General features: G+C 49.6%; 2 protein-coding genes and 1 pseudogene across 2 annotated transcripts; 1 reads left to right on the top strand and 2 right to left on the bottom strand.

The window, feature by feature from the left end:
* Positions 1-1176: 1176 nt before the first annotated feature.
* On the bottom strand, positions 1177-2791 carry LOC123441261. Its single transcript, XM_045117747.1, has 2 exons — positions 2011-2791; positions 1177-1832 (listed from the first exon to the last, which is right to left on the bottom strand). The coding sequence occupies exons 1-2, from the start codon at positions 2360-2362 to the stop codon at positions 1642-1644; spliced, it is 543 nt and encodes a 180-aa protein (XP_044973682.1). The 5' UTR covers positions 2363-2791; the 3' UTR covers positions 1177-1641.
* A 1657-nt stretch (positions 2792-4448) lies between these two features.
* LOC123442324 lies at positions 4449-12158 on the bottom strand (annotated as a pseudogene).
* Positions 12159-12413: 255 nt separating this feature from the next.
* On the top strand, positions 12414-13627 carry LOC123442323 (protein TIC110, chloroplastic-like). Its single transcript, XM_045118332.1, has 3 exons — positions 12414-12419; positions 12830-13043; positions 13549-13627. The coding sequence occupies exons 1-3, from the start codon at positions 12414-12416 to the stop codon at positions 13611-13613; spliced, it is 285 nt and encodes a 94-aa protein (XP_044974267.1). The 3' UTR covers positions 13614-13627.
* Positions 13628-61875: the final 48248 nt, after the last annotated feature.

Genomic DNA, 61875 nt, shown 5'->3' with positions numbered 1-61875 from the left:
CCCTAAAAACCCTAAACCCTAAACCCCTAAACCACTCTCTTGTTTTGAAATTTTATACTCTCTTGATTTTAGAGTACCGGCATATACTTTAACTAAAACACTCAAATTCTAAATTGTACTATAGGCAGCAATCAAATATGTTAAAGCCAACTTGCTATAATAAATCTATGCATAAGTCAAATGGGAGCTCTCGCTTATCCTATGCACACAACAAATGCACGTGGATTTGTAAAACTGCAGGTGTGTTTGTGTAAAACTACAAATGCACACTAGCAATTACAGAATAAGCAGGCCACTACCATATTCATCCAAAGTTCTGTAAAAAATCTTAGGAGAGGGAGATAGAGAGAGTGCAGCCAAAAGTGTATAAAATACACATGCACCCCTAGTTCTGCAAAATCAAGAACTTCGTGATATTTCAATTTGCTATCGTAACTATTACTCCCTCCGGTCCTTTTTACTCCGCATATTAGATTTCGGTCAAGTCAAACTTCATAAAGTTTGACCAAATTTATATTAAAAAATATCAATATCTACAATACCAAATATATACATTATGAAACTACATTTCGTAAAGAATCTAACAATATTGATTTGGCATGGTGAATGTTCATAATTTTTTCTATAAGTTTGGTCAAAGTAGAGTTACTTTGACTTCGGACAAAACTTATATGCAGACTAAAAAGGACCGAAGGGAGTACATATTAAACCTATTACAGCAATGACGAACACTTTGAAGCTATTAGATGCGGAAAAGAGAGAATCATGGATTGCATTTTTCTTTTATTTCATTCCAGACTATGTAACTGATGTACGGTTCAAACTACGGAGTCGGCAGTCAGGACCTAGTATTTTTTTTATATTGAGTCAGCGCCTAAAATGGAGTTGTGGAGCATGCACGAGATTGTTGGGTGCTGGACTAAGTATATCATGGGCCGTCGCGGATGGGAGAGTGCTAATCTACGAAGCACGGATACGGCGATACGGATACGGGGATACGGGATACGGTAATTTTCAAAAACAACAATACGGCGATTCGGCAAGTATAGATAAATAATTAAAAAATGACATATTATGAAGACAAAGAATAGTTAAATGCATGAGATGAGATCAAAATAATGCCTCATAAGTTGCATCCATGCATCTTTTCATCAAGCCCTCGTCTAGATGACTGAATGATCAACAATTTGGTGAATCTTCATGTTACTTGCAAAATACATCATATGCTAGTATTTAAATTTGAAAGATACATAACACTTCAGCATGAAAAGCTAAAAAACAGTAAAGATGTTGTCATGTAGCTTGCTTACCCAATGATACATGACTGATGCTTCCCATTCTCTCAACTGAAGATTGGCCTGCACGTGTCAATGTCAGTACTTCACTCCCAAGCACTAGCCGCAACATCAGCAGGTCAGCAACAAATCAGAGTTGATACAACAGAGGCCAGCACCCAGTGCCCAGCAGCAGCTAGCAAATACGCAGTCCAAGCACGAACGCACGCACGCCCACACCAAGCACGAACGCCGCAGCAAGCACGCAAACAGCCATCACGCACGCACATAATCAGCCCGCAGCAAACCAGCGAGCCGGAGGACCAGACACCAGCCGAAAGATAGCAGAGACTGGGAATTGGGACGGTCAACAGGCGGCGGCGGCGGCGGCAGCGGACACTCCAAGCGACAGCGAGGCGAGTTCAGATGTCCGCGACGGAATCCACGCAGCGACGGCGGTGGTAGCAACGCCCCGGAGCACTCGTGCTGTCGTACCTGAATCCTCGATCCAATTTAGACTCGGTGGGGACAGAAAAGAGTGCTGGGGACCGAGGGTTCCTGCGAAGCGGAGGGGAGAAAAGGAAACCGAAAATCAACGGGAGGAAAAACACGGGGTGAAGCGGGATGGAGGTGATCTGGTTGGCCTCAGCGGGGATCCGCCCGCGAGAAGAGAAGGGGATGTTGCTTGCACGGTGAAGGAGCACGGTGTTGAGGACGAGCACTTTGAAGTAGTTACCGGCGAGATGCAGGAGAGGATGGTTAGGTCGCCGACGGACCCTGCTCCCTCCTCTCCTCCACTCGTCCTGGGAGGGCGAGGACGCTCCCTCCTCTCCTCCACTCGTCCTGGGAGGGCGAGGACGCTCCCTCCTCTCCTCCACTCGTCCTGGGAGGGCGAGGACGCTCCCTCCTCTCCTCCTCTCGTCCTGGGAGGGCGAGGACGCTCCCTCCTCTCCTCCTCTCGTCCTGGGAGGGCGAGGACGCTCCCTCCTCTCCTCCTCTCGTCCTGGGAGGGCGAGGACGCTCCCTCCTCTCCTCCTCTCGTCGCCGAGGACGCGTTGGTCCTGGTAGTGGCAGTTCACGGTCTGCATCTGGAAAATGGGGAAGACAGGTGAGGGGAATTGCAGGGGAGGCCGGCGGTCGATGTGTGATGTACGTGCTGTACATCTAGATCGGGAGTGGGAGTGGGAGTGGGGAGGAGAGCGGTTGGTGGGGGTGGGAGCGACGGGAGGGACGGAGCAGTTGGTGGGGGTGGGAGCGACCGGAGGGACGGTGGAAAGAGCTTTGAGCCCCAAAGTGGTGTTTGAGACACGCGGTTTTCCTTTGCTGATTGCTCGCCCGCGGAGACGGAGACCACCGCCAATGGAAGGGAAGTAAGATGCGAGAAAACTCAGGCACGCGTCCCATGCATAAAGAAAAGAAAAGAAGCCACAGACATCGTGTGATCCGCCGGAATCGCGGGAAATTCAAGGCATGATACAGCCGGAGATCTCCGTTCTTGCTACTCTCACGCATCATGTAGACCTGTGGAGCAAGGCAAGCAAAGAAGCACATGTGAGAATGGATTGGAGCATGAACTTGTTCGTTACAAATAAGCAGATGTGAGTGGGACATTTGCCTTGCCATTGTAGCTGAACACGTATGGGTACGAGAGATGCCACTCCTAATCCAGCACCACGCCCAGCTGCCGCCATGTCGCGCCGACGTCCTTGCTCACGGCGGCCGCGATGTCGCCCTGCGACGTGACGGGGTTCTGATGTATAGATGCCATCACCCTGGGATAATTTAACTTCACTTCCATCAGGGCAGGAACAAGAATCGATCATGGCAGTTATCGAAATTCACATGGAAGATACCGGCAGGGTTCGAATCACAATCAATTCACAACTAATGCCGTTGCTGATTTTGCCTGTGGGTCGGTGTCCAAATGTTTGGTTCGAACCCTGAAGGAAGAGGAAGGGGCTGGCGACGAAGCTGCTTGGGTGCCCGGCCTCCGCCACGTTAGGCTTAGGTCACCGCTGGGTTCGCGACCGGCTATGCCGCGCCCGTGCCCACGTCCGCCGAGGCTCCCCACTGCACGCACGCGAGGCACGGAAAGCCAGCCGGATTAATTTAACGCCACGAATGGCGGCGACGCGCCGTCTGTGGAAGGGGTGGAACCGGGGAAGCCGTTGGGTTACGTGTTCGATGGGCTTGAGGGCGAACGGGGAGTCGCCGAGGAAGACGCCGGCGGACCAGGAGCCCTCGGGGTCCGGGCGGCAGCGGCGGGCGGGCTGGGGAAGCGGGGGGCGAGGGCGCGGGAGAAGGCCGCGGCGACGAGCGCCAGGAGGAAGACCTCTCGTCCTGGGAGGCCGAGGACGCTCCATCCATCAGGAGGGAGTCCATGCCCAGGACCGACCCTGACAGAGAAGGGTGGAGGGGAGGGGAGGGGGGATCTGGGGCCATGGCGACGCGGGTGGGAGGAGAGGGAGAGGAGTCGTCGCGTCGCGTCGCGTCTAGAGCGCCGGTTGGGACTTTTTTAAGAGAGAGAGAACACGATGGTTGGGACTTGGAGCGCCAGTTGGAGGAACTAGAGGGCAATTTTTTTCACAATTACAAACATGTACTTACCTACTTTCTAAATTTCTAACAACATCTCCAACACGAGCGACTTTAAGAAAAATCGGCTTTTTTTCCGGATGCGGCCGTTTTCGGGCTTCAGTATCTGTACTATTAAAAGCACGAGAGGACAGATCCAACTTACAATCTAGACCGTTTGATTACACCATCAAGGACCTAAAAACGTCGTTAATGAAATTGATCTTTCGTTAACGAAACCAATTATTCTAATTCAATCCTTGACGAAACCCACCACACGTCCACGTTCTGCAACCGCTCGCAGACTCACCCTGCCCCCGGCCCTTGCTGGCCTTGCGCACCCGCCGCCGCCCGCCTGCTCGACCCCGCCGCCGCCACACTGGGACCTCCCCACCCCCGAGCCCCGCGCCACAGCCACCGTCCTCTCCCAACCCGCCGCCGTGGCCCTCCTCTCCCAACCCGCCGCCGCGGCCCTCCTCTCCCGCCGCCGAGCCCTGCGTCGCGCCACAACCGGCTCTCCTCTCTCGACCCGTCGTCGCGGCCCTCCTCTCCCATCGCCGAGCCCCGCCACCGTTGGCCCCGCGCGCGACAGTAGGGTTCCTAGCCGCCGCCGGCCAAAGCCTCCGCTGCCCTGCCGCCGGCAGAGGACCCGAGAACCGCCTCCATCCCTCTGTCGAGCACCTGCTCCCGCCCAGCAACGCCGCCGCCCTGAACTACGCCGGCGACCAGTCCATAGGCAGGTAGGCACCAACTCCTTCGCCCTTCCTCCCTCTTCTCCCGTCTCCCCTCCCTCCTTCCTCTTGCATCATCCTCTGCCTGCTCAATTTGTTTCCTTAGAGCATCTCCAACAGCCGCGCTATACTAGCGCAGCGCGGCAAAAAAGGCTAATATAGCGCGCGCGCAACGCAGCGGACAGCTCCAGCGGGCGCGCTAAAACCGCGCGCGCGCTAAAACGATTTGGGCGCGCTGGTCCTAGCCCCATCCCGCGCTGCGTATTTCGGGCGCTCACTTCGGCGCGCGGCAGACTCGAGCGCGCGCGCGAACTCTCCCTTCCTTCCTCCTTTCTCCTGCGCGCGCCTGCGCCAGCGCCCCGGCCACCATGGATGCGCACACCGGCGCCCCGCTGACCCCGCTGTACAACCGCGACCCCCCCGCCGCCGCCGCCGCCGAAAACCCTAGCGCGGCCGCCGTTGGCGCTGGCGCTGCCGCCGCCGCCGGAGCTCCGCCGACCGTCGGCCTCGCGCGCAGCCTCTTCTTGCCGCCGCGGACGACCACGCCGGCGGGTGGCGTCGCGCCGGCGCCGTCCCGTGCCGCCGCCGCACCGTTGGAGCGGAAGAAAGGTAAAACATCCGCGAAGAAGAAGACGACGGACGGCTCCGGCAGCTCGAAGCCGAAGAAGAAGGTTGCAGTGCGCCAGCCGGGCGCGGCGTCTACCGAAGCGCCGGCGAGCTCACTCGTTGAGCCGGCGGCGGGCGCGCATCATACTCGAAACCAAAACGACCGGATGGGTGCAAGAAGGACAAAACCGAAAAGAAGAAGAGGAAAGGAGATGATGAGCTCACAAATGCTATGGAAGCTATTGTGAAGGCAAGAAAAGAAGCCAACGAGGTGAGGAAAATGGCAAGGAACCAAGATGTCGCGGCCGAGGAGAGGAGGTTGGCGGCCGAGGAGAGGAGGGTGGCCGCCGAGGAGAGGAAAGTGGCATTGGAGGAGAGGAAGGTGGGCATGGAGGAGCGAGCTAAGTTGTTGAAATGGGAAAAGCACTTGTTCTTCTTGGACACATCTTTGTTCAATGATGCGTAAAAGGAATATGTCAACCTTGCCCATGAAGAAGTGTTGATTCGAGCCATGATCCGCACAATGGGTGGCGGTGGCCTTGGCGGCATGGGTGGCGGTGGCCTTGGCGGCATGGGTGGCGGTGGGCTCGGCGCCATGGGAGGCATGGTCCTCGGCGCCATGGGAGCCATGGGTGGCGGTGTTCTTGGCGGCATGGGTGGCGGTGGCTTCGGCGCCATGGGTGGCTTTGGAGCACCCTCCAACGCTATGGGAGGCATGGGTGGCATGAGTTTTGCTTCTCTCATGGGCGGCATGGGTGCACCTCTGGCCATGGGTGGAATGTCTTTCGATGTGCCTCACACACATACCCATGAAAATGCCGTTGAAGATCTTGCCAAGACCGTCGGAACTACACGTGATGCGGTGCGTGATGAGGTTAGGGAGGAAGATTCATCTTCAAAGGCGGAAGAATCGTCTTCGGAAGAAGAGGAAGACGACAAGGAAGATCATTGATGTGTTATTATATGTCTTCAACTTTGTTGGATGAACTTGTATTTTGAACTTGGTTGGATGAACTTGTGGGGATGACCATCTACTTGTTTGTGTTAAATTTCGCATGTTATTGCATTTTGATGAATGTTTCACATTGCATTTTGGGCGCTGCTGTAGCGGCGCGCGCTGCATTTTATAGCTACTGCTGGAGCCAGCGCTGTGCGACGCGCAAAACCAGTTGACCAGCGCGCGGTAAACTCGTTTTTTAGACGCGGCGCGAAGCGCGCATGTTGGAGATGCTCTTATTGACTCGTCGTCGGCGTCCCTGAACTTGGCGTACATATCGCTGAGGTAGAACTTGCGGGTGCGCCAGACGAGCACGAGCGAGACGAGCGCGCCGGCGACGGTGGCGGCGGTGATGATGAGGAAGGCGAGCTTGAAGCACTGCACGCCGATGCAGGTCTTGTAGTAATTAACCTAGTTGTAGTCTAAACGTACACGTGTGTCCTAATTTGATTAGTATTGCAAACCGAGTAGGATTAGTAGTAGTATTGCAAACCGAGTCGGTTTGCAGTAGGCCTAGCTTAGCAATATATATACGTATACCCATGTATAGTCTTTGTACCAAGAAGATCAGAAAGATCAAAACGCAACAAAGTTTAACAGGCTCGATTCGGCCATCGAAGAGTTCTCCCGTCCGATCGCTAGCTAAGCACGTTACGCTGCTCATATCCATCCAGGTGCTTGCTTGCTAGCTTGTCTAGCTAGCTTGCACCTACGTGGACGGAAGGATTTGATCAGCCATCTAAAGCCAACAATTGGTATCTAGAGCCTCGACGATCTACAATCTACGATGACGAACAGCGACGCTGAGTCGGTCAAGTCCGGCAGCGGCGGTGTCAAGGCGAACAAGAACGGCGACAAGGTGAAGAAGGGCGTCAAGTCAGCAACCAGTGGTGGAGGAACGAGCGGCGCCAACGTCCAGGCGCATCGTAACATCCCCATCCAGTACCCGATGCTCACCGACGCCAACTACGGCGTGTGGGCGGTGAAGATGAAGATTATTCTTCGATCCCTTCGAGTGTGGGAGGCCATCACGGACGACGACGTCGACGAGGAGCGCGACGAAGGTGCCATGGCCGCCATAGCCCAGTCCGTGCCGGATTCCGTGCTAATGACATTGGCGGAGTTCGAGACGGCAAGAGAGGCGTGGAACGCACTCAAGGAGATGAGGATCGGAGAAGATCGCGTCACCAAGGCTCGGGCACAAGTGCTGAAGCGCCAATTTCACAAGTTGCAGATGGAGGAAACTGAATCGGTGAACGACTATGCCATGCGTCTTACTACTTTGGTGGGAGAGATCCGCGCGCTTGGTGCAAAGCTCGAGGAGACCGAGATTGTGGAGAAATTTTTCAGTTCAGTGACTGACAAATTCACGTACATCATCGGCATGCTCGAGCAGCTTTACGACATCGACGACATGACCATAACGGAGGTGATTGGACGCCTGCGGATGTGGGAAGAGAATGCTCGTGGCTGTCGAAAAGGCAACGGAGGAGGTAGTGACCAACTCATGTACTCGCGTACAGATTGGGAGTCCCCAAGTAGCAAAGGAAGGCGTGATGGCAACGAAGGCTCAAGCAACGCAACGCACGGCGGACAAACCGGAGAAGGCAAAGGAAAAGGCCAACCACAAGGTCGTGGTAAGGCAGACCGATCTAAAGGGCGGAAGCAACGGAACTTGGATATGTCCGAGGTCAAGTGCTATAACTGCAACGAGATGGGTCACTTTGCAAAGAATTGTCCGGAGCCTGACAAGCGGGAGATCAAGGCAAATTTGGCAAAGGAGGAAGACGAAGGTCCAGGTCTTCTGATGGTCGAAGTTTGTGATCTCGCTGAAACAGTGGTTGTGAAACCAAGCTGGAAGGTGCTACTTCATGAGAAGAATGTGACACCTAAGTTATCCGGGGATCACAACGTGTCGTGGTATCTCGACACGGGTGCCAGTAACCACATGACGGGATGCAAGGAGAAATTTCTCGAGCTGGAATATGATGTTGAAGGCTCGGTCAAGTTTGGTGATGGTTCAAATGTGGAGATTTGTGGGCAAGGATCTGTCCTCTTCGAGGGTCTCACAGGCGAACATCGCATACTCACCGGAGTGTACTACATCCCACGGCTTCGCAACAACATCATCTCTATCGGGAAACTTGACGAGAATGGATGCAAGGTGGATATCGAGAACGGAGTGATGACTATCTTCGACAACCTCCGGAACATGCTAACTCATGTTAGTCGCACACGGAATAGGCTCTATATCCTCAACCTTGATCAATCTCAACCGGAGTGTTGGCTCGCCAAGAGTGATGATGATTCGTGGTTATGGCATGCTAGATTTGGACATGTTAACTTCTACGCCTTGAAGAAGATGTCAAAGATGGAGATGGTATCAGGGATGCCAGTTATCGACCATGTTGATCGAGTATGTGACGGGTGCTTGGTTGGAAAACAGCACCGCAGGCCGTTCCCTGCTCAGTCTACCTATCGTGCAAGTGATGCACTCGAGCTGCTCCATGGTGATCTATGTGGCCCTATCACCCCGGCAACTCACGGAGGAAAGAAGTACTTCTTCCTTGTGGTAGATGACTACTCGAGATATATGTGGATCGTTCTCCTACGGTCTAAAGATGAGGCGTTTGAAGCATTCAAGAAGCTGAAGGCTGCAACAGAGATGGAACACAAGCTGAAGGTTCGCGCTCTACGGACAGATCGCGGCGGAGAGTTTACGTCGAATGAGTTCAACGACTACTGCGAGAAGATTGGCATAAAGAGGTTCCTCACGGCACCTTACACGCCGCAGCAGAATGGAGTCGTTGAAAGGCGCAATCGAACCGTCGTTGACATGGCAAGGAGTTTACTCAAGAGCAAGAACCCGCCAGGGACTTTTTGGGGAGAAGCTGTCTCGAAGGCGGTCTATCTTCTCAATCGGGCTCCAACGAAGGCGGTGATCGGCAAGACTCCGTATGAAGCAATTTACGGACGTAAGCCGAATGTGTCTCATCTACGGACATTCGGGTGCGTGGCACATGTGAAGACGGCGGAGCCGCACCTCTCAAAGCTTGCCGATCGTAGCACCAAGATGGTGTTCATCGAATACGAGAGCAGTTCTGGCACCAAGGCATACCGTTTCTACGATCCACAAACCAAGCGTCTACGGATTTCACGCGACGTCGTGTTTGAAGAAAACCAAGCGTGGAATTGGAGCGCCGCAGCCGACGATGTTCCAAACAGTAACATATTTGCAGTTGAATTTCCAACTGATGATGATGCAGGGGAGGATGTCCAGGTGATTGGCAAGACGCCCAACCAAGGTGACCACAATGGTAGTGATCATCATGGTGCCGACACCGACGATGACGCGCATAGGTCGCAAGGAGATAGCGACAACGCCGCGCACGACACAGGCGGAGATCTCGACGACAACATCGACAACGAGGCGCATAGTGACGACGACAATCAAGATGATGGTCACGGTCACGACGACTACGCCGACGACACGGATGTCGATGACACACCAAGGTCTCAGCCGTCTTCCTCAAGTGCATCAACACCGACACAATTTGTGTCGCCTCCTTCGCAAGCCACAACGGACTCCTCAGGGCCTCGTCGCTACAAGACCCTCAAGAAAGTCTACAAGTACACAAAGCCAGTTACGCTCGAGTACTCCGGACTATGTTTGTTCGGAGTTGAGGAGCCGGCGAACTTCGTAGAGGCGAGGAAAAGTCCTAGCTGGACGCACGCCATGGATGAGGAGATGAAGGCAATTGAGAGCAATGGCACGTGGACTTTGGTAACCCGACCTCCAAGCCAAAAGACAATAGGTTTGAAGTGGGTTTACAAGTTAAAGAAGGACACGGAGGGTGCCATTGTGAAGTACAAGGCAAGACCCGTTGCAAAGGGATACGTTCAACGTCAAGGAGTTGACTATGATGAGGTGTTTGCACCGGTTGCTCGAATCGAGACGGTGAGAGTGCTCCTAGCTTTAGCAGCACAAGAGGATTGGAAGGTTCATCATATGGATGTTAAATCCGCTTTCCTCAACGGTGATCTCACAGAAGAAGTGTACGTGGAACAACCCCTCGGCTACGAGAAGAAAGGCGAAGAAGGGATGATAGAAGTTCTGCACGTGAATACGAAGGACCAGCTTGCCGATATTTTCACCAAGTCCCTCGGTCGACAGAAGTTCATCGAGATGAGGAAGAAAGTCGGAGTGCAAGCAATGAAGACATATCAACAAGGTTAAGGAGGTGAATGTAGTAATTAACCTAGTTGTAGTCTAAACGTACACGTGTGTCCTAATTTAGTTAGTATTGCAAACCGAGTCGGTTTGCAGTAGGCCTAGCTTAGCAATATATATACGTATACCCCTGTATAGTCTTTGTACCAAAAAGATCAGAAAGATCAAAACGCAACAAAGTTTAACAGGCTCGATTCGGCCATCGAAGAGTTCTCCCGTCCGATCGCTAGCTAAACACGTTACGCTGCTCATATCCATCCAGGTGCTTGCTTGCTAGCTTGTCTAGCTAGCTTGCACGTACGTGGACGAAAGGATTTGATCAGCCATCTAAAGCCAACAGGTCTTGTCGCCGACGCCGTCGAGCGTGCCGCCGTGCTGCCTGGCGGCCTCCACGTCGTAGAGGTACCCCGCGACGCGGACGTTGAGCGCGTATGCGCCGATGGGGCTGGCCACGGATCCGAAGTTGTAGAGCGTGGAGTAGTACTTGAGCCCGAACACCTCGGAGATGATGGCTAAGAGCAGCGGCCACTGCGCCCCGAAGCAGAACCCGATGACCACCGACGCCGCGTAGAGCGACTGCCGCACGCCGAAGGCGATATGCAGGTGGCCGACGCAGGCGAGGAGGAGCACCAGGGTGAGCATGAGCGGGCGCGGGAACTTGTACCGCGCCAGCACCGCCTCCGACACGAACCCGGCCGTCACCCTGCCGGCGTAGTTCCAGATGCTGATGAGGGAGATGAAGGTCGTTATGCTCTTGGCCGGGTACCCCAGGGACTGCCCGATCTGCCCCATGTTGTCGATCGCCGTCAGCGTGCCCCCCCACGCCGCAGATGGTCGCCAGGAACAGCACCAGCATGTCCATGACCACGCTCACAGCGCCTGCAGGATCGTGTAGTCCTCCCCCTGCGCCGGCGGGCTGAACATCTCTTTTAGGCATGACCCGAAGCAGCCGCCGGAAGCCGGCGTCGCCGCGTCCTCTGCTTTTGTGGCGGGCGCCTCCTCTGTTTCTGCTTTGGCGGCCATTTGCAGCGGTGCGGCGGCTGGCGGCTTCTCGACGGCCACCGTCGAGGGCACGAGGAGGGAATCCTCGAGCTCCCGCTTGATCCTGTACTCCTGCTTGACGACGACGGCGAGGGGGAGGAGGAGGATGAGCATGAGCGCGGTGGCCGACACGACGAGCGCCGGGTGCGAGAGCTCCATCTGGTTCTGCACCACGATCATGACGAGTAGGTACGTGGCGAGCGCCATGGAGATGTAGAGGAATCAGTAGAAGGGGTTGCTGGTGGTGGCGGCCGTCTCGTCTTCTCCGCGCCGGACGGGGCGGTGCGGCATGATGCGCACGGTGTGGACGAAGAGGATGGAGACGGCGGCGGGGAGCCATGCGACGAGCAGCACGACCGACTTGGCGTCGTCGCCGTAGATGGCGATGTAGAGCTAGGTGAAGATGGCGCCGGTGAGGCCAACGAAGCCCTTGAGCAGGCCCAGCACGACGCCGCGGCTCTCCAGGAAGTTCTTGACGCAGGTGACGAGCGCGCCGGTGTTGGCGAAGGACTGCGAGTTGGCGCCGACGCAGATGTAGACGCACATGAGCCAGACGGGCGGGCGGGACGTGCGGCCGTCGATGGCGAGGTAGATCATGAGGTAGCCGACGAGGTTCATGGTGGCGCCCATGGCGAGCACGACCCAGGGCGGGGTGACCTCGTTGATGAGCCCGGAGAGGACGCCGGCGTTGGCGCCCAGGTCCTTGAAGAAGACGAAGGTGTTGAGGGTCTGCTGGTCGTAGCGGAGGGCGGACTTGAGCACCTTGGAGTAGAGTCTGATTCAAATAGAGTTTATGTCAATTCATGCCAACAAACTGATGCTTAGCAGAATTCCTGTTTTCCACAATAAGAATAACTTAAAAGAGCTTCTCAAATGATGTTTATGCTGGCCCCTTGGAGACCTGATTTTTTGAAAATTTATCCATCAGCTGCCCTTTAATAAGTGTTTATAAGTTGGATATGATTGTGAGACTTTAAATAGACGAGTCATAGTAGTCCACATTTTATGCATCTCTGTTATTATGGAGCTATTTTTTATCAATTATATAACTGGGAACAGTCATGAAGTTATTTTTCATCAATTATATAACTGGGAACAGTCTTGATAAATAATAACAAGTACTTTGATTTGTTGTCATTGTTATGCAAAGGTTGCTTTAATCAATATAAAATAATTTGAGAAGTACACAACTTAGCAATCGTATCATATCCGGCTAACAATTTTGTTTTTTCAACATGAATCATCTTATATTTTTGCCCATGCTCTCTGACCATTGAGTCTAAAAACATACGGTAGTATCTTAACAAGATAAATCTTGACAACAACAACAACTAAGCTTTAACAAGATAAATCTTTCTGTGATTAAAAATTCCAGCTTACTCCTTTGAACAATCTGAGAAATATATTTGGACTGGGGAAGCGTGAAGCAGAAGCAATCATCTTAGATGTCAAATCTCAAGCATACAGAAAGAGACTTGCAAAATCCTTTAACACTGATTTGGCTGCAGCTCCTAGCAAAGCATCGTTCCTCCAAAATCTGTGTGAAGAGCTACAGTTTGATCCTGAACTTGCTAGCAAGATGCATGAAGGTACCACCTTGTCACTCCTAGCTCTATATTTGCTACAGTTTGTTCCTTCTCGCTAGCAAGATGCGTACCATCCTGGAAAATCACGAGTCAAATTGAGAATCTGGTTTTAGTAGGTTCTATATGGTATCCTATATCCTTTTGCTGCATCATACACACAATCATTCATTATACACCATGAGGCATTGGCTCTGGGCTGGTACTGCTGCTTATTATTTTAGTTGCAAACATTTTACATTGACTATAGGAAGTAATATGCAGCAAGGCAACTGACTGCATTTACTTAATCTTTACATTGCCGGTCTTGTGTTGTATGAGCAGGAATGGATTTTTACTACTCCCTCCGATCCATAATAAGTGTCGCGGTTATTGTTCAAACTAAAACCAAAACCACAACACTTATTATGGATCAGAGGGAGTAGGAAAGAAAGACGAATATGATATGACTAAAATTACTGTCTTTGTATTTGTGATTATCAGCGTGTATTAATGCCGCTTCGTACTTCAGACATTTACAGACAGAAGCTTCAGCAGTTTGTAGCTGACGGAGAGCTGAGCAAGGATGAAACATAAGCTTTGACGGCATTCCAAGTGCGTCTCTGCATTCCTGAAAAAACTGTTGATGCTGCTCATACTGACATCTGAGTTGCATGTGTGCTTGTATCCACTCTTTTGAGGGATTGCAATGCTTGGGCGCCTAAAAAAATAGTTTTTTTCCCATAGTTGCGACAGGCTACCACAATCATCATTAGCTAGGTAGTCTGACATGGTCTGGTCTTTAGCATAAACTAGAAGTATCAAATGCAGTACTCAAAATTTGTAGTCATTTGAAAAATATGCCGGTGTCTTGTTTGTCACATCCATTTTACTAATCTAGAAGAAACTGAGAGCATACACTCACATTTTGATTGAACCAACATTGTTAACCTGAGATAAATAGATATCAGCTCTACTTAAGGGTTATAAATATGGCTTTTACCAATATTGTGCAGGAGCGAGATGTGTGAATACTATCAGTAATTATTAGAGTTTATTACACAATTAAGAAAGCTTAACATTTATCTAGGATGGAATATAGAATCAAGAGCTAGAAAGTAAAAAAATGAAAATCATAAATCAATGGTAGATGAATTGCAACTAATTAAAATAACCGGGTGATATTTCTTTTCTTATAGTATTAGAAGTTTTGTTAGTGCCCGTGCAGGTGCATACCCATATGTGATATCTTCCAACTAAAAGGTAGCAATGTGTAAAGTTAAATGTTTCCATACAGTTAACTTCAGTGTTTGTCTAATGGTTATTTTAACTTCACCTCGTAAATGATGCACATCTATTTTCACCATTTATCCTGAAAAGTTGTTGCATGCTTGTGGTGTGTGTTTACATCTAAAGACATGTACCCGGTGTTCTTTCAGGTTATATTGTCAACGAAATCAGCTTATAGGTAGGGACACATCAATTATTGTTTCTCTAGGTACTTACTTTTCTTGCATTTTTCTTTTATTTGCGTGGATGCCAGGGCTAGCGCCTTGTGCGTATCATTGCGAGAAGTAGCAACAGTAGGCTGCTTCAATCCCGATGGTTTGTTTGTTGTTTGGCATTATTCAACCACATATGTTTACCTCTTCCTGATGGCCTTGGTAAGTTGAAAATCTGCAGTGCCATATTGGCTCCCTCTGCCGGGCACTATGGAGGAGGTGACGAGCTGTTAGGGAGTAGATCAAACATTTGACGGGTGCTGCAAGCCCGCACTTGAAGTCATGGAGGTCAGATAACTGTAGTTTATGGTGCCAAAAAATGTTTTATTTTCCTTAATTGCATCTCTAGCTCTACTCATTGCACATGTGATGTTACCTTCCATAGATATATTAGGGGGTGAAATCGATCTCGAAATGAAAAAATGAAGATGCTTCAAATTTTGTATGAGTACTTGGTATCTATGTGCTCATGAGGTGTCCATGTACACATGATGTAACATTACATTTTTGATATATTGTTCTATTTTTCTTACCCTCGTAGTATCAACTATGTAAATGGTACTCTGAAACGGCTGGCGCTGTGACTTGTTTCTAACTATTTCTCCACCACGAAAGTACTATTTATCTCTGATATATTGTGATGATCATTGAATAACTTAAATACCTTTCAGACATATAGAAAGAGACTTGCAAAATCTTTTAACACTGATTTGGCTGCAGCTCCTAGCAAAGCATCGTTCCTCCAAAATCTGTGTGAAGAGCTACAGTTTGATCCTGAACTTGCTAGCAAGATGCATGAAGGTACCACCTTGTCACTCCTAGCTCTATATTTGCTACAGTTTGTTCCTTCTCGCTAGCAAGATGCGTATCATCCTGGAAAATCACGAGTCAAATTGAGAATCTGGTTTTAGTAGGTTCTATATGGTATCCTATATCCTTTTGCTGCATCATACACACAATCATTCATTATACACCATGAGGCATTGGCTCTGGGCTGGTACTGCTGCTTATTATTTTAGTTGCAAACATTTTACATTGACTATAGGAAGTAATATGCAGACCTCTGGCTGTGCAGCGTAGCACCAGTTGCTGCAAGGCAGGATGGCAGGGTAACTATGTTGTCGGGCGTTGTGAGGAGTCGCCATAGCTGCGGGTCGTCGGGAGCTGCGAGGAATCGCGGCGCCGTGCTGCAAGCTGCCGCGCCCAAGGCCCAACCAGCGCCATGCTCCTCCCCAAGGGGACCTGCGGCAGAGTTGGGTGGCCGCTGCTATGAGACGTTGGGTGACGGTGAGCCGCCGCCAACCGCTGCTGCGACGGGAAGCAACGTTGCTGTGAGGTATTGGCCGGCGATGCTGCCCGAGGCTATTGTATTGTGATAGGCTGATGGCTCATAGGCGCGCTCTAAGAGCTGCTGCCCATGCTCTTCACACGTCGGGCGGTGCGGCAATGGAGCATCGTCGGAGTTCGTCGGTGCTATGACGGAGCTTTATCGTGGTCGGCCGGTGCTACAACGGAGCATGAATGCATGATCGAAGGCCGTCGATGCTGCGTGGAGCATCGTCCCGTCGAGCGGAGCTGCAAGGGAGCATCGTCGAAGGCCGCCGCAACGGAGCATCGCCGTGCTCAAGCGGTGCCGCAATGGAGCATCATTGGATTGAAGGTCGACGGTGCTATGACGGAGCATCATCGTGGTCGGCTGGTGCTGCAACAGAGTATGATCAGAGGTCGCCGGTGCAGCGAGGGAGCATTGTCATGGTCGGGCGGTGCTGCAAGGGAGCATTCTTGGAGCCCGCTACAATGGAGCATCGTCGTGGTCGACCGGTGCTTCGGTGCTGCGACGGAGCATCGTCGCAGGCCGTACATGCTATGGGGGAGCATCACCGTGGTCGGGTGGTGCTTCAAAAGAGCATCGTCGAAGGACGTCAGTGCTGCGACGGAGCATCGTCGGCTACGAAGGAGCATCGCTAGAGGTCGTCCGTGTTGTGACGGAGGGGGAGCATCGCCGTGGTCGGGCGGCGCTGCAACGGAGCATCGTGAGAGGCCGTCGGTGCTGCAAGGGAGCATGGCCGTACTACGACGGAGCATCGCTAGAGGACCTTCCGTGCTGCGACGAGGCATCGTCGTGGTCGGGCGATGCTAGGATGGAGCATCGCCGAAGGTCGTTGGTGCTAAGATGGAGCATCGTCGCGGTCGGACAATGCTGCCATGGAGCATCGTCGCAGGCCGTCGGTGTTGCAAGGATAGTAGGGGTATCATCCATGACGGCTGTGTAATCTCTATCCTAACCCTGATCAATCGAGAGAGGGAGAGCTACTGTCTATGGCGATGAGAGTTGGAGAAGACGATAGTCTGTTTTGTGCAGCGCGCAAAACCTGCTGCTTTTCTGGTTCTCCTCTTATTCGCTTTCAGAAAACGGGAAAAACGGATCGAGGCGCGCCCCCACTACTGGATCGTGCCATCCCACGATCATGGACAACGCTCGCCGCAAGCTACGGGCTGGGAGCGCACATACCGCGTCCTTAGCCGAAGGAAAGACAGGAACACGTCTGAAGAAAGAACTACGGGGCTGTTTAACTGAAGAAACTGAACTCGTGAAAAGAAGCAACAGCCCATCCAGCGTGTGACTAACATACTAGCTTATTTTGCTAACAATCTCCCCCCAAGCTAGTAGGATGAGAATGATTAGACCTCCATCATACCTATGCGTGCGCGCAGCTCCTGGAAACGAGTGCGCCCGAGTGACTTCGTGAACATGTCTGCGAGCTGATCACCAGTGGGAATATGCTCAACCCTGATCTTCCCTTCCTCAATGCATCGTCTGATGAAATGAAACTGCACATCTATGTGCTTGCTCCGATCATGAAATACAAGGTTTTTGCACAGCTGTATAGCTGATTTGTTGTCGACGTAGATGGTGACTGCTTCGTGTTCCTTCATCAGCAGGTCGCCCATGAGTCTGCTCAACCAGACTGCCTGACACGCTGCTGTTGTTGCTGCTACGTATTCAGCCTTGCACGAAGATAAGGCGACGCTCTTTTGCTTCTGAGACTGCCAGGAGATTGGTGCACCCCCGAGGAAGAAGAGGTTCTCAGAAGTGCTCTTTCGATCGTCCACATCCCCGGCCATGTCGGAGTCGCTGTAGCCGACAAGCTGACTGTCTCCGCCCTTGGTGTATTTGTAGCCGAATCGCCGTGTTCCTGCAATGTAGCGGAGCAAGTGTTTGACAGCAGTGAGGTGCGCCGCGTTTGGCGCCTCCATGAATCGACCGACGTATCCCACCGCAAACACAATGTCTGGTCGAGTGTGGGTAAGATACCGTAGTCCTTCGATGACACTCCTATAGTCCGTGGCATCAACCAGTGGCTCTTGCCCCGTCTTGCTTAGACGGAGCCGTGGCTCCATGGGGACATGCGTCGGGTTGCAGTCTGCCATGCCCGCGCGCTCCAGCAGCTTTCCTGCATAAGTTGCCTGGGAGAGAGTGATAACTCCTGCTCCTTGCTTCACCTCGATGCCCAGGTAAAAACTAAGCAGTCCAAGATCGCTCATGCGGAACTTTGCCATCATCTCTGCCTTGAAACTGTTGACGCAGTCGTTGTCTGCTCCGGTAACGACTAGATCATCAACGTAGACGCCGACCATGAGCCGCGTCTTATCTCTGCCACGAGCATACAGAGCATGATCCGCTGGGCAGCAGGAAAACCCCAAGTCCTTCCGAGTGGCGTCGAGCTTCGCGTTCCACGCCCGCGACGCTTGCCGCAGGCCATAGAGCGCCTTGTGCAGGCGGTAGACCTTTTGTTCTTCTCCCCTCCGAGCAAAGCCAGGTGGTTGAGCAACGTAAACCTCCTCCTTGAGATCACCGTTCAAGAATGCTGACTTAACGTTGAGGTGATGCAAACTCCAGCCGTGCTGTGCCGCCGTGCCGATCATGACACGAATAGAGTCCAACCGCGCCACGGGTGCGAAAGCATCATCAAAATCTACTCCCTCCTTCTGCACAAAACCCCTCGCTACCAACCTTGCTTTGTGCTTGATAACAGCTCCATCTGCATCCTTTTTGATCTTGAACACCCACTTAAGTCCGATTGCCTGGTGACCCGGAGGAAGATCACTTAAAGTCCAGGTCTCGTTCTCCTCGATGCTTGCCAGTTCCTCTAGCATTGCTCTACGCCAGCTCTCATGGGGTTCAGCTTCGAGAAAGCTAGCCGGCTCCTCTTCCATCAGCATCAGGTGTTCAGACGGCTGCCTTGCTGGGCCTCGAAGAATATCTGACATCCTTCTGAATCGATGGCCCTCTACTGACAGATCATCGTCTGCATCAAAGATGTCTGGAATGGGTGCTGGTGGCGACGCAAACTCCACTCCCCCCGGTTCAGCTCCCTTGGACTTGCTGCTGCTGGGTGTACCTGTCTTATCTGACGGGGAGACTGGCGTTGCCAGTGCTCCACAGCTCGCAGGGGTGGCTGGCAACGCAGGTGTCCGTGGCGTTCCTGGCGTCCGCCCTGCTTCCGACAAAGCTGACGCCGGTGGGGGTGATAGTCTTGCACCAGTGGCGAGCGGGAGCTGGACGCAGAACGAAGGGTGCGCTTCCTGGCCCTCGTCCCAGTCCCAGCTCGCGTCTTCGTCGAACACCACATCTCGGGTGGCATACACCCGCCGTGTCAGTGGATCATAAACCCTATAGACCTTCGACCCCTCTTCATAGCCGATGAAGATCATCTTGGTGCTGCGATCATCCAATTTCTTGAGCCCCGGGCGTGTTCTCTTGACATAGGCGATGCTGCCGAACACTCGCAAGTAGTGCACCGTTGGTTTCTTGCCATGCCATGCCTCATATGGCGTCATGCCATCGACGCTGCTGCGTACGACCGGTTCAGTATGAACACATCAGTAGCCACAACCTCACCCCAGAGCCAGCTTGGTAGCTTCTTGGCTTTGAGCATGCTCCGTGCCATGCCGACGACCGTCTGGTTTCACCTCTCCACGACGCCGTTTTGCTGAGGTGAGTATGGGGCTGTTAAGTGCCTCTGCACGCCCTGCTCAGCAAAGTAGTCACCGAGCGCCCCAGAGGTGAACTCGCCGCCGCGATCAGTGCGGAACGTCCGGAGACGCACCCTCCGCTCTGCTTCGGCCATGGTGACGAAGTGTTTGATGCTGTCCGCAGCGGCATCCTTGGCTGGCAACATCACATCCCACATATAGCGACTATGGTCATCAACAATGAGCATAAAGTACTTCTTACCACCGGGTGTGGCCGGGGTTATGGGTCCGCAGAGGTCGGCGTGCACCAGTTCCAGTGGCCTCTCTGCACGGTAGCGTGCCTGGTTTGGGAATGGAGAGCGTCGCTGCTTCCCTACCAGGCAGGCGTCGCAGAGCTCCTCCATGTGATCCACCACTGGCATCCCGCGCACCAGCCCGCCACGCCCCATGCGATGGAGCGCGTCAAAGTGCTCGTGTCCCAGCCTGGCGTGCCAGGTCCACGCCTCGTTGCCGCTCCGAGCCGAGAGGCAGGCAGGGTGCGTGATGTCCAGGCGCACCACATACAGGCGCTTGCCATTTCTCCTCACCTGGGCGAGCTCAAGGTTGCGTCGATCGCACACGGTCAGAACGCCGCCATGGATCTTGGTGGTGCATCCCTGCTCGTCAAGCTGTCCGAGACTGATGATGCTGGTCTTGAGGCGCGGGATGAAGTAGACATCTGTGAGCACGCGTTGGTCCCCGCTTCGCACGGTGAAGGTGATCGCGCCGCGGCCGTAGATCGCCACGGTGGAGCCATCACCGAACCTGACGCTGCCAGTGACGCCCACGTCCAATTCGGCGAACGACGCGCGATCGCCCGTCATATGGTTCGACGCGCCTGTGTCCAGGAACCACCGTCCATCGCACGGTGCCTCCTCCGCGCCCAAGTTCGCCTCCGCGCGCTCTTCGTTGAGCATGATGTGCTCCCCCGCGCTCTGTGACGGGTCGGCGGTGATCACCGCCATCAAGAGCGTCGGGTCGTCATCTTGTCCGTCAGTGGCGTGGCCGCCCTGCTCGACGAGGTTAGCCTCTTCGCGGAGACGCGTGCGACACTCCCGCGCCCAGTGCCCTGCTTTCTTGCAGTGCCGACATATGTCTGTGGGTTTAGCACGGCTGTTGCTGCCGCGCCCACCGCCACGTCCGCGCCCGCGCCCGCGACGGCCGCCTCCGCGGCCACCACCAGATCCGGAGCCGCTGGAACCATCTGTTTCAGTGCGCTTCATGCACTTGTTCCACTCTTCCATCATCATGAGAAGACGATCAATCCCCGTCTCCGCCTGCTCGAGATCATACCGCTCCTCGGCGGCCTTGAGGCACCCGGTGAGCTCCTCCACCGTGAGCGTGTCGAGATCTACCAGAGTCTCTATGGAGAGGGCGATTTGTGAATACCTTCTTGGAACGACGGAGAGAAACTTCCTCACCACGCGCTTCTCCGGCACCTCCTCGCCGAGCTGCGCCATCTGGGCCACCATGTTGGTGATCCGCATGGCGAAGTCGTCCACCGTCTCGCCGTCGGTGAACCGAATGTCGCTGTACTGCTTGGTGATCGTCGCGAGTTTTGCCTCGCGTACGCGCGCCACTCCAAGGCGCATCGTCTTCACAGCATCCCACGCCTCCTTCGCCGTGGCCTTGCCGGCGAGAGAGGGTGCCATCTCAGGCGGCACCCCACGCAGAATTGCCTCGAGCGCGAGCCGATCGTCGCTCCGCTCTGCCGTGCCAGTTTTCACGGCGTCCCATAAGTGCCGTCCCTCCATCATGACCTGCATGAGGACCGCCCAATCTGTGTAGTTGGTCCTCCTCAGTAATGGCCATGACGCACCGCCGGTGTCACGCATCGCCCGCGCCGATGATCTCTCTACCACGGTCGTGTCTGAGCCGTCAGAGATTCTCGCGTGCGGCGTCGATGGCGTCTTGTTCCCGCTGTCGTCCCCGGCCATGTCTTGGGTCCAACGAAGGCTCTGATGCCAATTGTAATCTCTATCCTAACCCTGATCAATCGAGAGAGGGAGAGCTACTGTCTATGGCGATGAGAGTTGGAGAAGACGATAGTCTGTTTTGTGCAGCGCGCAAAACCTGCTGCTTTTCTGGTTCTCCTCTTATTCACTTTGAGAAAATGGGAAAAACGGATCGAGGCGCGCCCCCACTACTGGATCGTGCCATCCCACGATCATGGGCAACGCTCGCGGCAAGCTACGGGCTGGGAGCGCACATACCGCGTCCTCAGCCGAAGGAAAGACAGAAACAAGTGTGAAGAAAGAACTACGGGGCTGTTTAACTGACGAAACTGAACTCCTGAAAAAAAAGCAACAACCCATCCAGCCTGTGACTAACATACTAGCTTATTTTGCTAACAGGCTGCTGCTAGGCTGCTAGCTTGGAGTTGTGGGAGATGCTATCTAGAAGGATGCTAAAAGGAGCATCGAGTACCAAGCTCCGGCTGCACGTACTACCACTGTGCTATACAGCTTGTGCTGCGAGAAGGTGAAGACGAGCGGACGGCTCTGATCTACATCATCTAACGATGGACGAGGCGGCTTATTTTTGGCTCGCATCAGTCGGATGACCGGTAGTAGCGTCCGTAAATTTAACTTCTGGGCCAAAAAATTTCACAAACTAAACCTTCTTTGAATTTTTTTCACCGAGCAGACACTTTTGTGTGGCGTCTGAACCGTCGGCGTCACACCCACGTCCACGCTGACGCTGCAGGGCCCACCCACGACAGTGTGACGTCTAAGGCTCAGCGTTGCACTAGCGCTGCCGCCTAATCCTGAGGCGTTGCATCGGTCGTCACATGAGAAGCGCAACCGCTCTTGGAAAACGCCTGCTTAACTTGACAGCGTTTGCAGGGACAGCCTTGGTGGTCGTGTCGATGCTGATGACGTAGGTTCCGTCCATCGATTTGGAGGGCAGCAATGGCCTTGGCGAATCCTTGTATTGCAAGTTCCTTCTTGCTCCATTCGCCGAGGTTGTCAGAGTTAGCCCTCCCGAGTCCAGGTTGATGGAGTCCTTGACGACGTTTCTGAAACCGACGTTGGGTTGTGCGGTCCTGGTGTCCATTTCAGCACCCTTGAGACTTGGTGAGCTCTTCGGTGGCCTGTGCGCAAAGAGCTCTTCGTTGATGTACGATAGCTCCTGTTGGCCTGAATTGCCGCCGTTGATCGACGAGAAGGATGAGCATGAAGAGGAAGAACATGAAGCTATTGATGACTCTTTTGAGAGGCTACTGTTCTCGGTCATGCTTTTGCTGAGTGTTTTCTCCTGCAAAGTAAACTGAAAAGTTTGAGCCTCTGCTTGGTTTTCCTGCCAATAAAATTAAGTTGATTTAGTCCAGGTGAGGGAATCACCAGAATGATTTTGGGGTACTTGAACTATGATCTTGAACATTGCTGCTGCTTTCTGGTGAAGTACGGCCTGGACAAAAATAACAGGACAGTAGAATAGTAAACTAAACTTTAGAATAGTGCAATTTATGATGCCATCATGGTAATACTACTACACAATAAAATGGGTGGATGTGATGGGATAAAAGGTGATGCTTTTTGTTTCTATTCACCATTATCTTGACATGAATGGAAAAAATTATATTCAATTGTTAACATGTCATCCTGATTAATCTACCATCTCAAGAATGTTTCTTAAATCAAAAGTTCAGCTGTCCTATTCAGTTTCACTAGAAAAGAAATTACTGTTCTGTCCTCTTCACTTGAAATAGTAATGCTACTTCTGGGTACAGGAATACACACAATCGCTTGTCACCATGTCAATGCCCGGCTCATATAGTGCTAAAAGTAGTTAGCCGTTGTTATTGAACATTCTGATTTCTAACGAAATTCTTTTTTGATCAGACTCATCAGATTCTTCTTTGATTTTATGTACTGCTGCAGTTCTGGATGTTGCAGCAGCAAACTTTTTGAGCTTTAGCCTTTTGTCTCTTGTCAGCAGAAATATATACTCCTACTTGAAATAAAATCAGGATCTTGAAAACTTGTTTTCCAACTTAAACCTTGGGAATCTACCGTATTTTCATAAGCTTCTTTTCTTTTTGAAAAAGGTATAAATCAGCGACCATAAAGACCTGCTCGAATAATTCCAGCACTTCTTGCCTGACACCTCGGTGCCTCCGCAAGCAGGGACCGCCCCAAGAGGCGGCTTAGTTAAGCGGGAAGCTCTAATGCCCCCTGCCAGTAGGGGTCACATTGAAAAGGTACAAATCACAGGAGGGTTGTTTCATAAGCTTCATTAGTGATTGGCTAGATAGCTGGCGGAGCATAGTGACATAGGAGTAGTATATTACAAGGAAAGGCGCTGATATGTATCTTAATCCTAATATGTTGGAATTAACCACGAGTCCTAGTCCGGCTTGAATTTGGAACCGTCACCGTGTAGGTATAGGATTGGTAGTTGTCTTGGTTAGCTACTATATATACGTACAAGTACCCTGTAATATCAACTCAGATCAAGACCAAAGCAATAAAGAAAAACACCAGGTACGATACGTACCTGCGGCCATCAATCTCGTCTAGCGATTCATATGTGTGCGTTGGAGTAGTTCCGGCCGGCGGCAAGAATCGATCAACAAGATCGAGCTAGCTAGCTTGGTGTAGGACGTGCCTTGAAGAAATTAGGCTAGCTACATACAACGCATCTCAGCGTAAAGTATCTCGTCGAGTTCGTAAGCAAGCTTTGTTCGTCATCGTAGTTCGTCGTCGGTCGTCGCGTATCGTGGGAAAGTACTCCGCGGCACGGTCTGGGCCAACAATTGGTATCTAGAGCTTGGTTTATTGACGTGATCTTCGGAAAGCAATCGAAGGATCATGTCAAACCCGGGCAAGGAGATCGTTGTGGCGGGAGCTAGAGCACCGATGCCGATGGTTGGGGGGTCGCAATTCCCCCGGCTGGATCGAGAGGACTACGCACTATGGGCGATGAACATGGAGGTCGCGATGGAGGGAGCGGAATTCTGGGAAGCTGTCGATCCCGGCGGCGCCGAGTACGCAAAGGGCGCGGCAAAGTACCGGACGGATCGTCAGGCGTTAACGGCGATCTACTCCGCCATGCCGAAGGATGTGCTGCAACACCTCGTCGGAAAGAAAACGGCGAAGGAGGCATGGGAGACCATCAAGATCCTGCACCAGGGTCATGACCGTGTCAAGGAAGCACACCTTCAGTCCCTCATGAGAAGCTACGAGTGCCTGAAGATGGAGGAAAGCGAGACGGTTGATCAGTTTGCCTCCCGTCTCAAGACCCTCGTCAACGGCATACGCGGCTATGGTTCAACTCTAGAAGAAGTTGCGATCGTCCGACGATTTTTGCGCGCCGCGCCGGCACGCTACATCCAAATCGTCACATCGATCGAGCAATGTCTTGACCTGAACACTCTCACGGTCGAGGATCTCGTCGGAAGGTTCAAGGCCCACGACGAGAGAATTTGTCTCAGCTTCGGCGATTCGAAGGAGAGTGAGCATCTCATGCTTACAATGGCGCAATGGATGGCCCTGTCGAAAGGAAAGCAAGGTGGATCCACAAGCGGTAGTAAAGCAAAGGAGAAGCAAAGCCCGGCGAAAAAGGACCTCGCTGGACAGGAAGAAAAGGCTAGAAAACCAAGGAGAAAATTTGACATAAAAAAAGTAAGGTGTCACAATTGTGGAATCCTCGGTCACTTCAAGTCTGATTGCAAGAGTCCACCGAAGGAAAAAGCTCTCATGGCCAAGGGAGGCGATGATAGCGATATGATGCTCATGGTCGAAGTATGCGAGCTTATGGACGAGGATGGTCCAGCTCCGAAGGCACCGGCTACCGAGGTTGTCACGCTCGACGAAGAGAAGGTTTACCTTCATGACAAGAAGAGGGTGAACACGGCGAGGCACGTGTGGTACCTCGACACGGGAGCAAGCAACCACATGACCGGTGACAAGGACCAGTTTTCTGAGCTAAATCTCTCGGTTGGAGGCACGGTTCGGTTCGGTGACGGGCGGACCGTTGACATCACAGGGCGAGGTACTGTCCTGTTTGAGCTGAAGAATGGCGGTCACAAGGTATGATGTGGACTATATTCCCAAGCTAAAGAGCAACATCATAAGTCTTGTCCAGCTCGAGGAGCGTGGTTGCAAGATTGTGCTCGAAGATGGCTATCTATGGGGGTATGACCGTCAGAGGATGCTGATCATGAAGGTGCAGAGGTCGCCAAACAGACTCTACGTCCTCAACTTGGATCGTGTGGATCCAGTATATCTCTTGTCAAGCATGGAGGACTCGGCATGGAAGTGGCACGCGCGCTACGGTCATCTAAATTTCCAGGCTCTTCGGCAACTTGGACAAAAGGAGATGGTACGTGGCCTACCGTGCATTGATCATGTTGAGCAAGTGTGCGACGGTTGCCTTGTTGGGAAACAAAGGCGGGCCTCGTTCCCGAGAGAGGGAAACTTTAGAGCAAGTAAAGCTCTTGAGTTGGTCCATGGAGACTTGTGCGGACCCATTACACCGGCTACCCCAGCTGGGAACAAATACTTCTTACTCATCGTCGACGACTTCAGCAGATACATGTGGATTGTGTTGTTGAAGACGAAGGACCAAGCTTTGCAAGCCTTCAGGAAAGTAAAGATGGCGGCCGAGGTAGAATCCGAAGCCAAGCTGAAGGCCCTCCGTACCGATCGGGGGGGTGAGTTCAAGTCTCGTGAATTCACATAATTTTGCGAAGCACATGGGATCAAGCGGTATCTTACGGCGCCATATTCACCGCAGCAAAACGGTGTTGTGGAACGGAGGAATCAAACCGTGGTGGCGATGGCACGAAGCATGATGAAGAGCAAAGGGGTCCCGGGCAAGTTTTGGGGTGAGGCGGTCAATACGGCCGTTTATTTGCTGAACCGGGCTCCAACCAAGAGTGTGGTTGGGATGACGCCGTACGAAGCATGGTACGGACATAAGCCCGCGGTTGATCATCTTCGTACTTTCGGGTGTGTGGCGCATGTGAAGACGGTGGCCGGGCATACAAGTAAGTTGGCGGATCGGAGTACTCCAATGATATTGGTTGGCTATGAAGCAGGCTCGAAGGCGTACCGTGCGTGCAACCCCTCTACCAATAAGGTGGTTGTGACTCGTGACGTGGTCTTTGAAGAAGCAAGGTCATGGAATTGGAACTCTACCGAGCCGGTATACCCGATCTCTGATGAAATCTTTCACGTTGTTTACAACGAATACGAGCATGCCGATAATCAACCGGAGACTACAACAACGCCGAGTGATTCTCTGGACAACGGAGCGCAGCCGAACGCGCCAGATAAAGCAGGGATAGAGGCGCGCGAAGGCACGCAGCAGGACGCGGCAGACGATGCGTGCAATGGCTCGTGCAACACACCAAGCAATGCTCGAAGCGCTCGATCAAGTGACTGCGTACCACAGGGGAGCAGCCTGGGAGCTGCGCCTGGAAGAGAACCTGAATCGCCAGAAAACAGGAGTTTGGCAACTCCACAAGATGAAAATTCCTCGTCTTCGACAGAACAGGAGACAAGGGAACGTCCGCCGACACCAGTTCGTCTTCGACCAGTGATGGATTTATATCCGGAGGAAGCACTTCGTACTATTAATCCTGTCAAAGTTATAAGAAGAGGACGACAATGTTTGCTTAGCGTCGAGGAACCGACGAAATTTGAAGAAGCAAATACTGAGGAGTGTTGGCGTCGTGCTATGGATGAAGAGTTGGGATCAATACGAGACAACAAAGTATGGGAGCTTGCTGATCTTCCCAACGGTCACAAATCCATAGGGCTCAAGTGGGTGTACAAAGTCAAGAAGGATGCTGAAGGAAACTTGGTCAAGCATAAAGCTCGGCTCGTAGCTAAAGGATTTGTGCAAGAGCAAGGTGTGGACTTCGAGGAAGTGTTCGCTCCAGTCACAAGGATGGAATCGGTGAGGCTAGTTATAGCTCTCGCGGCTCAAGAATCTTGGAGGCTACATCACATGGATGTAAAATCCGCATTTTTGAACGGGGAGTTGGAAGAAGAAGTATACGTGAAGCAACCACCGGGGTACATCAAAGAAGGAGAAGAACACAAGGTGTTGAAGCTACACAAGGCATTGTACGGGCTACATCAAGCTCCTCGGGCATGGAACATCAAGCTTGACCGTACATTGATTTCTCTTGGTTTTGAGAAAAGTCCACTCGAGCATGCTATGTACAAGCGAGGTAAAGGCAAGGATCGTCTCTTAGTGGGCATCTATGTTGATGATCTCTTGATAACTGGAGCAGACGAAGAGGAGATTGCAAGATTCAAGCTACAAATGAAGGAGCTATTCAAGATGAGTGATCTAGGGCTCTTAACATACTACCTCGGGATCGAGGTACAACAAAAGCCGAACGGGATCACAATATGTCAAGAGGCATATGCAAAGAAGATACTTGAAAGTTGTAGCATGGAGGATTGCAAACCAACTTATGCTCCAATGGAGCCTCGGCTTAAACTTAGCAAAAGGAGTGAAGCCCCTGCGGTTGATGCAACGGATTATAGAAGTGTGGTCGGAAGCCTAAGGTATCTTGTGAATACACGACCGGACTTGGCCTATTCCGTTGGCATAGTGAGTCGCTTCATGGAAGCACCCACGACTGAACATTGGGCAGCTGTCAAACATATACTCAGGTACATCAAAGGGACAACAAACTTCGCTCGTGTCTATTTGAGAGAGAAAAAGAAGGAGATGGTGGAGCTACTTGGCTACAGTGATAGCGACCTGGCAGGAGATGTGGATGACCGTAAAAGTACCTCGGGTCTGGCATATTTCTTGGGCAGAAGCATAGTAACTTGGCTATCACAAAAGCAGAAGGTGGTCGCATTATCGTCCCGCGAAGCAGAGTATATAGCAGCTGCAACCGCAGCGGGTCAAGGTGTGTGGCTAGAAAGGCTACTCGGTGACCTCACAGATAAAGAACCAGAAAGAGTGGTGCTCAATGTTGACAACAAATCTGCGATTGCCCTGTGTAAGAATCCAGTGCATCATGACAGGACCAAGCACATCGATATAAGGTATCGCTACATACGACAGTGCGTGGAAGAAGGCAAGATTGAAGTCAACTATGTCTGCACCGACGACCAGCTTGTAGATATCCTGACCAAGTCTTTGGGACGACAGAAGTTCACGGAGATGCGGAGAAGGATAGGCGTCCAAGCTGTAAAGTGAGGACATCGTGTTTAGGGGGGTGATTGTTGGAATTAACCACGAGTCCTAGTCCGGCTTGGATTTGGAACCGTCACCGTGTAGGTATAGGATTGGTAGTTGTCTTGGTTAGCTACTATATATACGTACAAGTACCCTGTAATATCAACTCAGATCAAGACCAAAGCAATAAAGAAAAACACCAGGTACGATACGTACCTGCGGCCATCAATCTCGTCTAGCGATTCATATGTGTGCGTTGGAGTAGTTCCGGCCGGCGGCAAGAATCGATCTTGTTGATCGAGCTAGCTAGCTTGGTGTAGGACGTGCCTTGAAGAAATTAGGCTAGCTACATACAACGCATCTCAGCGTAAAGTATCTCGTCGAGTTCGTAAGCAAGCTTTGTTCGTCATCGTAGTTCGTCGTCGGTCGTCGCGTATCGTGGGAAAGTACTCCGCGGCACGGTCTGGGCCAACATAATATTACCTAGAATTGTGCACGACTGTTGTTGGTTGCCATTTTCTAATGAGTGAAATACACTTCGAGCATACACGGCTTCCATGTAGGTGAAAATGTTTAGATGCTTAACAAATGCTGTTTCTTAAATTTTGCATGATATTTTGGTGTATTCATCGCCTAGTTCTATGTCTGTTAACTAAATATATTGGAAACCAAGTTATTCTAACCAAGTTATACTCCTACTTGAAATAAAATCAGGATCTTGAAAACTTGTTTTCCAACTTAAACCTTGGGAATCTACCGTACTTTCCGCACCAAAGAAAATTTCTACCATTATACCGTTTTATTTGTTTTTACTAACCATTGTTTTTTTTTTTCACTCAACCTTCCCGTGTCACAACTGTCCATGTTACCCAACTCTGGATGTCAGAAGTCTGAATAGACTTGTGTTTAGCGAACAAAGGAAAAACCACTTGATAACTTTCTCGCAACTGGTCAACGATGGCAGAACGAGCTGCAACGCGCGGTTCAGAGAACGATGGCAGAACGAGCTGCAGCGCACGGTTCAGAAAACGACCGGTGCAACGACTGGGATGGGCCCTACAGCGCCAGCGTGAACGGGGGTGTGGCGCTGACGGCTTAAGAGTCACACAGTGTAGTTTGGCGTCTATGCGTCGGGCGTCATACAAAAGGATCAGTTCGGCGATTTTTTTTTTAAAAAGGTTTAGCTTGTGAATCCTTTCGGCCCAGAGGTTAAATTTATGCATTTTGCCCCTGCAAGTGGCAGCGGCGGGAAGATTCCAATCGCGCAGCTCGCTTAAATGTGCAGTGTTCCGTGCTCGCTGATGGACGGACGGTGGAAAGAGGGACGCGGTCTTTCCCCAATTACTCCATTTTCTTTACGATGACGTGAAGATGAAAAAAAATGATATTTCCATGCCAACTGAAGATTTAAGTAAATAATACAAAACTATGATAAGTGGTCTATGGACTTTGTCACAAAGAGCAGAAAAACTTTTCATAAACTTTGTCATGTGGCTCATATTTAATTTTGTATTAACACATTCTTTGGTTTTTTATCAACTCTCAAATATGTTTTTTTAGTTTTTATTTTCACCCCCTCTCCAAAACAATTGTTTAATAATTCAAAAATGTTTTCTGTTTTTTCTTTGGTATACAAATTAAACATCTTGGTGGAGACCATCCGGGTACACAGGTTTTGATAAAAAATTTTGTCATGCATATGGGTCGATGCAGCAGGAGCATTGGTAATCAGTATGTACTGTACTTGACTTTGTTATGATAGTGCACTTAAGGTCATTCTTACCTGATCCACTAAAAAGCCAAAAGTGAGTAAGGTTGGATTTTACTCCCTTACGAGCCATCTAGCCGATCCCTTAAAAGTCAAAGTGGAGTAAAAAATTTACTCCACCTACCTATATCCCCCAAACCTCTTTAAATTTACTCACTCGTGCCGCGGTAGAGTAAATCTGGCGCCTCTCACTCTCGCACCTCCTGCGCCACAACTTCTCGTGTCGTCGCAGCCGTCGTGCCCATTCTCCACCACTGATGATCATCCGTCCAGCATGAATGGATACCCCGGCCCCTTCCCTCACATGTCGGACATCGCCACCGGCTTTTCACAACCGGAAATCACCCATAGGTCGCCGCCTACGTCAAAGAAGAGTTTGGGGGTGCAATAAACACATTGCATCCAAGCTCCTCCTTCAACCACTCCAATGGCCTCCGGAGTGGCCATCGTCTCTCCGGCAACGGCCCGCCGCCCTCCCGTTGAACCCGTCGGATCCAAGCAAGCTCGAAAGCTGACAACGTGGTTCTTTAGATCCTCCTTTGTCCTATTTCAAAATTTTCCTTTGTGACACCATTAAATGTAACGTCTCTGGGAGGTGTAGTGTGTGATTGTGTTCCGAAGCCAACTCAGGCACTTTGAGGTTTCCCTTTTTTCTATTTGTTTTTAGATTCACGAAGACTTGACATTCCGTTCCAGTTTCAGCTCTAGGACACTTTGTTAAATGATCACGTCGCATCGTGTCGAGACCGCCGGTTGGGACTTTTTTTTGAGAGAGAGAACACGATGGCTGGGACTTGGAGCGCCAGTTGGAGGAACGAGAGGGCATTTTTTTTTCACGATTACAAACATGTACCTACTTTAAAAATTTCTAAGAACATCTCCAACACGAGCGATTTCAAGAAAAATCGCCTTTTTTTCCAGGCACGGCCGTTTTCGAGCTCGAGTAAATGCGCAAAATATACACGTGTGTTATACTTGGAGGAGAGGGGAAGCTCACATCACGACCAGGCGGCGAGATGGGGTCAGAAATCTTTAACTAAATTTTGTACTCTCTCGTTACCAGCATTATACATCATATGAGAAAAGTTAGTTTGTGCATGCCATGAAAGAGGTTGTTAACGAGGAGTTTTGGGCTAGGTGTGTTTCCGACTCCGATGTGGTAGGTTTTAGGGCGAATTCTCCACCAGAGGTCATAGATGGGTACCTAATTTGGGAAACTTTGTGAACGACATTTTTTAAGAATGGTCTAAATAGAGAAAAGTTAGTTTGTGCGTGCCACGAAAGAGGTTGGAGTTTTGGGGCTAGCTGTGTTTCCGACTCCGATATTATAGATTTTAGAGCGAATTCTCCACCAGAGATCGTAGTTGGGTACCTAATCTGGGAAAACTTTGTGAACGACATTTTTTAAGGATGGTCTAAATAGAGAAAAGTTAGTTTGTGTGTGCCACGACAGAGGTTGTTATCGAGGAGTTTTGGGGCTAGCTCTATTTCCGACTCCGATATGGTAGGTTTTAGGGCGAATTCTCCACCAGAGGTCGTAGTTGGGTACCTAATATGGGAAAACTTTGTGAACGACATTTTTTAAGGATGGTCTAAATAGAGAAAAGTTAGTTTGTGCGTGCCACGACAGAGGTTGTTATCGTGGAGTTTTGGGGCTAGCTCTGTTTCCGACTCCGATATGGTTGGTTTTAGGGCGAATTCCCCACCACAGGTCGTAGTTGGGTCCTAATCTGAGAAAACTCTGTGATTAATAGGCCAAAACAGCCAGTTTTCATGATTTCCCCTTATGCGGACCCCGGGGTTCCCGAAACATTCGGATGGCATCGGGACCCAAAATCAGTGACTAATTAGCATACAAAACTGGTCGGAATAGGCCAAAACTGTGAGTTTTGACGAGTTCCCCATAACCGCACCCGGGGTTCCTTAAACATTCGGATGGCAGCGGGGCCCAAAATCAGTGAGTAATAGTATACAAAACTGGCCAATATAGACCAAAACTGCTAGTTTTGACGAGTTCCCAGTAACAGGACCCCAGGTTCCCAAAACGTTCGGATCGCAGCGGGAACCAAAATCAAAGAGTAATAGCTTACAAAACTCGACAGAATAGGCCAAAACTGCGTGTTTTGACGAGTTCACGTAACCGGACCCCGGGGTTCCCAAAACATTCGTATCGCAGCGGCACCCAAAATTACTGAGTAATAGTATACAAAACTGGCCAATATAGAACAAAACTGCGAGTTTTGACGAGTTCCCCGTACCCGGACCCCGGGATTCCCGAAACGTTTGGATCACAGCGGAAACCAAAATCAGTGACTAATAGCATATAAAACTGGCCGGAATAGGCCAAAACTGTGAGTTTTCATGATTTCCCCTTAATTCGGATCGCGGGACGACCCAAAATGAATGACTAACAACATAAAAACGTGGCCATAATAGGCTAAAACCGCGACTTTTGACGAGTTCCGCGTAACCGGACCCCGGGGTTCCCGAAACGTTCGGATCGCAGCGGGAACCAAAATCAGTGAGTAATAGCTTACAAAACATGCGAGAATAGGCCAAAATCGCGATTTTTGACGAGTTTCCCGTAACCGCACCCCGGGTTCCCGAAACTTTCGGATCGCAGCAGGACCCAAAATCAGTGAGTAATTGCATACTTAACTAGTCAGAATAGGCCAAAACAATGTGTTTTGACGAGTTCCACGTAACGGGACACCAGGGTTCCCGAAACGTTCGGATCGCAGCGGGACCCGAAATCAGTGAGTAATAGCATACAAAACCGACCGGAATAGGCGAAAACTGCGAGTTTTGACGAGTTCCCCGTAACCGGACCCTGAGGTTCCCTAAATGTTCGGATCGCAGCGGAAACCAAAACGAGTGACTAATAGCATACAAAACTGGCCAGGATAGGCCAAAACTGCGTGTTTTGACGAGTTCCGCGTAACCGGACCCCGGGGTTCCTGAAACATTCAGATCGGAGCGAGACCCAAAATCAACGAGTAATATTATACAGAACTGGTCACAATAGGCCAAAACTGTGATTTTTTACGAGTTCCCCGTAAAAGGACAACGGGGTTCCCAAAACGTTTGGATCACAACGGGACCCAAAATGAGTGACTAATAGCATACAAAACTGGCCGGAATAGGCTGAAACTACGAGTTTTCACGACTTCCACGTAACCGGACCCGAGGGTTCCCGAAACATTCGGATCACATCGGGACCCAAAATCAGTGACTAATAGCATAGAAAATTGGTCGTAATAGGCCAAAACTGCAAGTTTTGACGAGTTCTCCTTAACCGGACCCCGGGGTTCCCAAAACATTCGGATCGCGGGACGACCCAAAATGAGTGACTGCTACTGCAACAAAAGACCTTCCAATGGCGCCAGAAATATGCACGTCGATGGGAGAATACCACTACAAGGAATATGCTAATACACGACGCTATTTTTTCGTCGCTACATCGTCACGGTTTTTAATTTACGACGATCTCACGATGAAAAACCAATCGTCGAAAACGGAGCGTCACAAATGAAAAGTAGGGACGTTTTGATCAAAATCGTCGTAACTTTTATGACGATTTTTGGATTGTCGTAACCTTTAAGACGATCCTAAATCATCGTTGGCAATCAAACTCAGTCCTATGTGGCAGTCCTACGTGGCAAAATTACGACGAAATGAGAACATCATGGTTGAAATCAGCCCAACCCATTTCAATTGATCACACGGGCTGGTTTAATTTTTTGGGCTTTTTTATTATTGGGCTTCTTTTTGGGCCTTAGCCTATTTACAACCACTTTAGTAAAAAAAATTCAAATTTTGGTTTGTGGCCTTTTACTTTTTATTGATTTTCTTTTTTGACCATTTTATTTTTGTACTGGTCCCACATGTCATGTTGATCTCAAAATTAGTCCCACACGTCAGAAATTTCACATTTTATCAAATAAATATCATAACTTTGTCCCCTTGTCAAGTTGCCATTTCAATATTTCAAACAGGATAGGGAGCAAATGAAATTCGTCCAAACCAACATTAAATTTGAATATTACAATCTTTACACTACACCACAACCCAGATATACCTACTACTGCCTACAAGCTGATACGCTTGTAGTTTCATAGCTTCACACTTGGCTTTGTACTTCACCTGTGAAAAACGTTGTAGTTTCTGCAAGCTGGACACCTGCACAAGCATGATAGGCATTCAATTAGCAGAAAAAAATAAGACGAAAACAAATAGCAACTTTGTTATCATGAGGCATGTTTAGGCTTCAACTATGTTACTATAGGAAAGCGATCTGCACATTATGTGGCTATACAATATACCTAAGACTACTATATTGACAGTGGACACGGTTGATCTGCAACTCGTGCTAATTCCGTTAACGATAGCAGCAAGTAAACCTGCCCTCCACTTTACATATTACAATGTTTGGTTACAATTAGGACTGATAGTGACTAACAGAATAAAAACGTGGCGAGAATAGGCTAAAACTTCGAGTGTTGATGAGTTCCCCGTAATCGGACCCCGGGGTTCCCGAAATGTTCGGATCACAATGAGACACAAAATGAGTGACTAGTAGCTTACAAAACATGCCAGAATAGGCCAAAATCATGATTTTTTATGAGTTCCCCATAACCGGACCCCGGGGTTCCCGAAACTTTTGGATCGCAGCGGACCCAAAATCAGTGAGTAATAGCATACAAAACTAGTTAGAATAGGCCAAAACTGCGTGTTTCGACGAGTTTCATGTAACCGGACATCGGGGTTCCCGAAACGTTCGGATCGCAGCGGGACCCGAAATTAGTGAGCAATAGCATAGAAAACTGGCCGGAATAGGCGAAAACTGCGAGTTCTAACGAGTTCCCCGTAACCGGACCCTGAGGTTCCCGAAACATTCGGATCGCAGCGGAAACCAAAATGAGTGACTAATAGCATACAAAACTGGCCAGGATAGGCCAAAACTACGTGTTTTGACGAGTTCCACGTAACCGGACCCCGGGGTTCCTGAAACATTCGGATCGGAGCGGGACCAAAGATGAGTGAGTGATATTATACAGACTGGTCACAATAGGCCAAAACTGCAATTTTTTACGAGTTCCCCGTAACCGGACCCCGGGTTCCCGAAACGTTCGGATCACAACGAGACACAAAATGAGTGACTAATATCATACAAAACTAGCTGGAATAGGCCGAAACTACGAGTTTTCACAAGTTCCACGTAACAGGACATCAGGGTTCCCGAGACATTCGGATCACATCGGGACCCAAAATCAGTGACTAATAGCATAGAAAATTGATCGTAATAGGCCAAAACTGCGAGTTTTGAAGAGTTCTCCGTAACCGGACCCCGGCGTTCCCAAAACGTTCGGATCGCGGGAGGACCCAAAATGAGTGACTAACAGCATAAAAACGTGGCCAGAATAGGCTAAAACTTCGAGTTTTGACGAGTTCCCCGTAACCGGACCCCGGGGTTCCCAAAACGTTCGGATCGCAGCGGGACCCGAAATCAGTGAGTTCTAGCATAGTAAACTGGCTGGAATAGGACAAAACTGCGAGTTTTGACGAGTTCCCCGTAACTAGACCACGAGGTTCCCGAAACGTTTGGATCGCAACGGAAAGCAAAATGAGTGACTAATAGCATACAAAACTGGCCAGGATAGGCCAAAACTCCGTGTTTTGACGAGTTCCACGTAACTGGACCCCGTGGTTCGTGAAACATTTGGACCGGAGTGGGACCCAAAATCAGTGAGTGATATTATACAGAACTAGTCGCAATAGGCCAAAACTGCGATTTTTATGAGTTCCCCGCAACCGGACCCCGGGGTTCCCGAAACGTTCGGATCACAACGAGACACAAAATGAGTGACTAATAGCATACAAAACTGGCCGGAATAGGCCGAAAATACGAGTTTTCACGAGTTCCACGTAACCGGAGACTAGGGTTCCCGAAACGTTCGGATCACATCGGGACCCAAAATCAGTGACTAATAGCATAGAAAATTGGTCGTAATAGGCCAAAACTGCGTGTTTCGACGAGTTTCATGTAACCGGACATCGTGGTTCCCGAAACGTTCGGATCGCAGCGGGACCCGAAATCAGTGAGTAATAGCATAGAAAACTGGCCGCAATAGGCCAGAACTGCGAGTTCTAACGAGTTCCCCGTAACCGGACCCCGGGGTTCCCGGGACGTTTGGATCGCAGCGGGAACCAAAATCAGTGAGTAATAGCTTACAAAACTAGTCAGAATAGGCCAAAACTGCGTGTTTCGACGAGTTTCATGTAACCGGACATCGGGGTTCCCGAAACATTCGGATCGCAGCGGGACCCGAAATTAGTGAGTAATAGCATAGAAAACTGGCCGGAATAGGCCAAAACTGCGAGTTCTGACGAGTTCCCCGTTACCGGACCCCGAGGTTCCCGAAACATTCGGAGCGCAGCGGAAACCAAAATGAGTGACTAATAGCATACAAAACTGGTCAGGATAGGCCAAAACTGCGTGTTTTGACGAGTTCCACGTAACCCGACCCCGGGGTTCGTGAAACATTCGGATCGGAGCGGGACCAAAGATGAGTGAGTGATATTATACAGAACTGGTCACAATAGGCCAAAACTGCGATTTTTTACGAGTTCCTCGTAACCGGACCCCGGGTTCCCGAAACGTTTTGATCACAACGAGACACAAAATGAGTGACTAATAGCATACAAAACTAGCTGGAATAGGCCGAAACTACGAGTTTTCACAAGTTCCACGTAATCGGACATACGGGTTCCCGAAACATTCGGATCACATCGGGACCCAAAATCAGTGACTAATAACATAGAAAATTGGTCGTAATAGGCCAAAACTGCGAGTTTTGACGAGTTCTCCTTAACCGGACCCCAGGATTCCCAAAACATTCGGATCACGGAGGACCAAAAATGAGTGACTAACATCATAAAAACGTGGCTAGAATAGGCTAAAACTTTGAGTTTTGACGAGTTCTCCATAACTGGACCCCGGGGTTCCCAAAACGTTCGGATCGCGGGATGACCCAGAATGTGTGACCAGCAACATAAAAACGTGGCCAGAATTGGCTAAAACTTCGAGTTTTGTCGAGTTCCCCGTAACCGGACGCCGCGGTTCCCGAAACGGTTGGATCGCAGCGGGAACCAAAATCAGTGACTAATAGCTTACAAAACTAGTCAGAATAGGCCAAAACAGCGTGTTTCGATGAGTTCCCCGTAATCGGACACCGGGGTTCCCAAAACGTTCGGATCGCAGCGAAAACCAAAATGAGTGACTAATAGCATACAAAACTGGCCAGGATAGTCCAAAACTGCATGTTTTGACGAGTTCCACGTAACCGGACCCCGGGATTCCTGAAACATTCGGATCAGAGCGGGACCCAAAATCAGTGAGTAATATTATACAAAACTGGTCACAATAGGCCAAAACTGCGATTTTTTACGAGTTCCCCGTAACCGGACCCCGGGGTTCTCGAAATGTTCGGATCACAACGAGACACAAAATGAGTGACTAATAGCATACAAAACTGGCCGCAATAGGCCGAAACTACGAGTTTTCACGAGTTCCACGTAACCGGATACTAGGGTTCCCGAAACATTCGGATCACATGGGGACCCAAAATCAGTGACTAATAGCATAGAAAATTGGTCGTAATAGGCCAAAACTGCGAGTTTTGACGAGTTCTCCGTAACCGGACCCCGGGGTGCCCAAAACGTTCGGATCGCGGGAGGACCCAAAATGAGTGACTAACAGAATAAAAACATGGCCAGAATAGGCTAGAACTTCGAGTGTTGATGAGTTCCCGGTAACCGGACCCCGGGGTTCCCGAAACGTTCGGATCACAATGGGACACAAAATGAGTGACTAGTAGCTTGCAAAACATGCGAGAATAGGCCAAAATCTCGATTTTTGATGAGTTGCCCATAACCGGACCCCGGGGTTCCCAAAACTTTTGGATCGCAGCGGGACCCAAAATCAGTGAGTAATAGCATACAAAACTAGTCAGAATAGGCCAAAACTGCGTGTTTCGACGAGTTTCATGTAACCGGACATCGGGGTTCCCAAAACGTTCGGATCGCAGCGGGACCCGAAATCAGTGAGTAATAGCATAGAAAACTGGCCGGAATAGGCCAAAACTGCGAGTTCTGATGAGTTCCCCGTAAGCAGACCCCGAGGTTGCCGAAACGTTCGGATCGCAGTGGAAACCAAAATGAGTGACTAATAGCATACAAAACTGGCCAGGATAGGCCAAAACTACGTGTTTTGACGAGTTTCACGTAACCAGACCCCGGGTGTTGGGGATATTATGTATTGATAACCCGCCCTAGTTGGGCCGGGTCACCAAATCTGGCGATTCATCTAAGACGTGGTTCGGGTCTTGGCCTGGCAAGACCGAAGGTTGTATGGCGGTTTACAACTTCTGGAAGGTCTCCAAGCTTTGGAAAGATGGCGACTTAGAGATCGTAAGAGTCACGGTTTGTAGAAAGGAAAGTACCCTTGTAAACCCTAGGGACTTGACCTGTATACAAAGGTGAGTCCCAGGGAAGAAGAGGGTAGGTTAGAAATCATTGAGTGCTAGGTCCGGCGAGTTACGCCCTCCTTGTAATCGAAACTCCATCAATACTACAAAAAGCAGGACGTAGGCTTTTACCTCCTCACGAGGGGCCGAACCTGGGTAAATCGTGGTCTCACTCCCGTTCAACACCTTTGAGTCGCCACCAAGGTGTGATGGCTCCAATACTAAGTCCTTTCACGAGGACATCTGCCGTGACAAAACCACGATAGATGGCGCCCACCGTGGGGCCTGCGCACGGTGGAGTTGAGTTCTCAAAGGGAGGCCTATCAGGGTTTGGGAGCTACGCGATGGGGCTCATGACTCGGAGCCGCCGTGGGAAGTACTACATCAACAACCTGCTATGGGGGCCCGAGGCGGATTCGACCGAATCTGGTTACAGGGTCCCCTTCGCCAAGATCAGCGTCTTCATCGGCATGATTGGATCATCCGTGCCTGAGCCGGACATCTCCACCGACATTGTCGAGCCGGCCAGGTACGTCCGCCCAGTGGTGACGCCAAATGTAACTCGCCCGGTCTTTGTTGGATTCACACACGGATCGGAGGAACCAGAACACTCAGCGACCCAGGAAACCACACCGGTCAACACTGATGACGGATCGTCCATGGGCGATTCGGATTCAATCCAGTCTCTACACGGGGATTGTCTTGGGGGCTTGTCGCTGGCCATGGGCCCCGAAGTCCTTGACCGAACCCGCCGTCACATCGCCATTTACATGGCTGGGGCGACTCAACCCGCGCCAAACCCGGCAGGCAGGGATGGAACTGGCGAGACATCTAGAAGCCCGGCCGCTGTATTGGTGGAATTAGCAGCGGAAATTACAAGGCTCATGGCGACCCCCATCACACCGGAAAACCAGGAGGCAGTAAACACGGAATTGACAAAACTAAGAGAAGCAGTGGCGAAGGCTCAACGGGATGCCGAGGTGGAGTCCGCCAGGATCTAGACCCGGCAAGCTCAAATTACCGCTAAGATAACTCGCTTAAATACTGACAACTAGCGGCTCCAAAGACACCAGCGCGCATCTAAAGCCGTCCATCAGCAGAGGCACTAGGGTCGCCTGCCCCCAGATCTCAAACCGACCTGCCTGTTCGATACTCCGCGAACTCCCGGGACGGGAGCCGCCCCAGGGGGAGGACCGGGCCAACCGCCTAACCCGCCGGTTCAACCAATTGTGGATCGCATCCCCCGATTCCGGACACCTCAAGTTCACTTTTCCAACCCGGTGTACAACGTCCTTGCTGCAATTCGCCATTTGGAATCTCTTCCGATTCACGGCAATACTCCCGCTGAGATAGAGGCAAGGAACGCCATTGAGATGTTGAAGACGGTGGTGGTCCCAAACGCCCAGTTCTCACATAGCCTAGATAGGCCGCGTTCCACTCCCCAGGCTAGTCACACCAGGAGTCGGCCAGAGGACCAGCCCGCTATAAACAGCGGACCGCGGCTCATCCCCCAGGACAACCCGCCTGATCATCAAAACCCGCCAGGTCGGGATCTCCCGGACATCTAAGTCGCCCCAGCCCCTCTTATCGGGAGCGGCAGACGAATGCCCAAGGATTTTAAAGGACCAAGAAAGGTGCCTAACTACACCCCGGACCTTGAGCCGGCGTAGTGGGTGGAGAGTTATGAAATCTCCATGGACATGCTCGACGTAAACGAAGCAGTTTGCGCCAGATACTTCATGATGATGCTCGAAGGGACAGCGCGTACTTGGTTAAAAAACTTACCTCCCAACTCCATCCAGACCTGGGCTGAATTGAAAGAGCGTTTCATCAAAAACTTCCGAGGAACCTGCAAACGTCCAAGGACGATTGTCGATCTGCAGCACTGCGTTCAGCGCCCCGATGAGTCAGCCCAGCACTAGTCACGGCTGGTCGCGGAAATCATTCATTCATCACACGGTATTACGGCGGCTCAGGCTGTATCGATCCTCGAGCAGAATTGCCACTACGAACCTCTGGTACAGAAGTTGGGGCGACTCAAGCGAAAGGTCCAAGACATGAGGGAGCTAATGGATACCCTCACTAGATACGCTGAGGGGGACGACACCAAAGATCCCGGTGAGGACGGTAAAGCTAACTCGCCAAGGAAGGGCGAGTCATCCAAAAATCATACCCGGTTCCAGGGACGTAACCGCCACAATCAGGGAGCGAATGGCAAGAGAAGGCAGCAGGAAGAATCTTCGGATTTAGTCGCCAATACCAACACCAACAATGGAAATCAACGCCAGAAGAAAGGCAGGGGATACAGTGGTAAAAAGCCGCGTAACTATGAAGAGTTACTCAAGGGCCCTTGCCCGCCCCACGCCATGGCAGACGGACCGGCGACTCATTCCTGGGAGAACTGTTACGTGATGCGGGAGTTTCGGGCAGAGGCGATAAAAAAAAGGCAAAATGGTGACACGTACCAACGGCATGAGCAGTTCGCTGCACCCAACCAACGTCAGAACCCCTTTGGCGGTTTTCCCGAGCCGGGGGCTCAGGGGGGTGCGCAGCCGAACAACGGCCAATATCCGGTGCATCATCAGTGACGGTATAACCCTCCCGGAGTTTTTCAGCAACCACCCCCACAGGGGGCTTCGCAGGGCCAAGATGACAACGGCGGCTTCCGCAACAACCCCAAATAGTTAAGCAATGGGCAGTACCACGTTTCACCACCAATGCTTGCAGGCGTATTAAAAAGGTGAGTCACCGAGCGTACAGTGTGTCTGAGCCTGCACTCCCCAAGTACCTCCACTGGTCCGAGCAGACCAGATCATGGAGTAGGGAGGATCATCCGCCAAGAGTTGACAATCCTGGCGACTTAGCGTTGGTCGTAGCTCCCCAAGTTGGGGGGTATACCCTGTCGAAAGTATTAATGGATGGTGGCAGCAACATTAGTATTTTGTATCTTGACACTTTCCAAAGGATGAACCTATTGGAAAAGGATTTGATGCCTTCAACCACGGTATTCCACGGAATCGTCCCAGGCAAATCGGTGTACCCCATAGGCCGAGTCAGACTCACAATTGCATTTGGAACAGCATATAACTACATGAGTGAGTCGCTAATGTTTGAGGTGGTCAAATTGAAAAGCCCCTACCATATGCTGTTTGGGCGGCCGGCTTACGCCCGGTTCATGGCTCACCCATGCTATGTTTACCTTAAACTCAAGATGCCTGGTCCTGAGGGACCCATCACGGTTGACGGTGATAGAAGGATTGCAAGGAATGTGAAGAAAGGGACCCGGCTTATGCGGAAGTCGCCTGCGCTGCAGAGGAGCTCAAATATCATCGGGCCAATGTTGATCCGGCTGACATGTCACTATTAAAAAAGCCAACGACAGATGCTGAGCCACCCCTCAAGTTCAAACCAACGGATGACACTAAAACGGTTGATTTCGTTCCTGGCGATTCATCCAAGCAGTTCACCATTGGGACGGTTCTGGATCCCAAATAGGAAAGCGCGCTCATCGAATTCATCTGTGAGAATTGGGACATCTTCGCATGGAAACCTTCTGACATGCCTGGTGTGCCGAGAGAATTCGCTGAGCACCATCTTAATGTTGACCCAAAGGCAAAACCTATTTAGGAGTATCTTTGTAGGTTTAACGAGGAACGGCGCAAGGAAATCGGGGAAGAGGTTGCCCGTCTCTTGGCCGCCGGATTCATCGTAGAAGTTTTTCACCCCAAATGGTTGGCTAACCCGGTCTTGGTACTAAAAAAGAATGGTACTTTCCGTATGTGCATTGATTACACGGACCTCAACAGAGCTTGTCCAAACGATCCTTTCGCTCTTCCCCGCATCGACCAGATTATTGACTCGGTGGCGGGATGCGAACGTTTGTGCTTCTTGGATGCCTACTCTGGATATCACCAAATCAAGATGGTCGTGGAGGATCAAGAGAAAACAGCTTTTATAACCCCCTTTGGGGATTTTTGCTATGTGTCCATGCCGTTTGGACTCAAGAGTGCAGGGACGACTTATCAGTGCTGCATCCAGAATTTCCTCCGTAGCCAAATCGGACGTAACGTCCATGCCTATGTCGATGACATTGTGATTAAAACCCGCCAGGGGGAGACGGTACTGGAAGATCTCAAGGAAACTTTTGATAATCTGCGGGTGTATCAGATGAAGCTGAATCCCACCAAGTGTGTTTTTGGTGTTCATGCAGGGAAATTGTTGGGCTTCCTGGTGTCTGAGCGTGGCATTGAAGCTAACCCGGACAAAATTGAAGCAGTTACTTCCCTTGGAAAACCAGCAAATGTTAACCAAGTCCAACGAATGGCGATCGCATTGCGGCCCTAAGTCACTTCATAAGCCGCCTGGGAGAAAAGGCGATTCCCCTTTATCAATTGCTAAAGAAATCTGACCATTTTGTTTGGACAGATGAAGCAGATGAAGCTTTCGAAGCCTTGAAACGGCAACTGGTCAACCCGCCGGTCTTAGCCGCCCCGACTGAGAAAGAACCCATGCTTTTGTATATTGCGGCAAACTCTAAAGCAGTAAGTGTGGCGGTGGTCGTTGAAAGGAAGGAGGAAGGAAAGGAATACCCAGTGCAGCGCCCGGTGTATTTTGTCAGCGAAGTGCTAACTCTTTCCAAGCAACGGTACCCACATTGGCAGAAGTTAGTGTGTGGGGTGTTTATGGTGAGTCGGAAGCTTAAAGATTATTTTCAAGAACATCCCATCACGGTGGTTAGTTCCGCCCCCCTCGAGGACATCATCCAGAATCGGGAGGCAACAGGGCGGATTGCCAAGTGGGCGATTGAACTTGGGCCGCACCACGTACGATACACCCCTCGCACAGCCATCAAATCTCAAGCCTTGGTTGATTTTGTCAATGATGGGACCGAGTTGCAGGCCCCGGAATACAGGCCTCATCTTACATACTGGACTATTTATTTTGATGGATCCAGACAGTTGGAAGGCTCGGGGGCTGGTGTGGTACTGGTGTCCCCTCAAGGAGATAAATTCTGTTAGGTCCTCCGACTCATGTTTCCGTGCACCAACAATGCTGCAGAATATGAAGCTTTCCTTCACGGCTTGCGACTCGCCAAGGAGATGAACCTTACGCGGGTCAGATGTTTTGGCGACTCTGATCTGGTGGCTCAGCAAGTTTCAGGCACCTGGGATTCTCGAGACCCCGTGATGGCGGCTTACAGAAGAGCTGTGTCCGATGTAGCGGGTCATTTCCATGGCTATCAGGTTGATCACATTGACCGACGCCTTAACGAGGTAGCTGATGCCCTTTCGCGTCTTGGTTCCCAGCGAAAGCCGCTTGCCCGCAATGTTCTTCTGGATACTTTGCATAATCCCTCCGTGAGTTTGCCATCAGAGGAGGAGTTGGCGATACCAGATCCTCAGTCTCAATTCGTGGCGGCTCTCCACGTCACAACGGATTGGGTTCTTCCCTATCTGGCCTATCTCGCCCGAGGCGAGTTACCAACAGATGAAGTTTTGGCCCGCCAAATTGTTCGGGTAAGCAAATCCATGGTGATCATCAACGGCGAATTATATAAGCGGAGTGCCTCTGGGGTTTTTCAATGATGTCTTTCCTCCGAAGAAGGATGCATAATCCTAAATGACATTCATTTCGGAGATTGTGGGCATCACGCCGGGTCACGTTCTTTGGTTTCAAAGGCATTCCGTCATGGTTTCTTTTGGTTGACGGCTCATGCAGATGCAGAAGATATAGTTCGTCGATGCGAGGGATGCCGGCGTTATGGACGACATGCTCATGTGCCGGCTCAAGAACTAAGAATGATTCCCATCACTTGGCCTTTTGCGGTCTGGGGGTTAGACATGGTTGGCCCCTTTAAAATGTCATCCAACAAGAAAACCCATTTGCTGGTGGCGGTTGATAAGTTCACCAAGTCGGTTGGGGCAGAGCCTATTGGAACTTGCGATGCGGAGACGACGGTCAAATTCTTGAAAAAGCTGATCTTCCGGTTTGGATATCCACACAGTATCATTACTGATAATGGCACTCATCTTTCTCAAGGGGCGATGCAGGAGTTTTGCCGTCGAGAGCATATCCGGCTTGATGTTTCTGCGGTTGCTCACCCACAATCAAATGGGCAGGCGGAACGGGCGAATCAGGAAGTTTTACGGGGAATGAAGCCCCGACTCATTGTTCCCTTGGAAAAAACCCCGGGATGTTGGGTTGAGGAGTTGCCTTTAGTACTATGGAGCATCCGGACCACCCCGAACCGGTCCACGTGTTTTACCCCTTTCTTTCTGGTCTATGGAGCAGAAGCTGTTCTTCCCAATGACATAAGGCATGACTCGCCTAGAGTCACCACTGTTGGAATTATGCCCTAGAGGCAATAATAAATGTATAGTTATTATTATAATTCCTGTATCAAGATAATAGTTTATTATCCATGCTATAATTGTATTGAATGAAGACTCATTTACATGTGTGGATACATAGACAAAACACCGTCCCTAGCATGCCTCTAGTTGGCTAGCCAGTTGATCGATGATAGTCAGTGTCTTCTGATTATGAACAAGGTGTTGTTGCTTGATAACTGGATCACGTCATTGGGAGAATCACGTGATGGACTAGACCCAAACTAATAGACGTAGCATGTTGATCGTGTCATTTTGTTGCTACTGTTTTCTGCGTGTCAAGTATTTATTCCTATGACCATGAGATCATATAACTCACTGACACCGGAGGAATGCTTTGTGTGTATCAAACATCGCAACGTAACTGGGTGACTATAAAGATGCTCTACAGGTATCTCCGAAGGTGTTAGTTGAGTTAGTATGGATCAAGACTGGGATTTGTCACTCCGTGTGACAGAGAGGTATCTCGGGGCCCACTCGGTAATACAACATCACACACAAGCCTTGCAAGCAATGTAACTTAGTGTAAGTTGCGGGATCTTGTGTTACGGAACGAGTAAAGAGACTTGCCGGTAAACGAGATTGAAATAGGTATGCGGATACTGACGATCGAATCTCGGGCAAGTAACATACCGAAGGACAAAGGGAATGACATACGGGATTATACGAATCCTTGGCACTGAGGTTCAAACGATAAGATGTTCGTAGAATATGTAGGATCCAATATGGGCATCCAGGTCCCGCTATTGGATATTGACCGAGGAGTCTCTCGGGTCATTCTACATAGTTCTCGAACCCGCAGGGTCTGCACACTTAAGGTTCGACGTTGTTTTATGCGTATTTGAGTTATATGGTTGGTTACCGAATGTTGTTCGGAGTCCCGGATGAGATCACGGACGTCACAAGGGTTTCCGGAATGGTCCGGAAACGAAGATTGATATATAGGATGACCTCATTTGATTACCGGAAGGTTTTCAGAGTTACCGGGAATGTACCGGGAATGACGAATGGGTTCCGGGAGTTCACCGGGGTGGGGGGGGGCAACCCACCCCGGGGAAGCCCATAGGCTTTGGGGAGACACACCAGCCCTTAGTGGTCTGGTGGGACAGCCCCAAGGGGGCCTATGCGCCAAGAGAAAGAAATCAAAGAAAAAGAAAAAAAAAGAGGGAAGAAGTGGGAAGGGAGGGGGACTCCTCCCACCAAACCAAGTCCAACTCGGTTTGGGGGGGGGGGAGTCCTCCCCCCCTTGGCTCGGCCGACCCCTTGGGAGTCCCTTGGACCCCAAGGCAAGGTCCCCCTCCCTCCTCCTATATATATGGGGCTTTTAGGGCAGATTTGAGACGACTTTCTCACGGCTGCCCGACCACATACCTCCATAGTTTTTCCTCTAGATCGCGTTTCTGCGGAGCTCGGGCGGAGCCCTGCTGAGACGAGATCATCACCAACCTCTGGAGCGCCGTCACGCTGCCGGAGAACTCTTCTACCTATCCGTCTCTCTTGCTGGATCAAGAAGGCCGAGATCATCGTCAAGCTGTACGTGTGCTGAACGCGGAGGTGCCGTCTGTTCGGTACTAGATCGTGGGACTGATCGCGGGATTGTTCGCGGGGCGGATCGAGGGACTTGAGGACGTTCCACTACATCAACCGCGTTCTCTAACGCTTCTGCTGTACGATCTACAAGGGTACGTAGATCATTCATCCCCTCTCGTAGATGGACATCACCATGATAGGTCTTCGTGCGCGTAGGAAAATTTTTGTTTCCCATGCGACGTTCCCCAACAGTGGCATCATGAGCTAGGTTCATGCGTAGATGTCTTCTCGAGTAGAACACAAAAGGTTTTGTGGGCGGTGATGTGCGTTTTGCTGCCCTCCTTAGTCTTTTCTTGATTCCGCGGTATTGTTGGATTGAAGCGGCTTGGACCGACATTACTCGTACGCTTACGAGAGACTGGTTTCATCGTTACGAGTAACCCCCTTTGCTCAAAGATGACTGGCAAGTGTCGGTTTCTCCAACTTTAGTTGAATCGGATTTGACCGAGGAGGTCCTTGGATGAGGTTAAATAGCAACTCATATATCTCCGTTGTGGTGTTTGCGTAAGTAAGATGCGATCCTACTAGATACCCTTGGTCACCACGTAAAACTTGCAACAACAAAATTAGAGGACGTCTAACTTGTTTTTGCAGGGTATGATTGTGATGTGATATGGCCAACGATGTGATGTGATATATTGGATGTATGAGATGATCATGTTGTAATAGAAATATCGACTTGCACGTCGATGGTACGGCAACCGGCAGGAGCCATAGGGTTGTCTTTATACTAACATATGTGCTTGCAGATGCGTTTACTATTTTGCATGGATGTAGCTATAGTAGTAATAGCATAAGTAGCACGACAACCACGATGGCAACACGTTGATGGATGATCATGGTGTGGCGCCGGTGACAAGAAGATCGTGCCGGTGCTTTGGTGATGGAGATCAAGAAGCACGTGATGATGGCCATATCATGTCACTTATGAATTGCATGTGATGTTAATCCTTTTATGCACCTTATTTTGCTTAGAACGACGGTAGCATTATGAGGTGATCTCTCACTAAAATTTAAAGACGAAATTGTGTTCTCCCCGACTGTGCACCGTTGCTACAGTTCGTCGTTTCGAGACACCACGTGATGATCGGGTGTGATAGACTCAACGTTCACATACAACGGGTGCAAAACAGTTGCGCACGCGGAACACTCGGGTTAAGCTTGACGAGCCTAGCATGTGCAGACATGGCCTCGGAACACATGAGACCGAAAGGTCGATCATGAATCATATAGTTGATATGATTAGCATAGGGATGCTTACCACTGAAACTATACTCAACTCACGTGATGATCGGACTTGGGATAGTGTAAGTGGATCATGAACCACTCAAATGACTAGAGAGATGTACTTTTTGAGTGGGAGTTTAGCATATAATTTGATTAAGTTGAACTCTAATTATCTTGAACATAGTCTAAGTCCACTTTGAATATATTTGTGTTGTAGATCATGGCTCACGCAAGTGTCATCCTGAATTTTAATACGTTCCTAGAGAAAGCTAAGTTGAAAGATGATGGAAGCAACTTTGTAGACTAGGCTCGTAATCTTAAGCTAATCTTACAAGCTGGAAAGAAGGATTATGTCCTTAATGCTGCGCTAGGAGATGAACCACCCGCTACGGCTGATCAGGATGTTAAGAACGCTTGGTTAGCACGTAAGGAGGACTACTCAATAGTTCAATGTGCAGTCTTGTATGGCTTAGAACCGGGACTTCAATGTCGCTTTGAGCGTCATGGAGCATTTGAGATGCTCCAGGAGTTGAAGTTTATCTTTCAGAAGAACGCCCGGATCGAGAGGTGTGAGACCTCCGATAAATTCTATGCTTGCAAGATGGAGGAAAACTCGTCTGTCAGTGAACATGTGCTCAAAATGTCTGGGTACTCAAACCATCTAGCTGAACTGGGGATTGAACTCCCGCAAGAAGCTATCACTGACAGAATCCTTCAATCACTGCCGCCAAGCTATAAAGGCTTTGTGTTGAACTACAACATGCAAGGGATGAACAAGTCTCCCGGCGAGTTGTTTGCGATGCTGAAAGTCGCAGAGTCTGAACTCCGTAAAGAGCATCAAGTGTTGATGGTGAGCAAGACCACTAGTTTCAAGAGAAACGGCAAAGGCAAGAAGGGCAATTCGAAGAAGAGCGGCAAGCCTGTTGCCAATCCGCCGAAGCAACCCAAGGCTGGACCTAAGCCTGAAACAGAGTGCTTCTATTGCAAGGGTATGGGTCACTGGAAGCGCAATTGCCCCAAGTATCTGGCAGATAAGAAGGCGGGCAAAGAAAAATCAGGTATATTTGATATACATGTTATTGATGTGTACTTATCCGGCTCACGTAGTAGTGCGTGGGTATTCGATACCGGTTCTGTTGCTCACATTTGCAACTCGAAGCAGGAACTGTGGAATAGATGAAGGCTGGCGAAAGACGAAGTGACGATGCGCGTAGGAAACGGTTCCAAGGTTGATGCAATCGCCGTCGGCACAGTGTCACTTCAACTACCATCGGGATTAGTGATGAACTTAAATCATTGTTATTTAGTGCCTGCGTTGAGCATGAACATTATATCTGGATCTTGTTTATTGCGAGACGGTTACTCTTTTAAGTCTGAGAATAATGGTTGTTATATTTCTATGAGTAACATCTTTTATGGTCATGCACCGAATGTGAGAGGATTGTTCATATTGAATCTTGATAGCGATACGCATATACATAACATTGAGACCAAAAGAGTTAGAGTAAACAATGATAGCGCCATATTTTTGTGGCACTGCCGCTTGGGTCATATTGGTGTAAAGCGCATGAAGAAACTCCATGCTGATGGACTTTTGGAGTCACTTGACACGTGCGAACCATGCCTCATGGGCAAGATGACTAAGACTCCGTTCTCCGGAACAATGGAGCGTGCAAGTGACTTGTTGGAAATCATACATACCGATGTGTGTGGTCCAATGAGCGTGGAGGCACGCGGCGGATATCGTTATTTTCTCACCTTGACTGACGATTTAAGTAGATATGGTTATGTCTACTTGATGAAGCACAAGTCTGAAACATTTGAAAAGTTCAAGCAATTTCAGAGTGAAGTGGAAAATCATCGTAACAAAAAGGTCAAGTTCCTACGGTCTGATCGTGGGGGTGAATATCTGAGTTTCGAGTTTGGTACTCACTTAAGACAATGTGGAATTGTTTCGCAGTTAACACCGCCTGGAACACCACAGCGTAATGGTGTGTCCGAACGTCGTAATCGTACTTTGTTAGAGATGGTGCGATCTATGATGTCTCTTACTGATTTGCCGTTATCATTTTGGGGTTATGCATTAGAAACAGCTGCATTCACTTTAAATAGGGCACCATCGAAATCCGTTGAGACGACACCATACGAACTGTGGTATGGCAAAAGGCCAAAGTTGTCGTTTCTTAAAGTTTGGGGATGTGATGCTTATGTCAAAAAGCTTCAGCCTGAAAAGCTGGAACCCAAAGCGGAAAAGTGCGTCTTCATAGGTTACCCAAAAGAGACAGTTGGGTACACCTTCTATCTCAAATCCGAGGGCAAAGTGTTTGTTGCTAAGAACGGAACTTTTCTCGAGAAGGAGTTTCTCTCGAGAGAATTGAGTGGGAGGAAGATAGAACTTGACGACGTTGTCGAACCTCTCATCCCTCTGAATGGTGGCGCAGGGCAAGGGGAGACCTCTGTCGTTGCGACGCCGGTTGAGGAGGAAGTTAATGATGATGATCATGAAACTCCAGTTCAAGTTTCTGTTGAACCACGCAGGTCCACGAGATCACGCGCTGCTCCAGAGTGGTACGGTAATCCCGTCTTGTCAATCATGTTGTTAGACAACAATGAACCTGCAAATTATGAAGAAGCAATGGTGGGCCCAGATTCCAACAAATGGCTAGAAGCCATGAAATCCGAGATAGGATCCATGTATGAGAACAAAGTGTGGACTTTGGAGATACTACCTGAGGGCCGCAAGGCTATTCAGAACAAATGGATCTTTAAGAAGAAGACGGACGCTGACGGTAATGTGACCGTTTATAAAGCTCGACTTGTGGCAAAGGGTTTTTCACAAGTTCCAGGAGTTGACTACGATGAGACCTTCTCACCCGTAGCGATGCTTAAGTCCGTCAGAATCATGTTAGCAATAGCTGCATTTTTCGATTATGAAATCTGGCAGATGGATGTCAAAAAGGCGTTCCTTAACGGTTTCCTTAAGGAAGAGTTGTATATGATGCAACCCGAAGGTTTTGTCGATCCTAAAAATGCTGACAAGGTGTGTAAGCTCCAGCGATCCATTTATGGACTGGTGCAAGCATCTCGGAGTTGGAACAAACGCTTTGATGAGGTGATCAAAGCATTTGGGTTTATACAAGTGGTTGGAGAATCTTGTATTTACAAGAAAGTGAGTGGGAGCTCTGTGGCGTTTCTAATATTATATGTGGATGACATATTACTGATTGGAAACAACGTAGAGCTTTTGGAGAGCATAAAAGGTTACTTGAATAAAAGTTTCTCTATGAAGGACCTCGGAGAAGCTGCTTACATTCTAGGTATTAAGATCTATAGGGATAGATCAAAACGCCTGATAGGACTTTCACAAAGCACATACCTTGATAAAGTTTTGAAGAGGTTCAAAATGGAACAGTCCAAGAAAGGCTTCTTGCCAGTGTTACAAGGTACGAGATTGAGTAAGACTCAGTGCCCAGCAACTGATGAAGATAGAGAGCATATGCGCTCCGTGCCCTATGCTTCAGCCATAGGCTCTATCATGTATGCAATGCTGTGCACTAGACCGGATGTTAGCCTGGCCATAAGTATGGCAGGTAGGTTCCAGAGTAATCCAGGAGTGGATCACTGGACGGCGGTCAAGAATATCCTCAAGTACCTGAAAAGGACTAAGGAGATGTTTCTCGTGTATGGAGGTGACGAGGAGCTCGCCGTAAAAGGTTACGTCGATGCAAGCTTTGACACAGATCCGGACGACTCTAAGTCGCAAACCGGATATGTATTTATTCTTAATGGGGGTGTAGTAAGCTGGTGCAGTTCCAAGCAAAGCGTCGTAGCAGATTCAACATGTGAAGCGGAGTACATGGCTGCCTCGGAGGCGGCTAAGGAGGGTGTCTGGATGAAGCAGTTCATGACGGATCTTGGAGTGGTGCCAAGTGCACTGGATCCAATAACCTTGTTCTGTGACAACACTGGTGCCATTGCCTTAGCAAAGGAACCAAGGTTTCACAAGAAGACCAGACACATCAAACGACGCTTCAACCTCATCCGCGACTACGTCGAGGAGGAGGACGTAAATATATGCAAAGTGCACATGGATCTGAATGTAGCAGACCCGCCGACTAAACCTCTTCCACGGCCAAAACATGATCGACACCAGAACTGTATGGGTGTTAGATTTATTACAATGTAATTCACATGGTGATGTGAGGGCTAGATTATTGACTCTAGTGCAAGTGGGAGACTGTTGGAATTATGCCCTAGAGGCAATAATAAATGTATAGTTATTATTATAATTCCTGTATCAAGATAATAGTTTATTATCCATGCTATAATTGTATTGAATGAAGACTCATTTACATGTGTGGATACATAGACAAAACACCGTCCCTAGCATGCCTCTAGTTGGCTAGCCAGTTGATCGATGATAGTCAGTGTCTTCTGATTATGAAATTGTTGCTTGATAACTGGATCACGTCATTGGGAGAATCACGTGATGGACTAGACCCAAACTAATAGACGTAGCATGTTGATCGTGTCATTTTGTTGCTACTGTTTTCTGCGTGTCAAGTATTTATTCCTATGACCATGAGATCATATAACTCACTGACACCGGAGGAATGCTTTGTGTGTATCAAACGTCGCAACGTAACTGGGTGACTATAAAGATGCTCTACAGGTATCTCCGAAGGTGTTAGTTGAGTTAGTATGGATCAAGACTGGGATTTGTCACTCCGTGTGACGGAGAGGTATCTCGGGGCCCACTCGGTAATACAACATCACACACAAGCCTTGCAAGCAATGTAACTTAGTGTAAGTTGCGGGATCTTGTGTTACGGAACGAGTAAAGAGACTTGCCGGTAAACGAGATTGAAATAGGTATGCGGATACTGACGATCGAATCTCGGGCAAGTAACATACCGAAGGACAAAGGGAATGACATACGGGATTATACGAATCCTTGGCACTGAGGTTCAAACGATAAGATCTTCGTAGAATATGTAGGATCCAATATGGGCATCCAGGTCCCGCTATTGGATATTGACCGAGGAGTCTCTCGGGTCATGTCTACATAGTTCTCGAACCCGCAGGGTCTGCACACTTAAGGTTCAACGTTGTTTTATGCGTATTTGAGTTATATGGTTGGTTACCGAATGTTGTTCGGAGTCCTGGATGAGATCAAGGACGTCACGAGGGTTTCCGGAATGGTCCGGAAACGAAGATTGATATATAGGATGACCTCATTTGATTACCGGAAGGTTTTCGGAGTTACCGGGAATGTACCGGGAATGACGAATGGGTTCCGGGAGTTCACCGGGGGGGGGGGGGCAACCCACCCCGGGGAAGCCCATAGGCTTTGGGGAGACACACCAGCCCTTAGTGGGCTGGTGGGACAACCCCAAGGGGGCCTATGTGCCAAGAGAAAGAAATCAAAGGAAAAAAAGAGGGAAGAAGTGGGAAGGGAGGGGGACTCCTCCCACCAAACCAAGTCCAACTCGGTTTGGGGGGGGAGTCCTCCCCCCCTTGGCTCGGCCGACCCCTTGGGAGTCCCTTGGACCCCAAGGCAAGGTCCCCCTCCCTACTCCTATATATATGGGGCTTTTAGGGCAGATTTGAGACGACTTTCTCACGGCTGCCCGACCACATACCTCCATAGTTTTTCTCTAGATCGCGTTTCTGCGGAGCTCGGGCGGAGCCCTGCTGAGACGAGATCATCACCAACCTCCGGAGCGCCGTCACGCTGCCGGAGAACTCTTCTACCTATCCGTCTCTCTTGCTGGATCAAGAAGGCCGAGATCATCGTCAAGCTGTACGTGTGCTGAACGCGGAGGTGCCGTCTGTTCGGTACTAGATCGTGGGACTGATCGCGGGATTGTTCGCGGGGCGGATCGAGGGACTTGAGGACGTTCCACTACATCAACCGCGTTCTCTAACGCTTCTGCTGTACGATCTACAAGGGTACGTAGATCATTCATCCCCTCTCGTAGATGGACATCACCATGATAGGTCTTCGTGCGCGTAGGAAATTTTTTGTTTCCCATGCGACGTTCCCCAACAACCACTTATGTGGAACAGGACAACGAACTGGCGCGTCAGGACTCTTTGGACGCCTTAGAGGAGGCGCGTGACTTGGCTGCGGCACGATCGGCCATTTATCAGCAGGATTTACGGCGTTATCACAACCGCCGGGTCCAGAGCCGAACCTTTCAGGAAGGCGACTTAGTGGTTCAGCTGATACAGGATCGTGCTGGCATGCATAAGTTATCACCACTATGGGAAGGACCGTTCGTCTTCAGCAAAAATCTTCACAATGGCTCTTACTATATGGTGGATCTACGGCCTAACCGGCCAACCACGGAGGCTGAGTCGACTCGCCCCTGGAATATTGCCCACTTGCGGCCTTATTACACTTGAGCTTTTAAGCTCTGCATTTTGTAAGTTTTTCAGTTCTTATTATGAAGCAATAAAATTAAAACGCCTCCCGACTTGGGGGCTTCCTCTCACTGAGATCAATTTATCACCCATTTGGCCTATGAAATTATTGTCTTGGGTGGCGCTTGAGCTTGTTTGACTCGCCCTATCCTTCGCGACCTTATGAGCTGACGAAATTATTATCTTGGGTGGCGCTTGAGCTTGTTTGACTCGCCCTATCCTGTCGCGACCTTATGAGCCGACGAAATTATTATCTTGGGTGGCGCTTGAGCTTGTTTGACTCGCCCTATCCTGTCGCGACCTTATGAGCCGACGAAATTATTATCTTGGGTGGCGCTTGAGCTTGTTTGACTCGCCCTATCCTGTCGCGACCTTGTGAGCCGACGAGATTATTATCTTGGGTGGTGCTTGAGCTTGTTTGACTCACCCTATCCTGTCGCGACCTTATGAGCCGACGAAATTATTATTTCAGGTGGCGCTTGAGCTTGTTTGACTCGCCCTTTCCTGTCGCGACCCTATGAGCCGACAAAATTGCTATTTTCACCTCCCTGGCACTGCTATAAGGTTTTTCAGACTTTTTTTCTGACTCGTCTCAAAATATTTTGGGGCGACTGCTATTTGTTATCACTTATTACTCACTGAGATGTTTTGATATATGTTTTCAAGCTTGGAACAGGTTGATGATCAAAATCACTCTATCCATGGCAGATTAGGTATCATAAAAAGGCCTCAATGGCGGGTCAAGTATTATGACAAAAAAGCCTCAAACGGCGGATCAAGCATTTCAAAACGCCTTAAGGGCGACATAAGGATTTTTTAAGGTGTCACAAAAGCAGTGTCGATTCCTAAAAGAGACCTATTACATGGCTCTCATGGACAATTCAATGAAATTTTATTCTGCTGATGCCCTTGGATCAGCCTGCTGCGAGCTTTGGCCAACCTCAATCTGCAAGTCGCCCAGTACCCAGTTACACTTGGATAAATCGGCAAATTCATCTTCATCGGTCAGGATTGATGAGAGGTCCGCGTCCAAGTCAAAAGGATTCTTGGGTCGACGTGGAGTTAAGCTGGTCGTCACAAAGGTTGGCGGGTTGACCTTCTTGTTCTTATTGTCATAGGCGGCTTGATATTTTGATAAGTCCAGGCTTGCAGCAAGCTGAGTCGCTGCCAGACGGGAGTCGTTGACAACACGCTGGTAGTCCTCTTCGGTGAATTCTGACCCATCATCCTTGAGTTGAGGAAAGCCCGCTGCTACTTCTTCTGGGTTTATCTTTGGAGCATATGCTAAGCATCGACTCAGTGTAGTCAGCACTCCTTTCCGGGCGGCTGACCGAGTTAATTCGCCAATTTGGGGAGGAAGAGTGGATAGGCAGCCAAGAATCTTCTTTATTGATGTTATAGGCTCCTTGGCGCCCATCACCGCTTTCACAGTTAGTACACTGCCGGTATATAGCTGCTCCGTCAGCGTGTAAATCGCCTTCAGCGTCAGGACGCAATCATCCTGAAGGTTGGCGGCTCTCGGACCTGTATAAGGGGTAATGATAATCAGCGACTCAGATAAAAGTTATTTGTTTACAAAGGTCAAGAGTTAGTTTTTTACCAAAGACGGCTTGCGCCATGTTTGTGATATGTCGTTTTAAGCCGGACAGCTCTTGTTGTACAATATCCAACTTGGCTTGAGCCTTTTCTGCTCGCTTTGTTAAAAAATCTTGGTATGCTTGAGCCCTTTTTAAGTGGGCTTTTAGCTTTTCCATCTCAGCTAAGACCAGTTGATACTTCTCCTCTGATTTGGTCCGGGCATCCTGCTGATCAAATAAGCTTTTCTTCAAGTCGCCAAGTGCTGATTCAGTCTGGACACGAGATTCCTGTTGAAGCATATGGTTAAGGGGCAAGTCTCAGAACTATTGCAAGCAACATCCCTGACACTTGGGGGCTAATGTATAATTTTTTCAGACAAAATTATACAGCATCAAGACCCGGCTCATCTTTTTTCTGACGACCCGGCCCTTGGGGGTTACTGGTCGAAAAAAGTTAAAGTCATCAAGACCCGGCTCATCTTTTTACTGATGACCCGGCCCTTGGGGGTTACTGGTTGAAAAAATTTAAAGTCATCAAGACCCGACTCATCTTTTTACTGATGACCCGGCCCTTGGGGGTTACTGGTCGAAATTTTTTAACGTCATCAAGACCCGGCTCAGCTTTTTACTGATGACCCGGCCCTTGGGGGTTACTGGTCGAAATTTTTTAAAGTCATCAAGACCCGGCTCATCTTTTTACTCATGACCCGGCCCTTGGGGGTTACTGGTCGAAATTTTTTAAGTCATCAAGACCCGGCTCATCTTTTTACTAATGACCCGGCCCTTGGGGGTTAATGGAGATAATATAGTGTACAACAAAACGTACCTCATGTTTGTTTTTCAGCATCCAAAGCAGGCTTTTCTCCATCTCATAACTCGCCTCCAGGCGACATGCAAAACTAGAGCAATGTTCTTTGAATTCCAGATGTTCATATTGAGAGAGCTTAGCCTTGGAGAGTTGATACTCAGGAACAGTTTGAGCTGATGATGATACATGCTTCGATAAAACCGCTGTGGCCGGTTTAGAGAAGCTAGTACCAGTGATAATTACAGCGTCCGGGTCTTCTGCTGTTGTCAATGGACTTGGCGGTTTGGGTGCATCCATTGTTTCCTTGGGAGAGCTAGGGAGATCCACTTGATCTTCAGGTTTATCTTGGTCTGGGTTGTCTTGGATCGGCGCCGACTTTTCGATAGGCTCCGAGATTGTGATGGGAGTTGACCCGCCAGTTTTTCTTTTTTTCGCCTGTGCCCTCAAAGGAGAAGGGGGTGCATTTAAAGGACTGAAATTTTATCACCATCAGATTAAAAGTAAATATTATCAAAAGACTTACCGAGGGACACGGATCATCGGCGGAAGTGCCGACATTACTGAGTCGCCAGATGTAGGAGGAGAACTCTGCAAGAATTGTACTTCGAAAATATAAGCAGGTTACAAATGCGATCCAATAAGACATGAAGAAGTGTTGTTAAAGGATACCTCATTTGGCCTTTTCTTGTTCCTTGTTGGTAAACAATACACCAGATCGCTGGAATGACTTCGGGTCTTCCGATTTGAAGTGTGTTGTGCTTTCTTTAGAAGAAAATTTGGGTCCAAACAAGCATTTGGGTGTGAGAAGGGAACTTTCCCACAAATTCGCGTGGCCGACTTAGGTGGAGAAGGAGATGAATCGGAGGAAACAGAAATTACCTCTATGGAATCCTCCTGGCTTTCATTGTCTTCATTCTATTCAAGAGATGCAGAGGTATAAATATGAAGTTATCAGTAACGGCATGCGAGTTAAGAGAGGATAGATTTTTACCTCCGAAGGTGCGTCGCCGACTTGGGATTCATCGGCCTCAGATGGTTCGGTCACAGCAGCTTTGCCTTTGCCCTTGGATTTCTTCTTTGGAGGCAGCCTAGCTTGCTTCATGGCTGACTTTTTTGGCCTCTTGGACCAAAATTTATCACCTTTCTGATGTGGCATATTTTATAAGAGGTCATAGATCGAATGAGACATAAGAAGTAAAAGACAAAAGGCGGGTTAAAGTTGTTTACCTTAGGTGCCGGGTTAATCTTGCAGAAAGGTTTGAGACCTATTTGGCCGCATTTTCCCGCGGGCTCGCCGGTCAGCTTCTTGATGATGGTGACAATGTCACTTTCCGTCACAGCTGTGTGGAAGTAGCACTGAGGATGATCTAGAGTGCCGTCGAATTCACACATTAACCCCTCCCGGCGACTTAAAGGGAGGATGCGCCATTCGACCTAACATCGGATCAAGTCAACTCCAGTAAGGCCGTTGTTTGTCAAAGATCTTAACTCGGACAATACCGGGCTAAAATCTGACTCCTGCTCTTCAGTGAGCTTGTCTGGGAGTTTAAAATTCGTTGGAAGGCGATCTTCCCTATAACCCAGAAGTTTGTTTTCACCCTTAGGCGAGGTCTCTTGACAATAGAACCAAGACTCGCCCCAGCCTTTGGGGTGGCTTGGCATGGCGAGTGACGGAAATGGGCTATCCCTGCGACACTGAACATTCACACCGCCGAGCTCCAGGCTGGGGCCATTGTGAAATTCTGTTTGGCAATTTAAGTGGAAGAAATACCAGAATAAGGGAACTGAGGGTTCCATCCGCAAATAAGCCTCACAAAACACCTGGAACTGGCATAGGTTGCTTATCGAGTTGGGCCCTAGATCTTGGAGGCGGACATTCATGAAAGTCATGGCATCTCTGAGGAACTTCGATCCAGGCGGCTTAAAACCCCGCTCAAGGTCTTCAACAAAAACAACTATTTCCCCCTCTTTGGGATTGGGGATTTCTTCTCCGAACCCGGTGCGCCAACTGATAACATCCCGAGGGTCCAAATTTCCCGTTTTCACATAATCCTCTAGTATGGCATCATTAACCTTGCTGGGGAGCCATTCACTTTTGAAGACGGCGCCCATGCTACAAAGGGATAAAGTACGGGTGAATTGATACGCCAAAACATCTACTGTAAGAGGTGAAACGATTTCATTTGACTCGCCAAGTAATTTGTCCGCTGGCTGTGGAAATGTTTTGATCCGCCAATGAAGGCCCGGGTCAGGTTGCCAGGGCGACTTACGAAACTTTGGCTACTTAAGGGAGCGGTGTTTCAAGGCATCAGAGGTATTTATCCAAAAATGGCGAAGTATGAAGACTACAAACAATTTTCACATAACAAGCGATAGATTATGGATCTACTGGACAGATGGAAATGAACGCAGAAAATGACCGAATACGGCAACCTACGACTAAGATGGGATAATATTGTTGATTTGGTGAAGTCCTACTCTAAGTGTGGAAATCGAGAGCGGACAGATAAAGGTATCAGAGACATTGATTTTCTCGTCATCGTCGCCATCAATTAATCAGGAATAGGTAACAACTATTCAGGAAGCGCGAAGAACGTGGCAGTGATGAACTTCGAAAGAAAACTGGGATCTGCTCTTGAATAACAGAAACCTAACCTGGTGGATTCGGTTGGGGATGGTCGACGGCGGCGAAGTGCTTGGCGGCGACAAGGTCCTCGAGCGGCACCAAAGCTTTCGGACGATGGCGAGAACCACGGTTGGTGGCGGACCTCTCGGAAGGCGATGAGGGTTTTTGCTGCGATAATGGGGAGAAGGGCGACAAGACTGGTAGGTGGAATGCGCCCAGTCTTTCCCCCCCCACCTATTTAACAGGGCAGGCGCTAGAATCAAGGCGGCACGACCGGGAACCACCAAAAGATAAAGATTCGCCATGATGGCGCTCCGAAATTTTTGGGATAACGATACCGAAGGATCCATTGAGATTACATCATTATCTTTTCCGGAATTCAAGGGATAAGAAGGTACCGACAAGAAATGGTTTGGCGACTTAAGTTTTTTCGCAACAGATGGCGGGTTAAGTTCATGGCCTATAAAAGAGGATGAAAAATGAATCGCCCTTAATTGAGTAAGGATACTGGCATGAAGAAAATTCAAGTCAATCTGGGCCTAATGTTGGGGATATTATCTATTGATAACCCGCCCTAGTTGGGCCGGGTCACCAAATCTGGCGATTCATCTAAGACGTGGTTCGGGCCTTGGCCTGGCAAGACCGAAGGTTGTATGGCGGTTTACAACTTCCGGAAGGTCTCCAAGCTTTGGAAAGATGGCGACTTAGAGATCGTAAGAGTCATGGTTTGTGGAAAGGAAAGTACCCTTGTAAACCCTAGGGACTCGACCTGTATATAAAGGCGAGTCCCAGGGAAGAAGAGGGTAGGTTAGAAATCATTGAGTGCTAGGTCCGGCGAGTTACGCCGTCCTTATAATTGAAACTCCATCAATACAACAAAAAGCAGGACGTAGGCTTTTACCTCCTCACGAGGGGCCGAACCTGGGTAAATCGCCGTCTCACTCCCGTTCAACCCCTTTGAGTGACCACCAAGGTGCGATGACTCCAATAATAAGTCCTTTCACGAGGACATCTGCCGTGACAAAACCACGACACCGGGGTTCCTAAAACATTCGGATCGGAGCGGGACCAAAGATGAGTGAGTGATATTATACAGAACTGGTCACAATAGGCCAAAACTGTGATTTTTTACGAGTTCCCCGTAACTGGTCCCCGGGTTCCCGAAACGTTCGGATCACAACGAGACACAAAATGAGTGACTAATAGCATACAAAACTGGCCGAAATAGGCCGAAACTACGAGTTTTCACAAGTTCCACGTAATTGGACACCAGGGTTCCCGAAACATTCGGATCACATCGGGACCCAAAATGAGTGACTAACAGCATAAAAACGTGGCCAGAATAGGCTAAAACTTCGAGTTTTGACGAGTTCCCCGTAACCGGACCCCGGGGTTACCGAAACGTTCAGATCGCTGCGGGAACCAAAATCAGTGAGTAATAGATAACAAAACATGCGAGAATAGGCCAAAATCGCGATTTCTGACGAGTTCCCCGTAACCCAACCCCGGGGTTCCCAAAACTTTCGGATCGCAGCGGGACCCAAAATCAGTGAGTAATAGCATACAAAACTAGTCAGAATAGGCTAAAACTGCATGTTTTGACGAGTTTCTTGTAACCGGACATCGGGGATCCCAAAACGTTCGGATCACAGCGGGACCCGACATCAGTGAGTGCATAGAAAACTGGCTGGAATAGGACAACACTGCGAGTTTTGACGAGTTCCCCATAACTGGACCCCAAGGTTCCCGAAACGTTTGGATCGCAATGGAAATCAAAATGAGTGACTAATAGCATACAAAATTGGCCAGGATAGGCCAAAACTGCGTGTTTTGACGAGTTGCACGTAACCGGACCCCATGGTTCCTGAAACATTCGGATCGGAGTGGGACCCAAAATCAGTGAGTGATATTATACAGAACTAGTCACAATAGGCCAAAACTGTGATTTTTTACGAGTTCCCCGTAACCGGACCCTGGGGTTCTCGAAACGTTCGGATCACATCGAGACATAAAATGAGTGACTAATAGCATACAAAACTGGCCGGAATAGGCCGAAACTACGAGTTTTCACGAGTTCCATGTAACCGGACACTAGGGTTCCCGAAACATTCGGATCACATCGGGACCCAAAATCAGTGACTGATAGCATAGAAAATTGGTCGTAATAGGCCAAAACTACGAGTTTTGACGAGTTCTCGGTAACGGACCCCGGGGTGGCCAAAACGTTCGGATCGCGGGAGGACCCAAAATGA

The sequence above is a fragment of the Hordeum vulgare genome, chromosome 3H (assembly GCF_904849725.1).
Source record: "Hordeum vulgare subsp. vulgare chromosome 3H, MorexV3_pseudomolecules_assembly, whole genome shotgun sequence".
Lineage (NCBI taxonomy): Eukaryota > Viridiplantae > Streptophyta > Magnoliopsida > Poales > Poaceae > Hordeum > Hordeum vulgare.
The sequence above is the reverse complement of the archived record's forward strand: the minus strand, read 5'-3'. Positions and strand labels throughout refer to the sequence as shown.

Excerpts from the sequence above, each read along its gene's own strand:
- LOC123441261 (XM_045117747.1), bottom strand. The coding sequence starts at position 2,362 with ATGCAGACCGTGAACTGCCACTACCAGGACCAACGCGTCCTCGGCGAC. Across the intron at positions 1,833-2,010 it reads TCCTCTCCTGCATCTCGCCG|GAACCCTCGGTCCCCAGCAC; the intron begins GTAACTACTTCA and ends TCCGCTTCGCAG.
- LOC123442323 (XM_045118332.1), top strand. Across the intron at positions 13,044-13,548 it reads TGCTAGCAAGATGCATGAAG|ACATTTACAGACAGAAGCTT; the intron begins GTACCACCTTGT and ends TTCGTACTTCAG.